The sequence below is a fragment of the Saccostrea cucullata genome, unplaced genomic scaffold, assembly GCF_032062105.1.
Source record: "Saccostrea cucullata isolate Sc308-1 unplaced genomic scaffold, CSIRO_AGI_Scuc_v1 ctg814, whole genome shotgun sequence".
Taxonomy (NCBI): Eukaryota; Metazoa; Mollusca; class Bivalvia; order Ostreida; family Ostreidae; genus Saccostrea; species Saccostrea cuccullata.
This window is the reverse complement of record NW_026941175.1, coordinates 1,653-73,196: the sequence shown is the minus strand read 5'-3', so window position 1 is coordinate 73,196 and position 71,544 is coordinate 1,653. Positions and strand designations below refer to the sequence as shown.

The window sequence follows — 71,544 nt, the reverse complement described above, 5'->3', positions numbered from 1 at the left end:
ACGACACGCATATTACAAAAAATTAGGTCATCAAAATCAATTATATTTAACCTCTGAAAAATTACATTTACACGTGACAGCGAAAGTCCAGGCCCTGGGATCATGAAACAGACTTAGACTTAAGTCAAAATTTCAATTATCTATAAAATCTTTAAAACTTGTTAAAGGAAACTCATAATTTGCATACAACAGCAGACTGATGATACAAAATCGGAAGGCATTTTCATTTTGGGCTGCTTGACCTCTAAAAAAATTCAGCATCTAAGATATTTTTTGACTTAAGCTTAAGATGCTTCATGATCCCGGGGCCAGGCCATGTAAAGAAATATTTTTTTCTCTTTTTTTTTCATCGCATACTATTTTTTCTCAAATTTTTAGTTTAGGTAAAATATGTATTTTTGGCATTCAAAGAATCTGTTATTTTTTTACCCGCGGATCTAACAGATAACGTGATTTTTTAGAATGTGTAGCATGTCACATGTGGCATTAACGCACATTGTACTTTTACTTTTCATTTCAATCATTGCAAAATTTAATTGAATCGCAGCATTGTTAAGGCTGAAAAAAGTGGATGGAGCCTAATTTCTACCTGGAAAGTTTACTTTGACGTCACACAAAAATTATGACTGTTATGTATTCCTCATAATACAAGAAAATGAAATAATTTGCAATTTTGAACTATAATAGCATAATAAACAACAATAAACCTTATCGATGTAATAAAAAAAGTTTAATCCAATACAGCTAATTATAAACAAATCACTGATCTCGATGAACTGTCAACATGACGTCATTTTGATAAAAATGACGTATGCCATGTGCTGTGAGAGGAATTTTTTAACAAAGAAATATATATATATATGCGTTTTATTATAAAACAGGATTTTATTTACAGGTTTTAAATGACTATAAATACCAATGTATATCGTTTGTTTAGTGCGATTATTCATTAACTATCGATAGAATGTATTATTTTGTCGTTTTTTATGTACAGATTAGGCATATTTGATATCGAGATACCTCATTAAATCGTTCTTTCGCAAGGCCATGCATTAATTACAGCGTTTCCATTTTTAAATATCAATAAAGGATATTTTCTTTAACTTGAAAAGAGCTGGTGCTTCCTTTTAATAAAGAGCATGACTTTATAAGAACACCAAATGGTTGGTAAAAGTAAAACATATTTCGAAATGCGCCTATTTAATTGAAATTTTAAATATCAAAACGCGAAATTTTAAATATTAAAACGCGAATTTTATTAAAAGCAGCAGTACACATACTTTGCATTCATCACGTGACTGTCCATCGATGGGACCAAACTTCATACGGTACAGATCTAGAGTAGGTTACACTATGCTATTTCCATAAGAATTGTAGTTCGTATAGGTTACATCATAGTTCTAAGCCGAGTAGTATTGATTATATCGAAAACGATATAACCAACAGTACGAGGCATCTATGATGTAAGCAACTTGTCGCATGTCTGATGACGTAAATTTCATTGAGAGTGTCAAAATTCAATAATAAAAAAATCATTTTAAGCTAGCTCTCCAACATGTCGGACGTTCCTAGTGAATTTGACTTTGAGTTTTAACTGAGTTTGAAGATTTTGACAATTCATTTTTGAGCCAGGCACTCAACATATATGAAATCACAGAAACAAATAGCAAGGAGTTTAACGATAAAAAGTTTGGAGATTTTACCGTAACTTTCAAATTTTCAAAATGGATGAATCTTTTGAACGACTGGGAATTTTCAACCGAGTTAAATACATGTATTTTGATTTAGTTAAAGGCTAAGAAATAGCTAGACATGTTCATTTTTCTGTGGTTATGAACTTGTGAAATAAAATCAGTTTTTTTTTTCTCATGATTTGATTTCTGCCTCCTGCAGTGATATATGATTGATTGATTGTATACTGTTTAACGTCCCTCTCCAGAATATTTCACTGATATGGAGACGTCACCTTTGCCGGTGAAGGGCTGCAAATTTAGGCCTATGCTCGGCACTTAAGGCCTTTGAGCAGGGAGGGATCTTTATCGTGCCACACCTGCTGTGACACGGGGCCTCGGTTTATACGGTCTCATCCGAAGGACCGCCCCATTTAGTCGCCTTTTACGACAAGCAAGGAGGTACTGAGGACCTATTCTAACCCGGATCCCCACGGGGTCAGTGATATATGAAGGGGCGTGGAAAGTATTATCGCATATGTGATATGGGATATATCACCACAGAAAGATCAAAGAAAATCACCGCAGATATGCGACAATGTGGGGTAATTCATATTTTGTTAACCATTTGTTTACGAAGTCGTAAGACTATTAATAACCATATCCTTTGTGAATTAGAATGAATATGCAGAAACAAAGTCTACGGTGACAATACATGTTTATTGATTCATATATTTTAATTATGTTTGTTTGAATTACTTTTCCGGATATAACACATTAATTTGAGCGATTAATTTATCAATCTTGCTGTTTTTAAAAGCGCACGTCATGATGGGTATAAAAATGGACACTAACAGGCACCCGAATATATAATGAGTTTTATTTAGTTTTCACTTTGTTAAATTGAAGATACACTTTAAACATGATAGCCACCAGCGATTGCGGTACATGTAGTATTCAAAAAAGACTAAAAATAAGACGAGACATATCGGTTATACCAGAAATAAAGTTTACAAGAAATAAGGTTTTTAGCTTTATCACCTCCATACCAAAAACCATGCAGAAAAAGATCTTTTTTCTACTGTTAAGTCGACAAACCTCTTTCAATGCAGATTGGACATTATTACAAGCAGTGATTTCTGCATATGTTTGAAAAAATGAGAACTTAATCGATATTAAAAATAACATCGATGATATCAAGGGTAAATACGACTGAAAATATAGCGGAATCTCACTATAATATATACGATATATGATATACCACTACTATAGCTTTTAGTCGAAACCCCCAGACGGTTGTATACATGTATCTCAAAGATACATTGTACCAACGTAATTCCTTTTTGCTGAAAAGAATGTTCAAAATATTTAACTACAATTTATAAAACATATCCTTTTCACCTTTTCAATTGACAAAATATTCTGTAAGAAGATTAGCTGCAGATCTGTAGCGTTATGGATTTATATATTTGTCTTTCACCATAACGCTACCGATCCGGTAGTGCAAAAAAGTGCAATTTACGGCGCAATATTTTTTGCGCTCTTTTGGGGAGAATTTCTCCACTTTCTAGCATCGGTCAATCAACTACCTTTCAACTCCTAATTCTAGACACATTATTTAACTAATCTGTGTATTTTATCCATCTCCCAACCCTTTATAGTCGTCTATAAAAATGATAAACTCGTTTGATTAAAAATATTTGTTAGATAACTGAAGATTCACTTCAAGCGAGTTTATTGCCTGTAAAGACAACTATAAATGTTTGGGAGGTGGATAAACTATATATATTGGCTGCAAAATGTGTCTATAATTAGGAGTTGAAAGGTAGTTGATGGTCAAAGACTAATATATAAAACCATAACGCTACAGATCTGCAGCTATAAGAAGATAACACGCTTTGACACAGCAAACTATAAGAATCAAGAAAGTTCACTTTTACCCTTCTCATTCCCCCGATCCGTACTGAATAGCTTCTGCTCCATTTTTCATAAATATTTTCAGCGACTCTCCAAGGACTCTCCACATTTAACATGTCGTTTCATATTATAAATTATGACTTGTTAAAGAGATTTTTAAAACTTTTTTCCCTACCATAAAACCTCAGTGCAATATTAGTTACATGTAATTGGTTTTGAAAGAATATATCTGTGTTTCTTAAAAATATATGTTTGAAAGCAATAAATCAAATGTGCTCTGTGGGATTTGTTTTCCATCTAAAGGTAGAATTTAAGGACATATGATACAAACAACTTTTTTCTTTGAAAAAGATTTAATATCATGTCAAAAGTTTAGAAAAGTGGATGCTTCTTAGAATTTTTTTCTCCGAAGAACTGGAAAATGAAATAGACTTGAAAAATATTAGTAATATTGCAATAAAAAACAGATATAGACAAATCACATTCAGTAAAGGTTTACAGGTGAAAACAAATTTTAGAATATGCTACCTTGGTGCTAAAAGTGTAATATCAACTTTAGAAAAAAAATACCAAGCCAGGTGAATTTTAAGAGGAAGATCAAAATGACAAAAAAAAAAAAAAAAAAAAAAAAAAATAGCAATATCACATAGGCTGATTTTTACAAATTAGCATTTCCTAATAAAATTCACCTGACTTGGTATATTTTTCTTGAGTTTTTATTACACTTTTAGCGCCATGGCAACATATTATGAAATTTGTTTTCACCTGTAAACCTTTACTGAATGCGATTTTTCTATATTTGTTTTTTCATTGAAATATTACTAATGTTTTCCAAGATATTTTCACATTCCAGTTCTTAGGAGAAAAATTTCTAAGAACAATCCACTTTTCTAAACTTGCCACATGATATTAAATCTTTTTCAAAGAAAAAATTAGTTTGTATCATCTGTCCTTAAGTCACATTTGTAGTATTTACTATTGTAAGACTCTTTATGAAAAGAAAACATTCAGACAAGCTTTTTTTCCTGAAAATAATATTGATAAATCTATGCAAAAAGATGCCAAAGAATGAAATTAAATGTTTAGACAATCAACTTTCACATGTATCTCGCCTCTCGTGAATGTTCAATATTTGTTTAAGTCATTGTATTTGTATAGTACATTACAAAAATGTAAGTGTTTTCCCAATCAATGATAAGTGTCAGATAAATAAAACGTATATCATTTTCAGCTCCATTATTTGATGATGGAAAACTTGTGGCCCATGTTGAATCTCATGATCTAACCGAAGCATCAGGACTAGCACCCAGCCGAACATTCCAAAATGTCCTATATACTCATAACGATGGGGGAGATGATCCTTATATCTTCGCAATAAACGCAACATCCGGTGCTTTAATCTCTTCATTTAAGATTGCGAATGCCAGGAATCATGATTGGGAGGATATCGCTGTTGGTCCTTGTGGAAATTCTAGCTGTATTTACATTGCCGACTCTGGATACAGACATTCCAAATCAGCCAATACAATTTACAGAGTGCTCGAACCCGATGTAATTAATATCAACATGGTTCTACCTCTCGATTCCACTGCTCGATATACGTAAGAGTAAAACGTGCCTGATGTCTAAATTTGCATTAATTACTTTTGTGAGGCTAGTTCAAGGGTCAATCAGAATCATCTTTTAACATTATCATTAAAACTTGGATTTATCCATAGATGCTGCAATTGAAAGCAAGATAGCGATCTCTTCCCTACACTGATTTCACTTTGGATAGAAATATAAATGTCTTATAAAAGACATTAAATAAAATTTAGATGTAAAGTTTGATGCATTTGAGTAGCAAGTATTGTCATTTGAAGACATTTTTCACCCGAAAAGAAAGTGATATTACAAAAGGAATTAAAGAGTTTAAGAAAATCATTGCATACCTACAAAGATGATTTATAATTAATTACGTGTCCCTCTTTAAAATGCATCAATAAATTAAGAAATGAATCCTCGTACCACAATTGATTACAAGAAATTTCTTTGCTTTAGATGGTCAGAAGAAGAATCACAGACTTTAATGGTGGATCCTCGAGGAGAGGTGTACCTCATAAGTGTAGGCCACAATGGCCATGGAATGGTCTCCCACCTTCCCAGCAGCGCCTGGGGAAACCCTGACCCAGTCGACATCGAGTCCACCCAGTTTCTTCAAGTTCATTCCCACCACCACGATCCACTCTCAGGCGACATAAGGCAAGACGGTAGCGAACTCCTAATTCAAGAGAAATCTCATATATATCTCTTCGAGATTGAAGGTGGTGACGTAATGAGGTCACTTACAAAAACACCGGTTGAAGTTCCATTCCATATTGATGGACTTACTGAAGCCGTTTGTTGGAGTGCTGACGGTCAGAAATACTACACTCTGCCTGAAGGTCACGATCCGAAACTCTACGTTTATTCCCGGATTAATACTGAGAGTCCGGGTATAGTTGGAAATCTTATAGGGAAGTGACAGTAACTTTTTTTTAAGTTATCCATCAATTTAATTCAAAAATTTTAGTAGAGCTTCTGCTTTAAATGAACTGATCCCTAATAAATGATGTTGAAATGAAAATGTGCTTATATTGAGAACATTATTTAAAATTGATCCGTATAATGTTGCATATTAATTTTGATAAAAGAATACTTTTTTATCCCCAGACATAACATTTCTCTTGTATGTACGTGTATACACGATTGTCAAAATTATTTCATTGTGTACATTCACGTTCCTTTGGATGATGACGCTAAGAGTAAATAAACTTTCACATTCAACAAATTTAAATACATGTAGTCTTCTCAGGAAGGGCTGTGGCTGAAAAATTAAATAAATACATCTGTAATTAGTTTTACTTACTTTCTGAGAAAGTGTTATAAATTTAAAGATCTTTCCAGTTGACTTCATAATACTATCTAATTTATAAGACTAATAATGTTATTAATTTTATAATTACCTACATATGCATTTCATATTATAAAATTTGACAATTTTCTATTAAATCTTAAAAAGGAAAAAAATAAATGTATTGCAGAATCTTCTGATTTAAAAACATTAAGTGTTTTTATAAACCCTTTATTGGTTTTTGTAAGGGGAACATTAATCTATTTTAATACGTTATGGAGTATACATGTGTATTTTCCCCTTGTAATTAGCTCCACGATGAGAGGGGTGTAATATCTTTAAAGACACTAGCTTTATTTGACAGAAAGGGAGAGTGAATGAGAAAAGATTCCGGAAATTCATTTTTGAAAGATAATGATAAATGTTTTACAATATTTCCTAGAAATGAGATCCATCAGGTATCTTGATACTTCATATTTGTTAAAGCGTGACATTGCAGCATCAACATTGCAATCAAGTCTTAAATATGGGTTTACATGAAATAGGTGTGTTTATTGTTTCTTTAAATCCAAAATATCAATGAAAATAGACCCCCGATTTGCAAGAAATCATGTAAAACACTATTTTCATAAACATGATTAATCAAGGGAAATTATGCAACACTTGGCTTCTAAAACCATATATTGTCCTTTAAATAGGTCACAGGTATCAAATGATGAAAAAGATATATAGTTGTTCAATATAATTTTTCCAAAATTTCTTTGATGAGTAAAACATTGCGCTTTTATTATTTTTTTTGTTGAGTATAGGCTAATTTGACTACATGCAAAATATCTGTGTAAGGTGTCAAATCATAGCAAAAAAATTAATTGGAAATGGATTTTAAACAAGAATTTCGATTCTAATTGTACTCGCTCATTATCATTGTGTATCATTTGAGATTTTAACTGTTATAGATCTAAATGCTATAAATTTAATATACAATTATGGACTCTTTTGGTGTTGAGTATGGTTTGTTAGCTGCGTAATCCAAACCTGTAACACCCCGTTCACACAAAGACGCCGCATCTACTACGATCAAAGCGTGTCCAAAAGCGTGGGCAATCGTAACATATCGCAGGAGAAACGTCGTTGGGTCGTCATAAGCGTAGTATGATCGCAGTATGGTCTTCATGATCGGAGACCTCTACGCTCTCACCACGCTTATTTTGAACATGTTCAAAACAAGCGTAGCGGGATCGTGGCCAGGAAGAATTGGGGTGAAGTCGTAAAAAGAGCGTAGTAGAAGCGCTGTAATCGTACAAGCAGCGCGGAAGCATCGTAGAGAGATCTTTATGATCGTAGTAAAAGCGCCGTAAGAGCGTTGGAACTTACCAAACACGCTTATACAACGCTCCCTCTGCGTTCGTACTACGTTCTCACTACGATCTCTCTACGCTCCTGATGAACCTACGAAGACCTACTATGACCTTACGCCGATCATATCACGACCTATCAGACAGAAGTTTGTTTATATACGCAGCACTGTTAAGGCTTACTACGAGAAATCAACGGAAAACAGAAGTGCAAAAACGGGCATTGTTTTTAAAACTGAATTTATTTTTATTTAGCTGTTCTTTTATCACAGAACTTAAATACTTATGGAAATAGCATAGTACAACCTATTCTGTACTGTATGGAGTTTAGTCCCATCGATGGACAGTCACATGGTGAATACATAGTAGGTACACGGAATGTAGGTCAATAACAAATTTCAATATCGCAAGGGCATACCCTAGTTGAAATCAAAAATTCAAGCTATTAATTGTTTCTGCATACTTTGTACTTTCTGGAAAGTGCTGCTGCTTTGAATAGAATCCGCATTTTAATAGTTAAAATTTCAAGTAAATAGGCCAATGTTGAAATATGTTTGACTTTTACCAAATATGTTGTGTACTTATAAAGTCATACTCTCGATTTAAAGAAAGCAGCAGCACTTTTCAAGTTAAGGAACATATCTTCTATTTATATTCAAAAAATGGTCAAGATTTATTTAGTGTATGCCCTTGCAAAAGAGCGATTTAATAAGGCATCTCGATGTAAAATATACCTATCCTTAACATAAAAACACGACAGAATTATCTAAGTACATTCTCTCGATAGTTAATGAATAATCGCACTAAACAAAGGATATACATTGGTATTATAAGCCAGTTAAAAACCCGTAAATAATTTTCTGTTTTATAATCCGTAAATAATTTTCTGTTTTATAATAAAACGCATTTTTCATTTTTAAAAACTTCCGAAATCTTCCTCTCACAGCACACGAAATACGTCATTTTAAGCAAAATGACGTCTTGATTGACAAGTTCATCGAGATCAGCGATTTGTTTAAAACCAGCTGTGTGGGATTTAACTAGCGACTTTCGTTAATGCATTGATAAGTTTTATTGTTGTTTATTATGCTAATACAGTTTAAAGTTGCAAATTATTTCATTTTCGGGTAATATGTGGAATGCAGAAAAGTCATACTTTTGGTGTGACGTCACAGTAAACTTTTCCCGTATAAATTAGGCCCCGCCCCCTTTTTCTAGCCTTAACAGTGCTGCATAGCGCTGATATTTGACCAATCATCATCTGTAAACTACATATAAATGGGGACACTATACTTGATGATCATATACATTTGAGCATTTTCACATCTTGTTACATTTATAATTGAAATTGTCCTTAAACCATGTGGTAAAGGCCCAAAACTAACTGCGGTCGTATGATATGCATCATCGCTAAAATCGTACTACAAAAATATGCGGTTGCAAGATATATTTACATCATCGCCAAGATCGTACTAGAAGCGTAATGCAAACGTAATATGATCGGCACCACCGTAGCGACATCGCAGTATAGTCATCTAGGTCTGTGTAGCGTCGTAGTATGGTCTTCAATGTCTTAGTGGCAGCGTAGCGGAAACGCAGTAAACACGGCCGCTTGTCGGCAACGATCTGCGTAACATCGTAGTAGAAGCGTGTTAGCAGCGCGTTTGACGTAGGGACATCGTAGTACGGTCGTAACGAAGACCATAATTTGCCAAATTGCTCTATTTAGACGCCTTTCGGCTGCGATCTGCCCCGATCCAAAAAGAAAAAAATCAGATCGTGGCTTGATCGGGATGATCGCCATAGAGTCGCAGCTCTGTGTGAACGGGGGTAAGCTAATGATCCCTAGAATTATAGCTTTTTACTTTCTGTAGATGTTCTAACGGATTTAATGTTTAAATATGTTCTATATGAGGAAAGGTAGTTTGATATTCCTACGTTTTCAGATACAGCCTCTTTATTTTGACCTTTCTTTTGCCTTTTGACCTTTTGTACACAGCATTAACCAATTATACTAGTATACTGTTATAAAAGAAAATTAATGAACTTTAATGAATTTTTCAACAGATAAAAAAAAAATACAAAACCCATATTGTGGAATTATTTCGATACCGTATAACGGGTTTTCTTGGCATGTCTAAATTTTGGTTTTTGTCTGCAACAAATTTTGGCTTGATTTATTTTAGAGTGTCAGCTCTTAGCAGATGAACACTAAAACGTACTGATCCATGAATATTTCAGAGATTAAAATTTAGCGGGCTTATGTCAAAACGCAAAAAACTCCACACATTTAAAATTAGCACCCCTCTAGAATAACCTGCTATAAGGTATATTTTCTTATCCATCTTGACAGCCATATTGTGACTTAACTTGTGAGAGTTTCACGGTGAACTTTTATTCACCAAACTATCAATAAAAACGGTGTTTTATAAGTTGGGTCCATCTTGTTACAAATGATGGTTTGCCTAAAATTGTTCAAAGCATGAACCCTAGGGGAAGGATGAGGCCAAAATGTTCGATCATAGTTTTTTTTCCTAACCAGTGCTCAGGCGAGCGATATGGCCCCTTGTTTTAAATTTCATTTTACTCTGGAAATCGGGAAAAAGGAAACAATAGTTTATTAAAAAAAATAAAAAATGTTAATGGTGGATTACAAGAAAATATCGTTCTTGCCTGAATAGCTAAATAACTTCATATCAATATATTCCATCGTGACCATTACGTATTTCCCAATTTCTAACAAGGATCAAGGTCCCCGATATCTTTTGCGCAGTTCTACCGACACAAACATGGCCGGCGTGTATCTTTGTCTGCTACTGAGCATTACAGCGTCACTGGCACTGAAACGTCAGACAATAGACAATTCGGAAGGTAATTAACTGATTTAATTAATTGAAAGAATGTTTTTATTTTCATAATCTTTGGAATTATGTACTTTTTACGTATTTTGAGATGCAGCTGAATGTTTCTTTTTCTCTCAGAAATAGAAATCATTAAAAAGTGTTTGCAATTAAGGCCCTCACCTAAAACATTTGCTATTAAAAGAAAATTTCTACAGTGTAAAAATTATATTTTGTTCTTTTTTTAACTAAACTAGATTTTTTTTTAAATCTTCAATATATGAACAATTAAGATTAACTTAATATTTAAATAAAAAAAAAACATTAAAAACATTGTTTTGATGCAAAAAATCAGATTTGCTCTTAGGGATTTGTGCTGGACAATAGTAGTTTAGAAACTTGGCAAGATTTCCATTCTCAAATATTTAAAGATAACGACACAACAATTCTTGGAATTGAAATAAAAAAATATGAATTAGCATTTGTAAGAAAAGTTTATTGTTAGAACGGAGTAAAATACATTGCAAGACATTATTAAAATTGGAATTTTTTTTACATCTAGATTTTGTTGCTGGAAAACTTGTGGCTCGTGTCATCTTCGAAGACCTAACGGATGCATCCGGACTAGCAGCCAGCCGAAAATTCAAGAATGTCCTATACACCCACAACGATGGAAACGGGGGTCCCTATATCTACGCAATAAACGCAACATCCGGGGCTCTGATCGCTTCATTAAGAATTGCAAATGCCAAGAATCATGATTGGGAGGATATTGCTGTCGGTCCGTGTGGAAATTCCAGTTGTATTTACATTGCTGATTCTGGCAAAAAACATTCAACTCCAAAAAACACAATATACAGAGTGCTAGAGCCCGATTTCATTATTAGGAATATGGATCAAGTTTTACCCCTCGATTCCACTGCTCGATACACGTAAGAAAAAACATGACTTATTTTGGTAAATTTTCATTATATCTTTTAAAGCGATATTCTAGAGAAAGACGTGTAGTCAGTCAGATTTACCTTTTAACTTTATTTCATTCATAAATGATTTAATTAAAAGCAAAATAGCCATCTTCAACTAAAAAAGATTTCATTTTGACTATTCAGCAGTACAGCAAAAAGATTCCAAAGATTCATAAGACACCTTTTTTTGAAGTAAGATCCAATGTTGATTGTATTTAGTATAAATCATTGACATTACATCCTATATGTAAATGATATAGCAAGAGATATGAGAAAGTTAAGCAGATCAGTGCATTACACATATAGGGTTTATATAGTGTTCATGTACTTTTATCTGTGTGGGATTAATTTACGCTATGAACGTGAACATCATTTTTCCGCGGAAACTTATCACAACGTACTTAAAGTGCATTTAGGAATGACATTGCACTAAATGAATGAGAATATAAGAAAAAAGTAATACGTTATTAGATACGACTTGTGTAGGTATAGGTCTACATGCATGTTAAATATATCTTCTATGCATATATATTTTTGATATCCACACACCGTAAATAATGCAAAGAAGTTTTAAGAATTCACAAAATAATAATTTCGATTCTTTGAAAAATAATTTCTCCGGCATACATTTATAAATATCCTTGCCTCAAATTTGATCTTCAACTCCTAGTTAGAGATAACGGCACGTGCCACAAGGACTTGTCCTTAAGAGGATATGTGTCAATCATCCAATTATAGAATCGCCAAGACCCGTGTTTTGCTGCAGTTTTTCCAGATCCCCTTATGTTTTAACTGGTATAATTAATTGAATTGTTAATGACATGTTAGCTCGAAATCAAGTTTAAAATATTCATTTGCTTTAAATATTTCATTTAAAAAACTAAAGGCACGCATATAACATGTCATAAAAATCATTTACATTAACTTCTGAAAAATTACATTTACACATGGCAGCACACTTTCAGGCCAAAGAGAAAATTGTTTGGCTTTTTTACTCGTGTAAGATTCACCGATTTTCCCAAGCTTCTGTTTGAATGAACAGGTGTGCGTTGATCAGCCACCTCACATGACTTGACCTCAGTGCTGATAATTGTAGATGTACGTCTAAAGTATGTGTTTATGGAATTCATTCTTTTTTAAAAAGTTTATTTGAATTTGATGTATGTAAACCTCAAGAATTATTTCATAAGTCGAAATTTATGAGCTGGCGGGAAGGTACCGCATACGTACATGTATGTTGACCCGAGTCATTTGAATGCTGTTCTTTGAAAAAAACCTATGTTCCTAAGGCAGACAAATTTTAGGTAGATAATACCATTTTCTTCTTATTTATACAGTGTAGTGTACAATATATAATTTTTGGCACTGAAAGAATCCGCGTAATTTTTACCCGCTGATCAAATTGATGTGATTCCGCAGAATTATTACCATGTGGAAATTACGTATAGAGTTAACGTGTTTTTAATTAGTTCATTTAAGGTATTAGGGGTGTAATAGCCATGACCTTGAATATGACTTAATTAAGCATAGTTATAATGAACAGCACTTTCGGTAATATTTCCCTTAGTTTCATGCAATTTTGTCCATACATATTTCTTATGTGCTCATTTATATAACTGTACCCTCTCGCCAGTGGTGCACACTTAATGAACAAAGGGTAGAGTTGTAATTTTTCTAGTTAGCCAGAGAACAGTTTAACGTTTCATGTATTTAACTGTAAAAATAAGCCCTAGGATTGTAGACATTCAATTTTTTTTAGTTCGAAGTCATTAATTATGATAAATGAATACTTGTAATCGAGAGAACCTGTCTGATTTCTTTGACAATTTTAGCAATATGTTGTTATAAAACCGTTTACATTATTCTGCCAAAGAAAAATATTGTTGGGATGTTCAAGAAAACATAGTAAATTTTGTGTGACATGTATTTGTGATAATATAACCACAAAAAAGAATTATTCTATCCACAATATTTATCTATATTCTACATCAGAGTGATGTACCCTCTGAAATGTAAGCCATTATTTTTTTTTTTGTTCGTGGTATAGGGTACATAGGTTGTAATGAATGAACTAATGAGCTTGAGCATATATAAACAAAAGATGATTGTCATACTCAACTCAATTCACTTTAGATTTATTTGTTCAGAAAATTGACCTCTTCTCACATTGACCTTAACCCAGACGAGAGTTTACAAAATAAACTATATTTTTGCAGTTCCCATAAGTAAAAAGTTCTTCATAGTTTATATTTACTTTACAATGAAGGCTAAAACATATCTGACTGATAGCAAAACACTGATCAAAGGGTTTTAAAAACGATATTGTGCCTCACATATATTATAAATTAATAAAATATGTATAAATAAATATGTTACCCCCCCCCCTCTTTCCGACGCGGCTAAACTTTTGCAAAAAATAAGTAAATAAAAACCCACACAGATAAAATTCACCCTGAATTTTTTTTGTTCTCATAACTGATATTATTTTTTTGTTAAAGTTCTAAACATATTTTTACATTTATTTACTGATCTATCTATTTGATCATCTCAGATATTTCACGCAACATGTTTCATGTATGATAACATGGACAATTGAACGTGACATTAATGTATGTTGCATGAGTATCTAGATATCTTAAGGAGGCTCATTACACCACTTTTTGATGACGTACTACACAAAAAAATAAACCTCCATTGTGTCGACCGGTTTGCTCAGGGGACGAGTTGTATAGGTACCTCTATAATATGACCCTGACCTTTAAAACGCTTTAAAAATAGATGAAACATGCGGTGTTGTAAACAGTGAAAACAAAGTAACGGATTCATTATGCATAGACCAAGAAGAATTGCTTTTAGGCAGAAACAAAAGAAGGCAACAGTCAAATCTTCGCCAAACAAGTAATGTCAATTTCATAGCCATGCATGCAGTGAACTCTATCAATCACTAACATGTATGTATGGAGGAAATTCGAGTTAAAATCTACAACCTTGTTGAAATTAAAATTTTATTTAATTGCGCTATTTACTGTGTTGGTGTTAATTTATATATTTGTTTTATTGATTTAAATATTTGTTTTATTGATTTAAATGTATACTCTGGCAATTTAAAGCTTTATTCTGAATTTTAGATGTAATGTCAAACGTTCCATAGTGTTTTGAGTCTTGGCTAATTAGGAAAGATAACTCTTGAAAGTGGACTTTTTATACCAAATATTTTTTAAATACGATTTTTCATTTCGTTTAAACTTTCTTCATTCAATTTGACACATGTAATTCATTGAAATACATTCCTTGTCTCTTCAGAACACATTTTTTAAATGTTCTATGCATAGATTAAAAAGATAATGACATTAACTGTTTTCTAGGAGAAAATTTTTTTTTCTAATAAAATTATTTTTGGTATAATGAGGTATTTTAACTGTGTGTACTTGTCTGAAGAAGATGCCCATCATTTGACACTGAAAGTTCTGAAATTCTGTGAATAATAAACCTGAAATAAAACATTTCACAAAAATAAAACAAAAACTAAAAAATTCTATAAAAAAATAATTATGATACAATACCCCCATCTGGATATTTGACATCTACATTATAAGTGGTGCTGTACTGAAATCTAAAATAAACTGTGGATGTAATGAGCCACCTTAAGTCTGTTTTGTCAATTATTTTTCTAGAAATCATTGATATTTCACAAATCCTGAGAATCATTTAGCACGGCCACAGGTTTGCACAATTCCAGCATATTACATTATGTAGGGATTATATGTACGCAACATCTGTCGATTTATTGCAGATTCCACAATAAACGCAATGCTATTGATATTGTTACATACATTATTTTCTCAAACTGTTAGCTGGTGTTAAGAGAATCACAAAATTACAATGAAAAATTACTTCGTTTGTTTTTTTCGAAATCGGTGCTAATTTTAGAAGTTGGAAAACCCCGTGTAGTGTGTATATGAAGATTACATCGTTTTGACTGCATATTTTGAAAACCAAATTATAGTAAGGTGTTTTCTATTTAATATCATATCAATTCTTTCCTTTGATTAGTTATAATCTGTTCCTTTGGTGTAAGTTTTATGATAGCGTCCTATGCCGTCTTGACGACGCGCCATTTTGTTTACGAAGATAGATGTTACGAGAACTGCCGATGTCAAATACCTCGGCATTTTAACCGGAAGTGGCTTATTACACATTTAAATCCTTAATTTTTATGGTCAATCTCCACATGAAAATAAAAAAATTATAATTGCCATTTCTCCTTCAGATGGTCAGAGAAGGAATCAGGAACGTTGATGGTCGATCCCAAAGGGGAGGTATACCTTATAGGATATATATGCAGCGGGCGTGGAATGATTTCCAATCTCCCAAAGAGTGCGTGGGGAAGCCCTAACCCAGTCAATATTGATTCATCCCAGTTTCTTCCTATTCATACTGATCACAACGACCCAGTCTCTGGCGATATTTCCATGGACGGTAGCGAACTCCTTATCAAATCAAAATACCACATCTTTTACTGGAAAATTAAGGGCGGTGACGTCTTGACGTCAATGACTGCGACACCTATTGAAGTTCCATATCATGATGAAGGACTTGGAGAGGCAATTTGTTGGAGTGTTGACGGTCAGAATTACTATACACTGCCTGAAGGTCACAACCCACCACTTTACATTTATACCCGGAATGATACTGGGAGTCCGGATATAGTTGGAAATCTTATTGGAAAGTGACAGTAATTTCCACATTGCTTTTCATCTATTTTAGTTTATCACTTGTATATAGCAGTGTTTACTCCTTAATATAAAAATTTTACGAATTAAAAATATCAACTATTACAATATACTTTTGCTGGATGTTTTGATTTTGATACAAAAATAACATTATCTGTAACCCCTCTTGTCTGAAAATGTGATTTCGTGACAAAAAATGTATAAAAAAAAAGAAAAAAGAAAAAAAAAGGCTGAAATGGCTCTATAGACGTCACAATTTTCCGATTTTGTAAACAATATATGACGCTTTGTTCAAGATGTCAATGGATATTATGCTTTAAACTGATGAAAAACCATCAAAATAAAGATATTCGAAATGTAAACATTGCTATTTAAAAAAAAAAAATCACATGCGCTGATAATTTGTTCTGCTCTAATATGTTTTAATATATTATATCGCAATTTTAGAGATATTGGGCTTTGAAAAGATAATCTTAGTAATTAATTCACAGACCAACCTAGATGAAAAATTTTAAACTTTGGTCACTTTATACTATTAATTTTATCTACTTGAATGAATAACAAAATTCCTAAGGCAGAAACACCAAAAATTTGGTGAAAATGTGATACTTTGGAGCTTTTTGAAAAATTCCCACAGGGTCCAATTGTTAAATTTGATACCTTTTGAGATGTCTCCAAAAATAGGAATGTATACTTTTGATTTTTTAATCTTAAAACAATGAATATAACAGAAAAAATAATTGTAAAAAAAATTATAAAAATCCCTTGTGCAGAAATAATTGGACTGCGCCTCGTTAAATTGAAAGTGTTGCTCATATTAGGAACACTGTCTAAATACAATGTATGTGCAATTGACATTGACATCACAGAATACTTGTTATCCTCAAGCATAATTGTCCATATCATTTCATTGTGCACATTCACAGAAATTTTCTTCCAATGGTTACCCCTTACTCCTAATGTGGGAAAAAATTAGTAGAATGCCTCAAAAATAAAACTAACGTATTGTTTTATACGTTTTGCTTCATCTTTGTGAAAAGTGGGGGAAAAGTGATCCATTTAGTTAACTTAATAATTATACATCCACAATCTTTATTATAGGACAAACTTAAATTAATTCAATACTCTTCTGATATACAAATATTAATTGCTGTCAGGTGAACATAAATCCGTTTTAATATGTTATGGAGTGTATGTGAAGTGTTTTAATTTAAACTGAATTTATTTTTCTTAAGCTGTTTTATCGTCACAGAAGTCAAACACTTATGGAAATAGCCTAGTATAACCTACTCTGTACTGTATGAAGTTTGGTCCCATCGATGGACAGTCACGTGGTGAATACATACTACGTGTACTAATTGTAGGTCAATAACAAATTTCAATATCGCTAGGGCATACCCTAGTTGAAATTAAAAATTCATGCTATTAAATATTTTTGCATACTTTATACTTTCTTGCAAGTGCTGATGCTTTGAATAGAATTCACGTTTTTATAATTAAAATTTCAAGTAAATAGGACCATGTCGAAATATGTCTGACTTTTACCAAATATTGTGTGTACTTATTAAGTCGAGCTCTCGATTTAAAAAAAGCAGCAGCACTTTTCAAGTTAAGGAAAATATCCTTTAATTGAATACAAAAAATTGTTAAGATGAATTTAGTGTATGCCCATGCAAAAAAAAAAAAAAAAAAAAAAAAAAAAAAAAAAAAAAAAAACATTTAATGAGGCATCTTGATGTAAAATATTCCTAACCTGTGCATAGAAACACGACAAAATTAATTAAATACATTCTTTCGATAGTTAAAGATATGTATGCCGTGTTAAATAGTATTTGTGCACAGCTGAAACCGAACAAAAATTTCTGGAGTGTGATAAACTACCAAAAATGAAGCATTCTTGCAAATTCGACGAAATTTTATTCGGTATTAACAAAGTACTGGTCAGGAAAAGAACACGATATTCTCATGCATATTTATAAAGGATCGACGTTTATCCTGGATCTGCGCATGTACGCGGGAAAAGCATCGAGAGAATCATAGCCAGGTCGAGGAAAATATATTTTGTGACGTCTGTTCAGTGAGGGACACAAGTAGACCAATCAGCTCAATGAGTTGCATTTAATGCATTTATGGGTTACTACATAAAATACTACATGTGTTTTTCAAAAAGGCTAGTTTTTTAAATCGCTCTCAGAAAGACTTGATGCATTATGTACATTTTTATCTACTAATCCCATGCTCATATTTGCATACAAATGATTAACAATGATGAAAATTAAAGTTTTCCCCACTCCATTGTACAGGTCCGTTTGTTTAGAGTTTCCCCGTGCTGTACTGCTAGTGGATGGGTGAACATTTACAGATCTTCAGTATGGAGCGCATTATGCGCAAAAAAATATTTTATGTCAAGTACAATGTATGGAAAGTAATTTAAATTGCTATGTTTACACCGTGAATGGGATATCGTCAATTATCCCATTTGGTTTTCTAATATGAACTACATAACATATGTAGATGAAACTTACATACCATACATCTTGCCTTCTTAGAAATATAGTTGGGCTAATAAAATAAAATTGGTCAAGGAATTCCAGGCCTCTAAAAACTATTCCAGTTTGAGGGCACAACCAAGCAATACGATTAACACCTTTAAGAAAAATTAATTCAGGTAGGTAGCATCGGGCTTTTTTTAAAGTGGGTGGGGGAATAGATTGATTTATTGTTTAACGTCCCTCTCGAGAATTTTTTACTCATATGGAGACGCCACCATTTGCCGGTGGAGAGCTGCAAATTTTGTCCTAAACTCGGCACTTAGGGCCATTGAGCAGGGAGGGATCTTTTTCGTGCCAGCACCTACTGCGACACGGGGCCTTGGTTTATACGGTCTCATCCGAGGGGTGGGGGATAAAACAGTTAGAATAAAAATCAACTAGCTCGAAGAAATCTGACAAGTAAAATAGGTTCCAATATCTTTCACTACTAAATATGACTAAATTTTATTCATTCACTACAATTTACTGCCAAACTTCAAATTTCACTTTCGAATTAGCCCGAGCCAATGCTGATAACCTACTTGCAAGATTTTTTATATTATTTTCGAGGGGTCAGAAATACTGTGGTTCATATGTAAAGAATATATTTATATTATTTAGTAGTATTCTGGTTTTGGCATTCGGTATATTGTGCAGATTTATACATGATATTCTATGGAATACTTTTTGTTGTTTTGAACCATTAAGAAATGCAGAATCGAATGTATCTAATAACCATTTTGATTGATCAAATAATATCATTTGTTTGTATTAGTTATTTCATTTTGGCACAACATGGTTTCCACACTTCTTTATCCATAGTCGCTGACATCTGTAGAAGTTCACCCAACCGAAAATGTCCATTGAAAAGACAATTGCACGTGATTATTCCTCCGTACAAAAAGTAACCAACTCTGAGGTGCTCTCAATATTGACAATCCCTAACTCACGTGTTTGTAGTAATATCGTAGTAGACCATCATGCTTTTCGGTTCATTCACGAGATTGGACCATTGTTTGCTGTAAACATGCGAGACAACGTGATCATGAATATTTCAATAAGAGGCGGTTTTTTATCCGACACGGAAAGAAAGTAATTTTTACCAAATAATATTTCATAACTTTTAAAAGTGATGGAGGGAAATTGTCTTATTTGCAGAAGGTATATAACTTATATAACTTGATAAGACACCACATATATTTATTACTTTTAAAATAAAACACTAATACGGCATATATAGCTTTAATGAAAAAAAAAACACTAAACAGAGGCTATACATTTGCATTAATAGCTTATTTATAACCCGTAAATAATATTCGGTCTAATAATAAAACGCATTTTTTATTGTTAAAAAAATACCTCAATCTGCCTCTCACAGCACATGAAATACGTCATTTCTACCAAAATGACGTCATGTCGACAAGTTCATCGAGATCAGTGATTTGTTTATAACCAGCTGTATGAGATTTAACCACCAACTTTTTTAATGCATTTTTTATACGTTTTAATGTTGTGTATTATGGTAATACTGTTTAAAGTTGCAAATTATTTCATTTTCTGGTTTTATGAGTAATACATTAAATCCAATGTAAACAATGTAAAATCACAGTAAACATTTCCCGTATAAATTAGGTCCCGCTCCCTTTTTCAAGCCTTAACAATTCTGCGGAGAGAGAGAGAGAGAGAGAGAGTTTGAAATAAAAAACTCAAAGTAAGCAAAGTTATCAAGCCTTATCCTTATCTAATGCGTGAAAAGAAGAAAAAAACTTACTTTGGCCTTCAACTCGACCTTCAGATATATCGACAACGTATTGCTAATTAGAAATGGTAATTTCCATTCCTACGTCGATATGATATATCCAGGAGAGCCTGAGATAAAAGATACTACAGAGTCTGACACATCTGTTTCATACTTTGATATTTTACTTGAAAAAGAAGTTAATGGTTACCTAACAATCAAGTTTTATAATAAACGTAATGACTTGAACTTTTCTATCTTCAACTTCCCCTTCTTTTGCAGCAATATTCCTTCATCACCTGCATACGGAGTATATATATTATTTAGTTGATTCGATACGCAAGAGCATGCTCTAGGTGTGAACAATTTCTAAAACGAGGTAAATTATTGACAATCAAGTTGATGAAACAAGAATATCAGCAGTCTCGTTTAAAGTCATCATTTCTTAAGTTCTATGACCTTGTCAGCAAATACAATTTATCATTGAGTCAAATGCTGACTGACGATTTTCATACCAATTGTTAGTCCATTATTTATATACTGAATTAACGACGGATTTTTCCGTTATTTCACGATCATGACAATGAGCACACGGCGGGTGTGACCGGTCAGCAGGGGATGCTCACTCCTCCATGGCACCTGATCCAACCTCTGATGTTTCGGAGGTCCGTTCTTGCTCTGCTTCTATTTTGTATTGTTTTATGGACTTTGATATTAATTACTGTTCGCTATATTCATATCCTTCTCCATGATAATGGCTAAATTTCTTTAAAGATATAGGCCTAATGTGTGTGTGTGAGAGAGAGAGAGAGAGAGAGAGAGAGAGAGAGAGAGAGAGAGAGAGAGCTTTGAATTCAAAGGAAGGAAAATATCAGACCTCCTAATTCTTCAATGAGTTGTATCTATTGTGACTTCTATGACTTTGTCAAAAAACTAAACATTTTAAAAACTTTTTTATTTCCCTACACGTAAAGAATAAATTATCGTAAAAATGACCATATGTAATCAATCAAAATATTTGATGATGTCCATTCGAATTGGTTAGTCAAATCATTACAGAGTTTCGAGGAAAGTTTGAATTTTCATAATATAAAAATTAAAAATTCTGTTTGAAATCATCTTAGCTACACTCTTAAGCACAAGGACACTAATAGAAACATTCGACAGATAATCATCTTCTAAATATAACGTTTGCAAACCTTTACGATAATGGGTGGCATAACAGATCAAAAAAAGTGTATCAGTGGAGAATGTTAAAATTAACCTTAGACTTTCGGTTGTAAAACCCCTACACACAAAATGGATTACAAAGGCCGCCCATGAAATTGCCAGAAATCCAGACCTTATCAGAAAGGCTTGGGCAATGAACGGCATCAATTAACTGATCAGCTATGTGTGGTACAGTATTAAGTGACTAAGGCACCCATTTTAATAATTGTGAACATGGTGAAAAAACAGATATAAAATCACTGAATCGTTTTAAAAAATAAAAAAAAAAGTTGTTTTCTTTACGGTAAATCTGTCGTCTTTTAAATCGGGAGTTATCTCTCTTGACACTGTGAAAGGTCGAACGAATTTTTAGTCAACATTAAAACTTATATTTATTATGTAACCATGATTAAACATTTAATAGATTATAATTATTTTCATAAAATTATATACATGTATAATTAAAATATACTTTTATGCTTGGTCGATCTATTTGTAATGCTTCAATGAACCACACGTCTCGAGCTTAATAATTCCAGTGAACACATCAATATCGGAGCAAATGAAAGCGATGTTTTAAAATCTGCGATTTAATCTGCTCGCGTTTTTACACGGATATTTTTTTCTCGCTTTTAATTAGGAATTTATAGTATAGAAAATGAGCTCGGTTCACTTTATGCATAAAATGGCTATGTGAAAATACACATTTATTAATCAACACTTGATGTTCCATTTGAGGCATCAAAATTATAAAGAGACCTAGTGCTTTCAATCCCTACTGATTTTTTTTTCTCCTTAATGTCCATATCTTAGAGAACTAGCCTTTTAAAATTGCAATGCTCATGGATTTTAAGATAAACACGTATACTTAAGTACTTTCAATGACGATAAATAAAATGAACGCACTCTCTGATTTAAAAAAAATAAAAAAATGTCTTATAATTCTCAGAAACAGCTCCATCATTTAAAGCCGCATTCTTGTTTAGATCAGAGCTTGCGCTCCATATTATTTATCGAAAAATAGCTTTGAAAATTGGACTTTTTAGAGTATGAGGAAATTGACGCATTTTGGACGTCATGATGCATACATTTGAGCCAGCAAATCACGTCACTTTTGATTAAATATATGCAATCACCGAAGGTCGTAGTGATATTCAATGAATTGTTAAAACTAAGCAGTTTCAGTTTTTCTGAGATTCACCGGGGAAAAAAAAACAACAGAACAAAAAAAAAAGAGTAACAAACAAAACAAAACAAACAAACAAACAAAAGTAAACCTCGTTCTTTAAGACTACATATATCTGAAGAAAAAAAACACCCGTATTAGGGGAAGTAAATTGGCATAAGTTTCATTGGAAATGAATTTTTAACTATAATGTCGAGTCAAATTTACTTGTTCATTTCTATTTGTATCATTGAAGGTTTTCGCTGTTACAGGTATCGTAAGCTGCATAATCCAATCTTATAAGGCTTAGCTAATGATCACTTGTATTCTAGCTTTTAACTTTCTCTATCTATTCTTTAAATTCGGTTTAATAAAAAGAAAAGCAATTTAGTATTTTTACATTCATTTCATGTTATTGTTGAAGATAGCCAAGATCGCCTTTTGACCATTTTAAACAGCAAACACAAGATGTATAAAATATTTTACATAGGAATTTTTTTTTGCGAACTTTTGTGAACATTTCAAAGTAAAAAAAAAAACTTCAAAAATTGCATATTGCTGACTTATTTTAGCATATTTTTTCTACATTTTTGACAGACTTTTTGTGACTTTATTGAGAGTTTCTCGTGGAATTTTATATGCGTGACGGTGTTTTTATAGTTAGGGGCTATTTAAAAAAAAATAATTGTTTGCCCTATCTAGATTGACAGGCTTGGGAGTGTTCTAATAAAGTCTTTGTTGAGCTTCAGAAAACGATAAATATGTATCGTTTTCTTTTATCCTGCCAGCATCATTGCACTTTTTTTTTTCAAAGAATTAAACCTCCCTGCCTTCCTACCGACCCATTATTTAAGTCCTCTGAGCTGAAGGCTCAAATAAGCTTCTCTGATCAAATTCTGTCCGTTGTTTATCGTTGTTTTCGTCGTCGTAAACTTTTTATATTTTCATCTTCTTCTTAAGAACCACTGGATTAATTTCAACCAAACTTGCAACAAGGTGTAGCGGATTCATCTGTCTTCAAACGAAAGGTCAGATTTCTTTTTTTCAAGAACCATTGGACCAAGAAAAATCAAAGTACTCAGAAGTACAGAGAGCCGGGCTCATTTACAGAGTAGAATTGATTTCTTACATGAATAACGTTTATATTCTGATGAAAAAATTATTTTAAAACTATCAATATAAATGATAAGACACTGACAGTGAGTTTTTCAATCCTAATACCATGGTCCGATTTTGTCAGAATCAGAATTAATCTGGTACCGCAGCTGAATGTAAACAAACAGGGCAGTCTGGTTCCCTCTGCTGCTTTACCTCGTATGTGTAGAGAACTACGGTAACACTGATTATCAAAAATCCTTACGCTGATGAACCATGTTCTTTGACTTATGAAGTTTTCAAAGTCATTACTACTAATGTTTATTTTATATAGATAAAACTTCGTTTTATTTTTGTTGCTTTATTTAGCGTTTGTATTATCTCAAAAGCGGTTGAAAGTAAGAACTATATTTTTGCACGTAACTTTAAAATGGCGACTATGGGGTCAACATCCTGCCTTGAACAGGATCACATAAGCCGGCAATTGCTCTTTGAGCAATAAGCCCGGCTAATGAAACTTTTTTGGAAGCATCCTGAGATGGTGTTGATTCAAGCATGTTAAAATCAATAACCCCAGGAGTATGGTGGGGCCACAATGGAAGGTTTAAGTGTTACATAAGAATGTTTCGTGGAAATCTTTACAAGTACTCTTCTCAAGAACAACAAAGCCATGATTAGTAATATTTATATAAAAACATCCTCAGGTCATTTAGATTTAAGTTTCTTCAAATCAATAACCCTGGGGGTAGGATGGGGAACACGATGAATGGTCGAATTTTTTTTACATATGATGTATTGGGATAATCTTTTAAAATTCGTCTTCCCAGAAATAGCAAATCTATAATGGGTCTTTTTTTATATCTGAGTATCCTCAGGTGGTGTATATTCAAGATTGCTTAAATCATGAAACCTAGGAGTAGGATGGGGTCACAATTGTCAACCAAATTCTTTTTTTGTTTTATCTCTATAAAGTGTTCAGGTGAGAGATGTGGCCCCTGGGCCTCTTTTGTTAATTTTCTGTTTACTCTTTCTTTACTCAATTATTTTAAAGATGTCATGGTTAAGTAAAATATAACAAATGTTAATAGTTTTTTTTTCACAACAAAGTATCGCTCTTTTCTGACTAACTTGATAACTTCATATCAATATATTCCATCGTGACCATTACGTAATTCCAATATCTGACAAAGATCAGGTTACCGTTATCTGTGCACGGTTCTATTAACACAAACATATCAAGCTTTTGTCTTTGTCTGCTACTGAGCATTACAGCGTCACTGGCACTTAGACGACAGGCAAAAGACAATTTAGGGGGTAAATAACTGAATAAATAAATTGAAAGAATGTTTTTTTTTCATAATCTATGGAATTATGCACGTTTACATATTTTGATAGGAATGTTTCCTTTTTTGCTCAGCAATAGAAATCTTTCAAAGTTGTTTGTAATTGAGGCCATTACCTAAGACTTTTCGCTATTAAGAGAAAATTTCTATATAACATTTTATAAATAACATTTTGTTTAAAAAAAAATAGTGTAAGAAAGACTTCAAAAATATATATGAACCATTTAGCCGAAGTTAACATTTATAAAAAAAGCAAAAGGTTGGTTAGATTAACCACTTAAAAAAACATTGTTGGAATGCATAAATGAAGATGTGCTCTTAGGGATTTGAGCTGGACAACAATAGTCTGGAAACTACCGGTAGGCAGATTTCCAGTCTCAAATAATTAACTTTAACGACACAACAATTCTTGGAATTTGAAAAAAAAAATATGAATTAGTATTTGTCAGAAAAGTGTACTGATAGAACTATGTAAAATACATTGCAGGAAATTTAAAATAGAATTTTTTACACCCAGATTTTGCTGCTGGTAAGCTTGTGGCTTATATAAACTTCCGAGAACTTACCGACTAATCAGAACTCGCAGCCATCCGGACATTCATAAATGTCCTATACACCCACAACGATGGAGACAGGGGCCCCCATATCTACGCAATAAACGAAACATCCGGGTCTATAATCGCGACTTTAAGATTATGAATGCCAAGAACCATGATTGGGAGGATATTGCCGTCGGTCCGTGTGGAAACTCTAGCTGTATTTACATTGCTGACTCTGGCGCCAGAGGTTCCAAACCAGCCAACACAATTTACAGAGTGCTCAAGCCCGATTTCATTATCAGGCACATGGATCAAGTTCTACCCCTCGATTCTACTGCTTGATACATGTGAGAATAAAGATTGACTTCTGCTTGTATTATTTTCATAATTTCTTGTAAAAGGTTTTTCCAGAAAAAGATGTATATTCAGTCAGAGTTATCTTTTAACCTTATTTCATTCAGAATGACCCAATTTAAAGCAGAAATAGTAATTTTCAACATAAAATGATTTCATTTTGACAATGCAGCTGTAAAGCTAAAGGATTCAAAAAGAGTCAAAAGTGACTTTTCTTTGAAGTAAGATGGAACGCTGATAATATTCAGTATAAATCATAGATATTACATCCTAAATGAGATATAAGAAAGTTGAGTATACCATGATATTACATATATAGGGTTTATTTATTTAAGTTTACGTGTTTTGAATAAGTTTATTTAATTTCTAAACGTAAATTTTCAAATAGAATTCAAATGATGATAATTATTTTTTAAAGATGGTCGAAGGAGCAATCAGAGACGTTGATGGTCGATCCCAAAGGGGAAGTTTACCTTATAGGGTATGTAGGCAGTGGGCATGGAATGGTCTCCCACCTCCAAAAGAGTGCGTGGGGAAGCCCTTACCCATTCAATATTGATTCATAACAGTTTCTTCCCATTCTTACTGATCATCACGACCCAACCTCTGGTGATATTTCAATGGACGGTGGTGAACTCCTTATCAAATAAAATACCACATCTTTTACTGGAAGATTGAGGGCGGTGACGTCTTGGGGTCACTGACTACGGCACCCGCTTAAGTTCCATATCATTATGAAGGAACTGGTGACTCACAGACAGTTTGTTGGAGTGCTGACGGTCAGAATTACTACACTCTGTCTGTTGGGTCACAACCCACCAGTTTACATCTATACCCGGAATGATACGGGGAGTCCGGATTTAGTTGGAAATCTGACAGTAATGTTCATTTCGCTTTCCATTTATTTAAATTAAACACATGTACATAGCAGTCTCTACTCCATAAAATGTATTAAAGATATTAACCAGGCTCAGTTTAATTCGAGTGTGCATAACTCTGCGCAGCTTTTTTTTTTTTTTTTTTTAAATTCATTCAGTCATATGTGCAACAGTACATCTTTGCTGAATGCTTAATTTTGATACTAAAATAAGAATATCCGGAACTCCTAGGTCTGCAAATGTGATTTCAATGATATAAAAAAAAACGCTGAAAATGCTCTACTGACGTCACCATTTTGATTTTGTAATTAATGTATGTCGCTATAAAGAATGACACATGGCTTGCTTGTATGTTCAAGATGTCAATGGATGTTATGCTTAATACTGATGACAAAACATCCAAATAAACACTTAAGGAATCTAAACACTGCTATTACATGTATACCAAAAAAAGTCATATGCACCGATAATTTATCTGCACTGATATGTATTTATGCCATAATATGACAATTTTACAAGTATTAGGCTTTGAAAAAATAAAGTAAGTAATTAATTCCTAGACCATCCTAGATGATTAACTTTTTACAACCTGGTCACTTTTTACAGTAACTTTCATTAACTTGATTGAAAAAGAAATTCCTAAAGCAGAAATACCAAACTTATGGAAAAAATATGATACTTTGGCTCTTAATGAAAATTTCCCATAGGGACCAATTGTTAAATTTGATGACTGTTGGGATGCCTTCTTAGAAATCAGTATGGGGCATATCGACTTTTTAATCTTAAGACAATAAATATAACATTAAAATTTCATTGAAAAAAAGTTATCAAATCCCCTCAGCAAAATAAAGCGGTTGAGAACTCATGTATGTGTACGGGTACGTCTTATAATGAGATTATCTATATTCCTCGCGTCATACGTCATCAATTATAGTGATGATGAGTTTTCTACACGTCTTGTAGAATGTCATCTACATGTAAAAAAAACATGTGTAGCTTGAATAATCAAATTCGATCAATTTATGTGTTAAAATGAATTGTTATAGATTATTTAAAATGTTTAGTTTGATGAGCACTTATTTTTAATCGCGTTTTGTTAAATACATAAAATCAAACTGACGTAACGGAATTTCTGAAATGTTGTTATAGAGACTCCGATTGCAGTGTACACGTACATGTTACATGTCATAAAAATCTCAGCAAACAAATTACAAAAAGCGTGTACGTCAAAGTAGATGAACAAGTACGCGTGTTCAAGTTTAAAATCTCCATAAATTGAAAGTATTGCTCATATTAGGTTCACTGTTCAAATATGTGCATTTGACATCGATTCCGTTTGACATTAAATAATCAAACAGAAAACTTGTTTCTTTAAGCATAATTGTCCATATCATTTCACTGTGCACATTCTCATATTTCTTTTTGAGCTCACCTGAGCCGAAGGCTCAAGTGAGCTTTTCTGATCAAAATTTGTCCGTCGTCTGTCGTTGTCGTCGTCGTCGTTGTTGTCGTAAACTTTTTACATTTTCATCTTCTTCTCAAAAACCACTGGGCCAATTTCAACCAAACTTGGCACAAAGTATCCTTGGGTGAAGGAGATTTAATTTTGTTCAAATGAAGGGCCACGCCCTTTTCCAAGGGTAGATAATCATGATTTAGAGAAAAATTATTGGCATTTTTAAAAAATCTTCTCCTAAAGAACCACTGGGCCAGGAAAGATGAAACTCATGTGGTATCATCCTCAGGTAGAGTAGATTCAAGTTTGTTCAAGTCATGACCCCCGGGGGTAGGGCGGGGCCAAAATGGCCGATCAAAGTTTTACATAGGAATATATAGGAAAAATCTTTTAAAATCTTCTTCTCAAGAGCCACTGGGCCAGGAAAGATGAAACTCATGTGGAATCATCCTCATGTAGTGTAGATTCAAGTTTGTTCAAGTCATGACCCCCGCGGGTAGGGCGGGGCCAAATTGGCCGATTAAAGTTTTACATAGGAAAATATAGGAAAAATCTTTAAAAATCTTCTCCTCAAGAACCACTGGGCCAGGAAAATTGAAACTCATGTGGTATCATCCTCAGGTAGTGTAGATTCAAGTTTGTTCAAGTCATGACCCCCGGGGGTAGGGCGGGGCCAAAATGGCCGATCAAAGTTTTACATAGGAATATATAGGAAAAATCTTTAAAAATCTTCTTCTCAGGAACCATTGAAACAGGAAAGATGAAACTCATGTGAAATTATCCTCAGGTATGTAGATTCAAGTTTGTTCGAGTCATGACCCCCGGGGGTAGGGCGGGGCCAAAATGGCCGATCAAGTTTTACATAGGAATATATAGGAAAAATCTTTTAAAATCTTCTTCTCAAGAACCACTTGGCCATGAAAGATGAAACTCATGTGGAATCATCCTCATGTAGTGTAGATTCAAGTTTGTTCAAGTCATGACCCCCGCGGGTAGGGCGGGGCCAAATTGGCCGATTAAAGTTTTACATAGGAATATATTGGAAAAATCTTTAAAAATCTTCTTCTCAAGAACCACTGGGCCAGGAAAATTGAAACTCATGTGGTATCATCCTCAGGTAGTGTAGATTCAAGTTTGTTCAAGTCTTGACCCCGGGGTAAGGGTGTGGCCAAAATGGACGACCAAAGTTTTACATTGAAAAATATAGGGAAACCTTTTTAAATCTTCTTTTCAAGTACTTCAAAGCCAGGATTAGTAATATTTGTATGGAATCATCATCAGGTAGTGTAGATTCTAGTTCGTTCAAATTATGATCCCCTTGGGGGTTAAAATTCAACCCCCCAACTTAAATTAAAATTCAGTTCTGATCTGATATGTGTTTTTTCTTAGCTGATGTGCTCAGGTGAGCGCTGTGGCCCCTGCGCCTCTTGTTTTTATTGATTACCCGTTAATCCTAGAGTGGGACAAAAATTAGTAAAATTCTTCTGCCTGAAAAGTAGAATTATTACATCGTTTATACGCTTTTACTTCTTTTTTGTGAGAACATGGGTAAATAATAATCTATCCAGTTGACCTCAAAATTGTATTTATTTCATCAGTTCAATAATCTATAAATTTGGCCTACATATGCATGTCATACTGTAAACATCCATAATTTTGTATTATGGGACAATCGTAAATTCATCCAACAATCTTCTGATATGCAGATATTGATTGTTGTCGTTGTCATAGACCCTTAGTGACCTTTTGCCAGGTGAACATAAATTTATTTTAATACCTTATGAAGTGTATATTTAATGTCCTTCTTATTGGCTCCTTCATGAAAACGACACAATAAATACCCTTAAAGATATTGATCTAATTGACACAGAGAGAGACAGAGAGAGCTTTAAACTTAAAAAATAATTCAAAGTTAAGAGAGTTATCAGACCTTATCCTTCATGACATTGGCTTAATTCCTATAAAGATATAGGTCTTTTTTAAGAAAGAGAAAGAGAGAAATACAGAAAGAGGGAGAGAAAAGGAAGGAACTTTGAAAAAAAAAACTCAAAATAAGGAGTGTGATCAGGCTTCTGGGCCACCAACCCTGATATTTTCTCAGTCTGAGATTTGTCAGAAAATCTGATTTTTTGTCAATGAACTTTGCCACCAAATAAATGTTTGCTAAAAATCAGACTTATCTTTTGAGTTTTTTTTCTCAAATCTGAGATTTTTTCTCAAGTCTGAGATTTTTTTCAAATATGCGTGCCATTAACGTTTCTTCCGACTCAGCTGAGAAAAAAATCTGAGTTTTCTCAGAAAATCCTGAGATTGTTGGATACCAGTCTCAAATGAAATCTCAAAAAATTATTTTATTCTAAAATGATCGCAAATGTTAGGACAGTTCACAGTTAAACCCATAAATACACGAAATTAACGTACAAGTTCAAAAAGAAAGTTAATTTCCAATTTGTGAAAGGGGGGGTGTCTTAATTATACTCGCATGTTAATATCACCATACATGATATCAAGCCATTAAGGACAGACGAGACGTTCCTCAATAATCTATAAATTTTTTCCTAAAGATTTTGTTATTGAAGAACTATTACTTTTAAAATGTTTACTCACAAAAAAATTGAGGTACCTTATTTGGAATTTGTGCGAAATACCACACGGTGGCATTTCTTATACAATCCTTTGTGGAAAAATTCTTAGTTTGTTAAAATCACAATTTTAGTGTTTCAAATTTTTAAATACAATTAGAAACCGGTTTAGAAACCAGAGAGTAATTACAATTTTATATATCTTTCATAGATTACGAAGATATACAAAACATATACTTAGGAAACGTATCGTCCTACCTTAAAAAAGAAAAGTATTATCGGTATTCTGGTGGCAAACTATATAAAACAAGTATATTCATTAATATACTGAAAGGAAAAGAAACGCATAATAGCATAATAGCGAAAAATATTTAACTGCGTGCCCGAAAATTTTGAAAATTGGTATGATGCGTATTTTTGTGCACTAAAATAGCTGGTCAAAATTACTCAACCATGAAATGTAAGGCGTCACGTAGGGGAAGTGTTAAAAAGCCAAATACATGTGCATGCTGATGATGACAATTTTGTGATCACATTTTGTAGTGCCAAGAGATGCATTAGAGTTATAGACATCGTTTTCCGATATTTGCAGTCAGTATAAATTTCTTGCAATCATGGTATGGCTGACGGAAGTTACCTTTGGTCAAGTAATTGAGTTGCATAAGTGAATAAAAGTGAATAAAAAGGCATCAACATGTTGCTGTGCAGTTTGTTTTTAAATTTTCAACCTAAAAAGTTTTTAAGGTTGTCAGAGAGTAACTTGACGGTGACGTTGGCGCGTAACAACGTCACCGTCATGGTTGGGGCTTTTCATCATGCTACCTCGGTTATTGTCAAGTCATTATTACTGAAACCGATATTTTTACAGCGGACAATTATACTCATATTTTCACCCTAATACTGATCGAAACTCTCTGCTCTAATTTGGTACGCAAACTTAGCAACTTTACGTCGGTTTTACTCTCACGCGCGCAAGTACACGCCATATGCGTAATGTTTTTAGCATGTTCATGCTAAGAAAATGAAGCAAGTGTTTGTCGAGACTTCCTTACAAACATTCACGTGTATCAAATCAGCTAGATTCTGTGAATTCTATTCTAAATCGAAAATTCGTGGGATTCATTGGGCGGGGGGATTTGTTGGCGTTGGAATAATACAGCTACTCGAAATCATTAAGACTACCGTCGGAAGGCTTGAATGATAATCCTTGAGAAAGTAAAATCCTCTGGTGAACTCATTGCACAAGAAAATCAAGACTGTTACTGTTGCGCAAGGGAGATCATGAGAATTATTATTTTAATTTTGGGGGTATCGACATGTCAATTTCAATATCTTAGGAATTATCAGTAAAAGGCACACAAGATTTCGGTTACTTGTTGTTTAAAGTTGAATTAAAATGTTTGATAACAATACTGGAAAAAGTATTGTAAAAAAGTTTTAATATTAGTCAAAAGTTTGATATGCGTTTCTTTTTTCCTTTCAGTATATAAGAATTAATTTATCAAATTCATATTTAATGTGCTATTTGTGACATATGTCAAAATTAGATGCAATTCACAATGTTCTTGTAAGGAAAGGAAATATGACTAGACTAAGATTTCAAGCCACGTCTTTTATTTTTTTTTTCGGTAGCTATATTTTACTACAAGTATTTATTAGTCTAAATGTAAATTTATAAAATATAAGATGTAATCTGATTAAATTTATATTTACAAATATTTATTTTCCTTCAAGATAATATGTATATAACCTTCATGGATAATAACATTTTCTTATATGGTTTTACGACTTCATGACAACTATATGCAGTGACGTACATGTAGCATCGTTTTTGAAAGGGGGGGCAGCTACAGAAAAGAATTTTAAATTACCTAAAAAAAACTTGAAAAGGAAATAGCCTTAACTCGAAAATCATATTTCGGGGGGGGGGGGTCTTCTTTTTTAGGGTCGAATTTTCCAGTACCCATTTTTCCACAACACAATGCTATATTACCCTTATTTTACTTTACTGTTGCTAAAAGTTGGGGGGAATGGTCTTTCACTGAACATGTTCAATAGTAAAAGTTATGTCTGACCCCACTCCCCCAGTTGCTATGTGCCTGATAATAGCAATGCCTTGTGCTTATATTGTAAATCTTTGATTGTTCGCGTTTATTTTATTTATATATACATGTGTAAGAATAAACTTGACTTGTGACCATTCCGAGATACATATGTATAAATCACAATGAAATGCACGGATGGAAAGTTTTTGAAATAAAAAATTATCCATCGCATGGTTTTTAAAAATGTTACAAATTCATTACGCAGTGAAACTTGTATAAGATATTAATCAGTTTTTTATGATCGTTAGTCCACTCAATTACGCCAGATTGACTTGGGTTTTCAGTGTAACAATGATTATTGGTCAAGTTGTGCAATATTCTTTGTTAATCATTTATAAAATGATAAAAAAAAATACTTTCAGAGATCAATATTTAAATCGGCACAGAGGATCATAAAAAATAGAATGTGTTAGTTTGCTTCTTCGACAAACATGACAAAATTTAGCCGATTTTCTTATTTCAACTGACAAGGAAAGAGGGTTAGAAAATAGATATAACCCTATTATATATTAAACAATTTTTGAAAAAAAACCTTTAAAACCAAGCATGCACTTCTTACCCGTCACTGGATATGTTTGCTGTTCATCTTATCGCACTAACCCACAACTTTGGAACACACCCAAAATTTATTCGGCCTGTGAGAAATTAAGCTATATATCAGGTTGATTTTTTTAAATATAAATTATTTATATGAAAAAATCAATATTTTTATTTCCTATCTGCTAGAAAAATATCACTTACTTTTATTCTAAATACATAAAGGTCCTATAACTCAAACACTTTTTTGCTATGGAGAATTAATATTTAACAAAAAAAGAAAAACAAAAACAAAAGCAAGAAAAATATTGATTATCGATAAGTCATGAAAATTTAATCTTGATCCGAATACCTGCTTCACGTAACGTCACAATAGCGGAAGTGACGCCTTGTGTATGTTTTTGTGTGTTTATGTCGACAAACGAGGCACGACTACAAAGTTTTGATATGTTTTTATGTTTTACTTCTGTAGAAATATATTTAAGAGGGTTAATTAAACATGTATTATCTCGGATGTCATATTGGAATCCTCTCTGTTGAATCACGCAAAACAGCAAATAAAAGACGAAGGAACTGAGAGATTTGTTTTTTTTCCACAATCTAAACCTAAATAATGGATAAACAACTGTAAAAAAGGTATATTCAATCATTGATTCAACAAATCCTTGCATTTTTCGAAAAAAGGCAGAATATGGAAATATATCTAAGATTTTTCTCAAATCTCAGTTTACGTGCGACCAATCTCAGAAATGTTGGTGGCACGGCGGTTTTTTGGAAAATCTCAGGTGAGGCAGAATTCTGAGATTAGAGGCTGAGTTTTGAGCTGAGATTTTTATAGGTTGGTGGCCTCGAAGCCAGACCTCCTTCTTATTCTTCAATGATTTGTATCTACTGTAACTTCTGGGACTTTGTAAAAATACCTAACATTTTGTAGCTCTTTTTCCCCACACTTAAAATGTATCTTCTGCAACTTCGTCAAAATTCTTAACATTTTTTTTTAGTTTTTTCCCCTGCTTAAAGTGTTGTCGTCGATGAAAATGTTACACAGGAAGATGATATACTCGGAAAATGCACTTCTCAAGAACAGCAAAGCTATGATTCGTCTTTTCATATATACCACAGGATGAACCGTAGGGGTTGGATGGGGCCACTATGGTCGATCAAGGTTTTTTTAGTGCTCGGGTGAGCGATGTGGCCACTGGGCCTCTTCTTTAAAAAAATCTTTTTACTCTGAATCGGGAAGGGGAAAACACATATTATTTTTAAGATACTATGGTTAATAAAATATCACAAAAATTAATGATGTTTCACAACAAAAACATCACTCTTGCCTGACTAGCTTGATATCTTCATATCAATATATTCCATCTTGACCATTACGTAATTCCAACTTCTGACAAGGATCAAGGTCCCCGTTATCTGTGAACGGTTCTACCGACACAAACATGGCCGACGTGTATCTTTGTCTGCTACTGAGCATCGCAGTCTCATTGGCGCTGAGGTGTCAGGCAATAGACAATTCAGAGGGTAAATAATTCATTGAATTAATTGAAAGAATGTTTTTATTTCATAATCTTTGGAATTGTGTACTTTTTACATATTTTAATATGAATAATTCCTTTTTCTCTCAGCTATACAATCTTTAAAAAGGGTTTGCCATCATCTCAATATTCGCTATTAAGAGTTATTTTCTAATGTGCAAAAATAATATTTTGGGGGGTTTTTTGTGTTTTTTTTTTATTAAACTAGTATAAAAGTAAATAAAAAAAATCTTCTATATATGAACATTAAACCTAAGATAACATTTTTAAAAAAGCAAAAGGTTGGTTAGATTAACCTTTTAGAGATACATTGTTATTATGCATGGCTTCAGATTTGCGCTTAGGTATAAATACTTATGTGTACAATAAAAGTTTAGAAACTAGGCAAGGTGTTCAGTCTCAAAGACTAAATGTTAACTATACAAAACAATTCTAACTAGTGCTAATCGTAACGGGAACCGTTACAGATGTTCCCCAAACGCTCCCCAACTCTCTTTTTGTGCCATATTACCTGTAAGCTTCATTAAATAAGACAAACTCTATGTTTTTGAGACTTTAACATTTACCTGGAAGTGTACGAAGTTCATTCAAATTTTAGCATTGCATGCGTGGGCATGCGAATGCCTGTGCGTAATGACCATATCATTTTGTCTACACAATCCATATATTTTAATAAACTAAAAATTAAAGTATTTAATCCAAAAGTAATAAAACTACGTTCATTCAAGTGTATTTTTGATTTTGTTCATTTCACGTGCACGCACGTGCATACATGAGCACGGTGACCATACCTTCTTGTAGAAGATCATTACATCTATCTATGTTCTAAATCCCACCCCATATAGTTGAAAACCAAGGGCGTTATACCTGTTAAAAGTTTCAGCCAATTAGATTGCAGCGCACGTACACGCACGTGCGCATGTGCATGGTGACCATACCTTTCTTGTAGTAGTCCATTATATCTATCTATGTTCCAAATCACATCCTGTTTGGTTGGAAACCAAGGGAGTTATAGCTGTTTAAAGTTTCAGCCAATCAGATTGCAGCGCACGTACATGCACGTGTATCCATGTGCATGGTTACCATACCTTCTTGTAGTAGTTCATAATTTCTATCTATATTTCAAATCCCATCGTCTTTGGTTGAAATCCAAATGAGTTATAGCTATTTAAAGTTTAAGCCAATCAGATTGCAGCGCACGTGCATGCACGTGTTTTCATGATAATTGCCATATATCATATTGTAGGATATCCTAATGCATGGCTATAATCAAAATTTCAAAGCATTTCGTCAAAAGACAAAAAAGATATTGAGATTTTTGTTTCAGCCAATCAGAGTGCAGCGCACGTGCATGCGCGTGAGATCTTGCTATTTTGACCATGTCGTATTGTCTATACTTCTAATGTATCCTTATATTATGAGTTCTAAAGCATTTCATCAAAAATTTAAAAAGTTACATCTATATCAATGTAATCGGTCATTTATCATGTTGCACGTGCGCGCTCTTGCAAGCACGTGCGCCGAAAATGACCTTCGTTCCGCAAATCTACATTACATGTCTACTGACCCTAAAAACATTTCACCTTAGTCTGATGTGTAGTTTACAAGATCACTCGCGGACAAAATTTTCCCAGGAAGAAAAATAAGAATAATAATAATAAAAAACAGAGTAAAAACAATATGTTCCCCAACTTCGTTTGGGGAACATAAAAATAAAAAAAATGAATTAACATTTGTTGGAAAAGTTTATTGTCAGAACGGTGAAAAATACTTTGCCATAAATTATTAAAGTAGGATTTTGATAACTCCTAGATTTTGCTGCTGGTAAACTTGTGGGTCATGTCATCTTCAAAGACCTTGACGATGCATCCGGACTAGCAGCCAGTCGAAAATTCAAAAATGTCCTTTACACCCACAGTGATGGAGGCGGGGGCCCCTATATCTACGCAATAAACGAAACATCTGGGTCTCTGATCGCGACATTTAGGATTGCAAATGCCAAGAACCATGATTGGGAGGATATTGCTGTTGGTCCGTGTGGAAACTCTACCTGTATTTACATTGCTGACTCTGGCCAGAATTATCATTCCAAATCATCAGCCAACACAATTTACAGAGTGCTTGAGCCCGATTTCATTATCAGGAGCATGGATCAAGATCTACCCCTCGATTCTATTGCTCAATACACGTGAGAAAAAAGATTGACATCTGTTTGTATATTTCAATTACCTATTTCTTTTATAAAGTTATTCCAGAAAAAGGCGTATATTCAGTTAAAGTTATCTTTTAACCTTATCTCATTCAGAAATGAGGCAATTAAAAGCAAAATAAGTCATTTTCAACAAAAAATGATTCCATTTTGACAATACAGCTGTAAAACTAAAAGATTCAAAAAGAGTCAAAAGATACGCTTGTTTGAAGTAAGATGCATTGCTGATAATATTCAGTATAAATCAAAGACATTACATCTTAAATGTAAATGATATAGCAAGAGATATTAGAAAGTTAAGCATACAATGGTATTACATATATATGGTTTCTTTATTTAAGTGTACGTGTTTTTAATCAGGTTATTTAATTTCTAAACGTAAATCTTAAAATAGAATTCAAATAATGATAATTATTTTTTTTTACTTAAGATGGTCGGAGGAGCAATCAGAGACGTTGATGGTCGATCCCAAAGGGGAGGTCTACCTTATAGGGTATGTATGCAGCGGGCGTGGAATGGTCTCCCATCTCCCAAAAAGCGCGTGGGGAAGCCCTAACCCAGTCAATATTGATTCATCACAGTTTCTTCCCATTAATACCGACCACCATGACCCAGTCTCTGGCGATATTTCCATGGACGGTAGCAAACTCCTTATCAAATCAAAATACCACATCTTTTACTGGAGAATTGAGGGCAGTGACGTATTGGGATCATTGACTACGACACCCGTTGAAGTTCCCTATCATTATGAAGGAAATGGTGACTCACAGGCAGTTTGTTGGAGTGCTGACGGTCAGAATTACTACACACTGCCCGAAGGTCACAATCCACCACTTTACATATATACCCGGAATAATACTAGAAGTCCGGATATAGTTGGAAATCTTATCGGAAAGTGACAGTTATGTTCCTATTGCTTTCCATTTATTCAACTTAAGCACATGTACATAGCAGTCTTTATTCTTCAAAATGAAAATATTACGAATTAAAGATATTAACTAGGCCCAGTCTAATTTGAGTGTGCATAACTATGCGCAGCTTTTTTTTTTTTTTTTTTTTTTAAATTCATGTTGTCCTTTGTGCAAAGAGAACACCTTTGCTGAATGTTTTGATTTTAATACAAAAATAACATTATCTGGAATTCCTACTGGTTTGCAAATGTGATTTCACGACAATATGATTGTAAAAAAAACCCCGCTAAAACGGCTCTAACAACTCCACAATTTTCCAATTTTCTAAACAATGTATGTCGCTAAAGAATGACGCATGGCTTGCTTGTATGTTCAAGATGGATTTTGTTCTTAAAACTGATGACAGAACATCCAAATAAACGCATTAGAAATCTAAACATTGCTATTTTTTTTCGAAAAAATCGTATGCACCGATAATTTATCTGCACTGATATGTATTTATACCGTAATATGGCAATTTTAGAGGTATTAGCCTTTATAAAATGAAAAGTTAATTATGAATTCCTAGACCAACCTAGGTGATAAACTTTTACCAATTGGTCACTTTTTTATTGTAATTTTCTTTTACTTGATTGCAAAAGAAATTCCTTAGTCAGAAATACCAAAAAATATTGGGAAAATGTGAAACGCTGACGCTTTTTGACAAAAAAATTCCCATAGGGTCCAATTCTTAAATTTGATAACTTTTGAGATGCCCCTAAGAAATCAGGATGGTGCACATTCGTTTTTTTTAAATCTTAAAACAATAAATATAACAGTAGATATTGTAAAAAATATTATCAAAATCTCTTGAGTAGAATTGAGAGGTTGAAATTTCATAAGTGTACGTGTACAGATACGTCTTATAATTGAATTACCTAAATTCCTCGCGTATAACGTCATCAATTTTAGTGATGACAAGTTTTCTATACGTCTTTAGAACCTGTAGAATGGCATCTAAACGTAAGAAAAACGTGTAGCTTTGATAATTAAATAGGTCAATTTATGTGAAATGTAGTTGTTGTATATTATTTAAGACGTTTAGTTTCATGAGCACTTATTTTAATCGTGTTTCGTTGAATGCATAAAATCAGCATGACGTAACAAAATTGAAATGTTGTTACTGAGACTCCGATTACGGTGTACTCGTACATGATATACATTATAAAAATATCAACAAACAAATTACTAAAAGCGTGTACGTGTACGTCAAAGTAGATGCACAAGTACGCGTTAGTTTAAAATCTCAAGTGTTGTTCATATTAGGAACACTCGTCTGTTTAAATATGTGCAATTGACATTGATTCAATTTGACATTAATTTATCAAACTTATCAATACTTGTTTTCCGCAAGCATAATTCTTCTTATCATTTCATTGTGCACATTCACCTTATTTTTTTTTTCGAATGATTACATATACCCCTTACCCCTGGAGTGGGACAAAAATTAGTAAAATTCCTGTTCCTGAAAAATAAACCTAATGGATCCTTTTATACGTTTTACTTCTACTTTGTGAGAAAGTGGGGGAAAAGTGATCTATCCAGTTGACTTCATAATTATATTGATTTTATCAGTTCAATAAGTTTATTAATTTGGCCTACATATGCATGTCATACCGTAAACATCCACAATTTTCTATTATGGGACAAATGTAGATTAATCCAACAATCTGCTGATATGCAAATATTTATTGTTGTCAATCATAGACCCTTTATTGACCATTTGTCAAGTGAACATAAATCTATTTTTACGCCGGTATTCTATTCAGTGTATGTCTAGTTTCTCTTTGTATTGGCTCTTTCATGACAATGACTTAATACCCTTAAAGATTTAGACCTAATTTGAGAGAGAGATAGAGAGAGAAGGAGAGAGAGAGAAAGAGCTTGGAACTAAAAGAAAGAGAAAGAGAGCTTTGAACAAAAACAAATTATAGTAAGGAGAGTGATCAGATCTCCCCATGCTTCAATGAGTTGTATCTTCTGCAACTTCAGGGAATCTTACAAAATACTCAAGATTTTGTCGCTTTTTTATTTCCCTGCACTTAAACTGTAGTTTCTGGGACCTTATCGAAATACTGTAAAACGAGAAAATTTGCCGCATACATATTTTAGCGCAAACGCAAGTGGGAATGCATTAGCGCAAATAAATTTTAGCGCTTGCACTTGTCAGTAAAATATATGAATTTGATATTTTTTTTATCCACACCCGTATTTGACCTTTTGGTTAGTCAAGCACGGAAACACATTAGTACTTCTGTATATCAGTAAACATTCGTTAACTTTACCGCTGTACCTGTTGCTATCACAAGGACGTGGCACAATATTAAATATTAATTTCATTTCCATTTTCTATTTAAAGAAATGGAGTATTTACTCATTTAAAAGCATATTAAAACAATGCATGCATCGACAGAAAATTACTTTGATAAAACGGTAATCCTAATCAGGTATTGTCAGCAAGCTCAATCGCCATGCTTGATTGTATTGTTTACCTCGAGGCGATAGATGATTGACACGCCGAGAATCCAAACTATGAAGTTGCTAATGATAATAATCGTGTAACAACTACTGGGGTAACAATAATTTAATTAAATTATAATTTGACAGAACTTTCTGTCTTCCGAACATGTGCAGTACTAGTGACCCTTCGACATTACGTAATCGCGTGTTCCGGTTTACATGTTCTTATGTAAAAGCTTTCAACACACACAAAAAATGATATTAAGAAATCCTTTAGCCCAGAATAAATTTTAGCGCTCAGGGGCTCTTGCACCAAAGGGGCTAAAATAAGTAGTGCGCCAAATATTCTCGTTTTACAGTACTTATTTTTTTATGCTAGACTTTACATGAAAACGCGTTGTTGAAGTTTGGGCCATCTTAAAAAATGATCGTTTGCCCTATCCAGATTGATGGTCCTTTTCAAATCTTTGTTGATCATCAGAAAACGATGAATATATTTTGTCCTCTATTATCCCATCATTAATCTATTTGTTAAAGAATTAAACCTTCCTACCTTTCGATCATCTATTTTAGCTCACCTGATCTTTAGGCTTTTACATAGAAATGTGTAGGGATAATCTTTAAAAATCGTCTGATCAAAACAACAAAGTCATGATTTGTCATTTTTATATGAGGTGTAGATTCAAGTTTCTTCAAATCATTTACTCCGGGAGTAGGTCGGGGACCACAATGGGCGATCTAATTTTCACATAGGGATGTATTGGGATAATCTCTTAAAATCTTCGTCACAAGAATAGCAAAGCTATGATTGTTTTTTTTTATATCGAAGCATCCTCAGGTGGAGTGTATTTAAGATTGTCCGAAACCTGAACATTATTAGTAGGGTGGGGCAACAATGGTCGATCTAAGTTTTGTGTTTTTTTTTTCGTAGCCAGTGCTCATGTGAGCGATTTTGCCCCTGGGCCTCTTGTTTTAAATTTCATTTTTACCTTAAATCGGGAGAGGACAAACATACAATATTTGAAAGATGTGGTTTAGTAAAAACACAACACATATTATTGTTTTAAACAACAAAACGTCTAGCTCTCTTGCCTGACTAGCTTCAAGTTGATAACTTTATAACAGTATATTCCATCGTGACCGTTATGATATACAAATCTCTGACAAGGTCAAGGTCCCCGTTATCTTTGCACGATTCTACCGACACAAACATGGCCGGCGTGTTTCTTTGTCTGTTGCTGAGCATTACAGCGTCACTGGCACTGAAACGACAGGCCATAGACCAATTAGAAGGTAAACTATTGATTAATGTAATTGTTGTTTTCATCATATTCTTTAAAAATATGTATTTTTTAAACATGTTTTGACATGAATTGTTCTTTTTCTTCTTCTCATCAAAAGAAATCTTAATAAAGTGTCTACAATTCAGGCCCTCGCGTATTACTTTCGTTCTTAAGAGAAAATTTGTATTGTGTAAAAATCATATTTTTTTGTAAAAGTAAAATGACTGTAAGAGAAACTTATTCTTCATTTTGTTCAATATATGAACAATTAAGCCTAAATTTAGATTTTATTCAAAATTCAAGAGGTTGGAAAGTTTTACCCTTGTTTTAAACATTGTTGAAATGCATAAACTCAGATGTGCTCTGACGGATTTGAGCTTGACAATAGAAGTCAAAAATTAGGCCAGATTTCAAATCTCAAAGACTTAACGTTGTTTACACAATATTGAAAAAAAAAAATAAAGATAGGCATTCAGCATAAAATTACGCTGTTACATTAACCTAACATGAATTGCAAGAAATGATTAAATAAGAAATTCAAGAGCACATGTTTCCCTTTTCTGAATTTTAAATTTTCATTCAGTATTTAAATTCCTTGAATGTTCGACATTAGTTTATTACTAGTGTGGCATGTAAAGATTACATTATAATAATGTTAGATTCCTCCAAGTGATATCAAAAAGATGTCCGATGAAATTTTTTAGTTCCAGCATTTGCTGCTGGTAAACTTGTGGCTCATGTCATCTTCCGAAACCTAAGCGATGCATCCGGGCTAGCAGCCAGCCGAACATTCAAAAATGTCCTATACACCCACAACGACGGAGCAGGTGGCCCTAATATCTACGCTATAAACGCAACATCCGGGGCTCTGATCGCGACATTGAGGATTGCTAATGCCACGAATCATGACTGGGAGGACATTGCAGTAGGTCCGTGTGGAGATTCTAGTTGCATTTACATTGCCGACTCTGGTAACAGACATTCCACATCCGCCAACACAATCTATAGAGTGCTCGAGCCCGATGTTATGAATATGAACATGGATCAAGTTCTACCCCTCGATTCCACCGCCCGATACACGTAAGAATAAAGCATGACCTATGTTTGCATATTTTTATTTTTGCTTTTCAAAAGTCATTCAAAAGACATATAAAGTAAAACAGAGTTATCTTTTCTTTTGACTGTAAAGCTTACAGATACAATGTACAAGTAAATGATTTAAATGTAGAAAGATACATAAGGAAGTAAAGCAAAGCATGGTATAATTTAACGCTAAATTATTTACTTTTATGTATTTTTGTTAATTATGCTCATACCAATAAAATTAATTTATAAACCCCAATCCTCAGTTGAAAAATTAAATATCTACAAGTAAACTTTCTCCATAAGATGGTCAGAGGACGAATCGCAGACGCTGATGGTCGATCCTCAAGGGGAGGTCTACCTGGTAGGAAATATATACAGCGGACGTGGAATGGTCTCCCATCTCCCAAAGAGTGCGTGGGGAAGTCCTAACATAGTCAATATTGATACAACCCAGTTTCTTCCTATTCATACCCACCACCACGACCCAGTCTCTGGCGATATTTCCATGGACGGTAGCGAACTCCTCATCAAAACAAAATCCAACATCTTTTACTGGAAGATTGATGGCGGTGACGTGATGAACTCGCTGACTAAGACACCCGTTGAAGTTCCCTATCATAATGCAGGACTTGGTGAGGCAATTTGTTGGAGTGCTGACGGTCAGAATTACTACACACTACCTGAAGGTCACAACCCAGCACTTTACATATATTCACGTATCAATGCAGGGAACCCAGGCGTAATTGGAAAATGAAATTTGTCTAAAGTTGTTGACAATTCGGTTTTGTTGTTTGATAAATATGTGATTTGCTTTTATATCGATAAATATCATATTAAAAACTTACAAGTCTTTGGTTTTATAATGTGTAGCATTTTGACCAAATCTCGACGGCCAAGGACAGTCTTCTCTCATTAGAATTTTATAAGTGTGGTAATTTCTAACGTGATGACTTTAACTTTTCTATCGTCAACGTCCCTTACTTATGTAGCAATATACCTTCATCAACTGTATAGCAGGCTCATTTAAAAAAAACAAACTTTTTTTTCGTAGGTTTCATTGTCGATAGAATGACTTTGTCAGCAAATACAATTTATCGTTGAGTCAAATTCTGACTGATGGTTTTCATACTAATTTTAGTCCATTATTTATACACTGAATTGACGATTTTCCCGTTATTTCCCGATCATGACAATATGAGCACATGGCTTGTGTGACCGGTCGACAGAGGATGATCACTCCTCCATGGCACCTGATCACACTTCTGATGTTTTGGAGGTCCGTGTTTGCTCTGCTCCTATTTTGTATTGCTTTATGGACTTCTGATCTTGAATACTGTTTGTTATCTTCATATGTATATCAGAAGTTAGGGATTGGAATTAAATGCAAGTTTATTTCTTTTGTATTACCATAAAGGCTCAGTTTTTTATTAAATAGTTTACATATTTTTGTTGTGGTAGTTTGAGATCAATAATCTATCAGCTTTCATCACTTGTAAAAAGAGAAACAATCAATGGCACCAGAATTGTCCTTAAAGTATGTCCTGGAATGTACACTGAAATAATATGCACTTGAATAACATTGCATATACTCTTTTAAAACAATTATCGCTAACTTCAGCATTACATGTAAACCATGATTACAGCAAATAACGTTCTCTTGCACAGTCTATTCCGTGGGTTATTGTTGTGCTTCGACAACATTTAAGGACAGATATTTAGAAGATTTTTTTTTTCAAAAAGCTAAAAAACGTACATCAATATAAGTTAAGAAAATGAATTAATTGAACCGAATAAGTTTTAATTTTTCCTTCAAATTTTTCACAATTTGATTTAGCATGACAAAGAAAAATCATAATAGACCACAATGAATGGTTGAATACACGGTTCATTGAGACAAAGACTTGAAGGAAGCTTAGTCATTAATTGAATGACTTGTTTTAGTGAATGAAGAGAGATGTTCGTTCTGTTGCCCAGTGAAAACAACCTGTGGATGAAATGTGATCTTACTTTTTTGGAATTTGATGTTGAAGATCGCCATCTTACACTTAGAAAATATGTTGAAAATCATAGCAATAATACAATTTTAAAATCACTTAAATATCGTTTACTTTAGACTTTAAACATATCAGATATCATAAAAAAGAAGCGCCAATACTTTGTCAACATTGATTAAACGACGCTCCCAAGTCAAAAGGTCCGGTATACATGTATGATGGTCACCAAGCTCATTCTGGATAAGGATATCGTTTTCCACCCATAGGTTTGCCAAGATTTGGCCATTTATGACAAACGGATTTTTTTGTTACAAAAAATAATTTGTTTGAAACATGGAGCTAACAAATAGTTTTCAAGGTCCATAAAGTCAATAAAACAAATCAAAAAAGGAGCAGAGTGAACACTGACCTCCAAAACAGGAGGTTGGATCAGGTGCCATGGAGGAGTGAGCATCACCTGTCGACCGATAAGAAGTTGGTGGTTTAGGGGGCGGATGTTACACAGTGAAACTATTTCCTCTGCAAAACTTTGATAAAATTCCAGTGTCTACATGTAACACGTGAGTTAAATTTTGCCTGTATTATATCAAAATTACATTCTTTCATCCATATTCAATTAATCAGAAAATCACTTTATCTTATTCTTCAAAATACTTGTAGAAAAAGTATAGATCAGAGACGTATAAAGCGATATAGCTAAATTTAGCTAAGAAACAGGTCTCGAACAGAATGATATTTGAATCAATACCAGTTGATTAGAAGATCAAGAGGTGAAAATTCAGAACTAAATATAATATAAATGAAAATTAATCAATATTTCAATGTTCAAGAACTACGAAAAACGCTAGACTTTTGAAAACGTAACATATTTCGATTTAGAATAATCTCTTCTTAGACACTCACTGTCTGCATCGTCACAAATTAAAGCTTGATGACGCTTTTTCTCTCTTCTGAAAAAATCAACTATGCTTTTGCCAAAGTAATTTTACAATATAAAATACAACACAAATAAGAATATTGATAAAAAAAACAAACATTTTCCCCTGCATTATATATTATACATAATGAGCACACTATCTTGGATCCAATGTGCATTTTATCACATTTCTCGTACTCTTAATGATCATATGTTAAACATATCTCAGATCCTGATCGCAGTGACATCAACACCAAAATGTAAACCAACTTGGCTCAGATAATTATTTAAGAATATTTTTAAATTTGCAAGAATATTAAAAAAGCTGTGCATGTTTTTTTTTCAAGGTGCGTTAATATGGACAATGTTAACGCATATTTTGGAATGAAATACTATTTCATATAAGTTCGTTAACTTGAATTTGTCTCGAATTGAGAGCATTCTATTTTGTTTTAAATTGCGGAATTGTTCAAAGTGAGTTGTATAAGTCCTACCGCTATCTTTCGGATTCATTATTTGGGCAAAAATTTTATTAACTTTTTAAAATTAATCCATGATTAATGAGCATTTATACATGTTAACCAGAATAATTTTAAAAACATTTTATACATGAATATATCATACAAGATAAAGAAATTGAATTAGATTTCGTATTCTGTGAATGAACAGGTGGCGCTACCTTACAGATCTATTGAATGAACAATGGCCGCCAAAACAATAAATCTCATTGTCATTTCTCTGCTTGTTAATGTTATCCATCTTGATGCACAGGTAAGTTCATTATCTATTAGAAAATATTGCTTTAAATGTTCTTCCTCTTAACACCCGGATGTATTTATATGGATAATTTCTCTTGAATAGTTGTTATTTTGATTTTTTTAAAATAAATTAACACAGTAGTTGAAAAAGGTATTGTTAGTAGCTGTAAATCATAAATCGCTTTCTTCTACGATAAATTTCCCTTATTTTGCTTTATGTACTATTAGCAATAAGATACAACCAAGTCAAAAACTATTTGTACATTTATTAGAGAAAATTAAGCAGCTGCTTTACTGTAATGTTCACAAAGATAATAAAATAGTTTTTTTTATTGTTGTAGGACAACATACGCTGTGATATGAGTGACCGTTATGGGTCATGCGATGCAGGATTCTGTTGTGTCAGAGACCAGTTCTTAGCCTCCTACGTCTACTGCAAACGGATTCCAACGAACACCCATCACTGCATGACCGTGGTCTCCGAATCAGAATGCGCATGTGCAAGTAACCTAACATGCGTACCAAACATTAATTTACCAACTTTTACGTCTGTTTATGGTAAATGTCAAGGGAATTCCAGCACTGACATACCAGAAACCACAACGACGGCTGCTTTCCATAAATCCATGAAGCCCCATGTCTAAAGATGACCCACAAGGAGATTGTTTTGATGATAAATAGGTTCACGATTAAATTTTCTTGAACAAAATGAGTTTTTAATGTTTTTCATGTAATTTGATTCTTCATATTAGTTGTTTGATACATATAAGAATCAATGAAATGGACCATTTTTGCCCGGCAAAACTACAGTAGTATACTGTATACAGTGTTATTTTCGCCCCGTGTTATTTTCGCCCTATTACATTTTCTAACAATTTTGCCCTGTTTTTACTTCGTCCAGTATAGTTCTGTTTAAAAAATTAAACTGTGTTCTTTGAATTTGCTCTGTTTTAAATTTGCCCAATTGTAACAAGGGCGAAAGGGGCGAAAATAAAACGGGGGCAAAAATTTCCCTGTTTACAGTATATGCTCTATTTACAAAGCTACTTTTTGCAAAAGTTTATCTGAAAAAAAGCTATGGGTGATCTAATAAGAACACTATTAGCAGTATTACTTGTTGGGTTTTTTTTTTCATAATTTTGAAAAACTTCCAAATGTACCAAACGCAGTGCTGTTGGTTGAAGTTGTAATATGGAGAATTATGGTTATATACTTGTCCCATATTTTCCATTTTATAACTTTTTGATTGCCTATGGTTTAAAGAAAAAAATCTCGAAACCCATAAATTTCGAAATTTCTAATCCCTCAACTTTTGCTATTTATTTACACGATGCATTGTAAATTGCCTATATAAATAATGAGACAATTTTCCTTCCACGTACGTGTATTTGTTCCAAATCAGGTAGATTTTTTTTTAATTTAACATTTTGCAAAAAGAAAAGAGGAAAACATTCGTACAAGAATATCTGTCGGAGAGACTCAAGGCAACATTTGATATCGATCCCTATGCAAATAACGTTTCTTCCGTTTAAAATACTCGCCGACAAACAAACACACACGCATACTAATGCATAACAATATCCTCTCTTTTTACCTAACATTGGTATAAAAGTATAATACCATCATCAGGATAAGATGAATGAATTCTCTTTGGAGAGACAAATATTATACCCAATCCATCTCTAGCACTGAGTTCTATACAATCCAAAGCTTTTTTGCTATTCCGTCATTTTTTAAAGAAAAAAATCAAATTACTCTTGCATCAATATATATCTACACATATGATTTTTCTTTTTGATTATGAGCCATAAGCTGATATGAACAATATAAAAATTCTAAAGAAAGATATATATCTAGGAAATAATAATGATAGTTATAAATAATCTAAGCGTGTCCCCAAAAATATTATTTAATTAAGGCATTTAATAAGATTGTTTCACATTGAACTTCTTGTGTAATAGAGGCCTTAACTTTCCGACAATACGTCGGACTGATAAGACATTTGTGATCAAAATGGCGAACTTTTTAGGAACAGCCGTGGTGTTTACCTGTTGTGAGTATTTAATAATTATTCAAAAATAAATATTTTTAATTTAATGTAAAATGCCTACAAATCAACAAAACTTAATTTTAATCTTCAATGAACAATCTTAAAATATCTTAAAATTAAGAAATAAGTACCTACACTTATTCCGGAAAGTCTTACATGTAAGGGACTGCTATTCTCTGTATTGTCTTCAAAATATTTCTCTGCATCTAGGTGCCCTGGTTGTTTTTGGCTCCTGTCCGTTGGAATGGTCTGAGTTTCAAGGAGAGTGTCTGCATTTCAGTAGATCCGCCAGAGGTTGGGTTGACGCGGCAGTGAGTACATTGGTATTCCGTACAGTATTACGAGGAGACCCTGTCTAAAAAATTTCATAAAAACACCTTTTGTGTAACGTTAAACATCTACATATATTATTTGCAATTAAATAAATGATATAAGAAAAAAAAATAATTTATACGTGGTTATAGGATGCACATGATTTGCTTCAAAACAATATGATTTGTGAAAATTCTAATCTTGAAAAAATGCACCTTTTAAAATTTCCCATTGTAGAAAGAATGCAGAAAAATGGGAGCCTACCTGTTCACAGATGACAATGAGGATAAACATAACTTTGTCACTCAAATCCTGACTGTTCTACATGGTCAGTTAATATTATTATATATTATGATATATAATTGGGATGAGGAGGGGGTTTTAGCTACATGGTTATTTGAATCAAGAAAACATTGAAATGTTATCTTAATGCAAAGATGTAAATAGATTAGAGAGGGGAACATGAGTACATGATTATGTACTTTTTAATAACAAAGCGTAAACATTTCTTGAAATAAAATCCATCTTCTCTTTAATACACTGTACATGAAAAAGACATGTTGTATATGTACATGTGTATATGGTATTATATTTTTAACTTTCTGCTTGCAGAATTTCGTGAGACCGCATTTTGGGCCGGTGCCGATGATTACATTTTCGAAGGCCAGTGGCGTTGGATGGAAACCGGAACCGCTATAGGGCCATATACAAAATGGGCAGCTGGGTATCCTTCTAAAAACGAAACTACAAACTGCCTCGTTATGAAGTTTGTAGGTACCGACCTGTTTTGGATGGACGATAATTGTACCCCATACCATCACGGCAAAGAATATGGCGGAAATCATTATTACGTTTGTGAAAAACCGTATGTACTCGATATTGTAATTTTTTCTGTAAAAATACTACATTTTAAACTAGAATTAAAAGAAAGCTTACATGTACAAAGGAAATTATATGCAAATTACAAATGGACTGAAGACATTCTAGTTTGAGCTTCACAATGACATTTTTATAATTTTCAGATCTGACTCTGGTGGATCAAGTGTTATTGGATGAAGAACATTCCTCTTTTGTTCATTTAAACGAAATAGAGAAACGAATAAAAGAAATTCGGTTTTTGATTTCCTAATTGTATGTTGTTTAACATCGTATTCGATAGACCAATATAGAGACTTCAATATATTTGTTGGATGCCATCATATTTTGACCTTTACACGACGCAGTCATTGAGCAGTAATGTATCTTTATCGTGTCAATGTCTACCGTGACACAGGGCCTTTCTTTTTAAGGTCTCAATCGAAGGACCAGCGACGTTCACTTCGAGGTGCCGAGCCTTGGCTACCTACCGGCACTTAAGCCAGGTGAGCTGAGATCTCACGACCTTCCAAGAACGCCCTTTAGCTTTTAAATACTTACTAAATCTATTCAGTGACAAGTCATACTTCATGAAAAAAAAGTTGTAAACTATTAGAAGAAAATAATGACTGTGTTTGCAAATTGCATATCATTTCCCCTAAGAAACATTCCGCATGATACTTAATGTGCTCATTAACTTGTGCGGAAAAAGAGGTTGGGTAAAGTCTCTATAACTATTTGCAACTATAATACAAATTTTATGCATAGAAATGCTGATTGAATTTTTAAACACAGTGAGCAAGTTTCTCCTCTTGTGCAGAGGTATATAGTAATTTAAACTGATTCTATATTTCGTTGTTGTCTATAATATTGCAGTTTTGTTAAAGTATTCTGGTATTTATGATTATAATAAACTACCAGGGTAGCTTATATAAGATAGAGACCTATTATGCATAAAAGTAAACATTGAGTATTGACAGTGAGTGAAAGTTATTCAATGTATATTGAAAGATTATATTTAATCTTGACAATATTCTGATGCATAGACCATGTGAAAATCAATAATATGATAGTAAATGTTTGCATTCAGTATTTCAAAGATACATGTGTAGGAATAGCATTGAATATTTTTTTTCTTTCCCCCTTTTATCAAATACCTATTCTTGCGTCGTATTTTGAAATTTAAAAAACATTATAACTAGGAACATTCAAAAAAATTCAAATCATCGCCCCACATGATCAGACAAAAATAAAAAAAGCCTACTCGTTCGTATCTCAAATATTAGACATTATTTCAAAAGTAAAATGGACCAAAATCACAGAAACCCAAATAGATTGGACAGGCCAGAGAAAGTTGGTCAGTTACAGGATTAATGTCTAATGTACTATGTCCGGATCCCTACTAAGGTGATTGTGTTCCGTCTGTCTAGATTTGGGTCATTTTCTGATAATAATTCGTGCCTCAGAAGACAGAACATGATTCGACATCTTATTCTCATTTCAGCAGGTATTTTAACAAATTTACTTTTCTTGTAGCATTTTTGGGGCTATTTTATAAAGTAACTTCTTCATAGAATAAAAAAAAGATTTTTTTCCTCTATTCTTGATGAATATGCACATGGAAAATGCAACATTCTTAATATACACTGGTGTCCCATTTTTTCAACCCTGCGAAGACATATCTTGAGCTGAATATCAATGGTTTATCAAAATACGTAGATTTACGCCATGCATGGCACTCTTTGTATGCAACAAATTGAAGTACCTGTTATTATAGATAAAAGGGTTGTTGGAAAATCTTGCGCTAAGTCTTTCTGTGCATTTCTTCCATCTTTTTAATGCCATTGTCTGCATACTGTTTATACATCCCATCTCTTTGTAGCAAACGCCTGAACACTATGTATACTGTTTCTTACTTCCCTCTTTCAGCCATCGTCTGTACACTATGTATACTGTTTCTTCTGTCTCTTTTTTTCATCCATTGCCTGTACGCTGTTTATATATTTTTTCTGATTGTAGCTATTGCCTGTACACTATGTAATTGCCCTCTTGACTGGGCAGAATATGACGGAGAATGCCTGTACTTTGGACATGACAGAAGGGATTATCTGGGTTCTCAGGTACATGCAGTTTACTGAAAAAAATATATTTAAGGGAACATTGCAGCAATAATTGAGGTTTAACAATCGCTACTCAATATGGAATAATAATAATAAGTTAATTCGTTTTAGTTACTGACTAAGGGTCTAGTATTTAGTCAAAATGCTAAAAAAATACCTTTATTTTGTTGAGACATTTTACATTTATCTTTTCTTCCGAGCTTCATCACGGGATAAAAAGTAATTTGATACTTAGCAGTCAAAAAATTTAAATGAAGTAATCATGTCAAAAATCCATAATGCTAGTTTAAGACAAGTGAACAAAATAGCAAAATTAATATATTTGATACACTAATGGAAATCGGTAGGTTCTTATGAATGATTTTGACACAACTCCCACCCCAAGGCAGAAAGATAATATCTACTCTTGTCAATAAATGAATTTTGAACAACATTTTTTGTCCACAACTTATACTGTGGTTTCATCAATATTCGTTGAGCACCAATTTTCGAGGATTTCGTTGTTGAAAAGATTCACGAATTCCAATGTTCATTGAATTAAGAAGTATGCTATTCATTTGTATAGGCACTGCTTTTGTCCACGAAATTACGTATCCTCGAAAACGCCTGTTTAATAAAATCCATGAAAATTGATGCCAACTAAAATTGATAAAACCACAGTATTTTATAAACATAATGATGTTCGTATTTGATATAATTATAAGTTATCTGCGAGGCTATAACATTTGTGGACTTTGTGTGGGATATTAATGATTTCACGATAATTGATTGGCCATGTTATATTTTATAGAGAGACTGTAAATCCAAAAACTCGTATCTAGTTACGGTTGATAATGCTGCTAAAGCCACATTTATACGACAAGTGGTCAGTGTAATGCACAGTGAGTATTCACGGAATTATTATCTTAAATGGTGATTATTCTTGATTCTAATAAGTGCTTCATAGCATATGCAAGTTTCTCATCTCGTTTTAACACAATTGCAATAAAAAATATCAAATAGAAGAGATGAGCCAAATATAAATAAATATATTACACAAAAACCAGGTATCAACTGGCCTTTATTTTGCCTAAGCATTCGAACTCCATCTATCAACTAAGAAAGAATCACCAGCTTACGCAAGCACATTGAGGTCATACATATAAATGCTTGGAAGTGAACACCTATACACAATGTTTTGTCTTTGGGAGGAGAAAGTTACCAAAGAGTTGCTCTTATAGCTACTGACATGCATTACATCAGGATAGGATAAACATGAAGGTAAACCAGCACATTTGAGCATTTTTGATTTTTAATTGTATAGTTGCTCTTGATTACAAGGTAACCGTCTGTATCGTTATTGGACTGGTGCCTCTGACTTTGCCATCGAGGGTTCCTGGAGATGGTTGGAGACGGGAGCAGCGGTCGGTCCCTACACGAACTGGGCTGACGGACGACCAACCAACAACGGAACCTTTAATTGTATGATGATGGAGTGGGTGGGAGACGAGCTCAAATGGGTTGATGTGGAGTGCAACCATAGAGACACGACGTATATATGTGAAAAACAGTAAGCCAAATGACATTAAATTCTTTTGATTATTTTTTTTAAAGAGAAAATATACATTTAATTCTCCGAATATGCTACCTTTGAAAACAAAAGATAAATCTTAATACGAACTATTGTATTAATGCATAATTTAATGAATCAAACCTCATGTAAAATCAAACAAAATTCAACTTATATGCATGAAATACTCATTTATAAGTTACAAAGATAGAGTGTACTTGAAACTAAGTTTAGTAATATATCTGTTTCTTTTTTTTTTTAGAATGAGCAGTCCATAAATACAGTCGGTGTATACATGAATTTTGAGGGAAATAAAAAAAGCATAATTATTTGCATCCAGATGATCAATTTGCAGCGTCTAGCGAAAGACATACACTTCATTACTGGTTATGGCTTTTGCTTTTTTTGTTTAAATAAAATTTTATACAATGAAGGATATGGAGATAACGAACAGTATTCAATATCAAATTCCATAAAACAATACAAATTAGGAGCAGAGCTAACATGGACCTCCAAAGCATCCAAGGTGGTATCAGTGCCATGGATTACAACGATTTCAAACAGTATATTTTGCTCGACGTTGTCATAGCGTACGCCGAGTACTTTTTGAATTAAAGTTTAAGACGAAAATCTAAAGTCATCTCCTTGGTCAGACAGTGAAGATACATTTGGCTCCTATATTGTCTTTAGTCAGTAAAACGCCTAATTATAAAGTACATGTAGATATACTTGACTTTGTTTGAGTCAATGTTTACAAATAATTGAGAATTGTTATTATAAATTCTTTAAACGTCGTCAAAATAACTGAAGGTCGACTTAAACTTACTTGAAACAGCAATATTAATAAGGAAATGTCGAACAGTATTTAAGCTCAAAAGTCCAATTAAGAATACAAATAAAGATCAGAGCAAACACGAACCTCTAAAACGCTGAGGTTTGACTAAATGCCTAAGTGAGCATTTTCTGCCGATTAGACATTTTTTTTTATAAGTTTTAAAAAATGGTAAGTTAACACGGAATACATGTATAAAGCAAAAAAAAAAAAAAAAAAAAAAAAAAACAATCCATGCTCTTCAAGAGATTATTTGAAGTCATTATCTCAAAAACTCTATTAAAAATTCCAAAAAATAATGCAAATGCGAATGTCCTGTATTTTTGTAAAATTAGCTTTTATTCTTTGATAAAATAGAATAACTGATTTACTGTGTAATTTTGAAGAAGTCATATGATATAAACATTTTTGATTTTCAGTTTTACCAATGAAACAATTGACTTGGATTTCACCCAGCGCTTATTTATCGACCGAAAGACTTGAAATGCATAAAAGGGGGGTAAATCATTATTTTATGGGGTAACTTTCACTTTTAAAAGAAAATTATCGTTTTTTTTCTAATAAATGTTTGAAATTTACCAACTGATAATTTACATCATATTTCATATATTTTGTAGCTCACGTTCTCTAAGTTTAATTTATCATTTGGTATCTGGTATTCACAGACAAAATGACGTTCTGGTAGGTGTATTTGTTGTTATAATTACGATGGAAATTTTTTAGCATTGAAATGTTTTTTGCAAAAAAATTGAAAATCTCGAGCAGGAGTTTTAACGAAGCAAAAAGATTTTTACATGTATTTTGTAAATTTACATTTAAGCTAAAAACCAATTTCTTTTTAATTATTAAAAAAATAAATATGCAACAATTCTAAATGGATACTTTTCCTAAAAAAAATTAACTTAAAAATAATCAACATTTACAAAACAAAGTTCTCAAGCTTATTCATAAGAAGAAAAAATGGAATTAAATCAACATTTCTAATATCTCATACACCCCCCCCCCCCCACAATTTGGTAACACGGAATCTTGTGTATATTTTATTTTAACTTGGCTAACATTTTATTAAAAGATATCAATTGAGGTATTGGGTAGGTATGTAAGCACCTGACTTAAACGTCAATCTTTATCATTAAGGGATGCTTTTTTTAAAAATTCAATACAACTCCTCATTTGAAACTAAACACATAAGTAAAAGAATTTTAGAATTATATCGTGGTGGAGAGATTCCATTCTTCACTGAACTAACGAATACTTTTTTTTCTTTGTTAAGAATGTTCTATAAATATTTTTTTTCTGGTGTTGTTTTAAAGCATGATATATCGTTTGAATGTTCCCCAATTTATGACAGCTTCCTTAGTTACCGGTGTGTTCTAAAACATCTACTTTCCAAATATCTTCTAAACCCTTGAGAAAAACTTAGATTCCTTGTGCAATATAGTCATCTAATTTCTCCTTTTATCTAAAACAAGCCAGAAGTACTGTATAGGACGCACTGATCTACTGGTAAAGGTTACACTGTACATTGTATTATTATGTCTGTCAAATGTGAGTTATAAATCAACCAGGTCAACAGGCTGATAAGGGAACCAGCACAATGAAAACCCTGTGTTTTACAGCCCTCTTTGTAGCAGGTCATATAATTTTTATATTTTAAGAGTTTTGAATTAAAATTATGTTTTTGCATAATATAATTTGCTAATGCTATTTAGGAATTCATTTCATGTTTTCTCAGATATATTTCCGATTGAATGGGTGCTAATGTTGTTGATCTTAAATGTAGAACAGTTATATCACTATCCATGACAATGATTTTAAGCATTCATTCAGATTTACAAGCAGTTACTTTTGCGACACGATATAAAGATTTTATTATGAATGATGCTACTTCAGAGAAGGAAAAACTTTGATTTGAATATTCTATATCTATTCTATGTGAAAGCATATGACAGTTTGTGAATTTCAGTGATCTCCGCCGTACTCTCGGTGTGTCCTGTTGACTGGGCCGAGTTCAGGGGCGAGTGTATTTATTTTGGCCATGACAGACGATCATGGTTGGATGCAGAAGTAAGCGTCTATTACTAGTTAAATGTATGAGAATCTTAAGGTGGCTCGAGGCATGTGCAGGATACTAGTATATGAGAAGATGAAACTGATGTGATAATTTTATATCTTTCTATGTAAAAGCAAATGTATATCAATATGAATTAAAGTCTTAATTAAGGTAAATCGACCCCCCCAAATAGTAAAAAGGCTTTACTACATTTGTAAATATATAATCCTAAAATTTCATAAAAAATCATTTACCAGCTTAAATTATGTAAATCATAATATAGTCAATAAAGATATTTTTCTTCTTTCTTCATCATTAATTTTTAGCCTTACTATATTTGTAAATATAAAATCCTAAAATTTCATAAAAAATCATAATCTTAAATTATGCAAATCATAATATAGTCTATAAAGATAATTTTTCTTCTTTCTTCATCTTTAATTTGGATAAAAAAATTAACACTGAAATTTTAATTTAATAATGTTTATTTGAATTCATGTTATAGATGTTTAAAACACAGAGCATAGGGAGTGTCACTGCTTCACAACTGAACGTCACATTTTAAAGTGTATTTTTTCTTAGAATGTGTCAGATCTCCCAATTTTTTTAAAAGATAATTCTCGTAATTTTCTAGTCTTTAACTGAAAATTAAATGACGGCATTGGTATTTCCTCTCCAAAATCGCATGGAAAAAAAACGAGGACGAGTTGTAATGCAATTTTGCTTCAAAATATGGGAAACATCACAAGCAACAGTTACGGTAATTAATCAGACCTACTGTATGTATATAGTCAAAATTGAAGTTTGTCTATGTTTCAAAGTTTTGACATATGGCTTAATTGAGAAAAGAGTATGTTCACTATGTTCTTTTGCGAATCGCAAATATTCTAAATGAAACGAAGGGGAAACGCTAAAAATATGCAAATGTTATATTTAAGTCATATTTTGGAAAGCATACATTATATTTCTTTTGAATTTTTCAGTTGATTTCAAATAACTGACATATATATTTTTGTATTTATAGCAATTTTATTATTACTTTTGGAGAAATAATTTAAATAGAAATTTATTTAAAATCTCTTTTTGTTCCTGGTTAAGGGGGGACCTATGTCCGAAAAGTCTTTGTGTGAAATTTTCAAAACTTTGACATTTCTTTCCTTACCACTTGCTCTTAATTTTTCGGTATTATAAACAATACCTTTATATGCTTATTTTTACACAGGAGCACGTGCAAAAACAGTGTGAAATGCTAAAAATAGATTATTCTTATTGTTCTACTTCAAAAATGCGCTAAAAAGAACCAAAAATGTCAAAATTCGAAATCAAAAGGTATAAATATGACTTTTTTCTTAATTTAAAATCTCTTGTTTATAATGTTAAGTTGGTTTTTTTACAATTCCGACATGCATAACAGGTAATATCTTTAAAAGTCTTTATGTGAAAATGTTGTAATTCATTTTTTTTTAAAGGAAGGATTCATCTCTTTATTTTAACAAAGAAAAAAGTATACCTTTATGATAAAATAAACGAGAAATATGACATTAATAAATATTGACACATCTTCCGAATATAAAACTATTGTGCGAAAAACGAGTATTTTGTTTTGATTAGAAAAAAATTAAATCAATAAGCAAATATAGGTACATACATACCAGTTTTATCCAGAAAATACATTTAATGGTAAAATAAAATTAAACATACAGAGTATTTCCCTGATTTAAGCAACTTTCTTCGCTGATTTTATCTAATCTTTTTGCAATATCATATTTCTTCATAACTGTTGCTATGAATTATCAACCAAAGGTTAATATTAAAAAACCAAATAAAACTGTTATTAATGATGAATTTTTATTTTTTAAATAATTTCATTCAAAGTTGCAAAAGTAAACAGGTAAAAAAAAACGTCTCTATTGTGACGTCACATAACGCTGCTCACATTTGCCATAATCAACGCAGATGACACATCTTTAAACATGCCTTTCATTGACCGATTAAGTAGAAAATTTAAGAGTGACTCTGATTTGAATACATATGTTCCACGTTAACCTTTTTATTTTTTAAATATGTTCATTTATTGATGTTTATCGCCTCACATTTGCCATAATCACACGGATGCAATTTTAATTTTATTTGCGAAAAGTGTCGGACAAGATTATATTGAAAAACATTTTATGAGTATATATGTAATAATTTTTTTCAGTATCTATATCTTAATTTGTTTCCACAATAACATAACATGGCTGCTAAAAAACAAGTTTAAATGCCATAACATGTTTTTTTTTTCTAGTTTTACTGTAACTCAAAATTGATCCCTTTTTAAACCTTTCTAAAACGCAGATTTATACGGAAGAAAGTAGGTGCCAAGTAGAAAAAAAGGTCACCAAAAATAATATGGAGGCCTTCAAAAATATTTAGCGTCTGCCGAGATAAAAACCTTTCTTTTTGGTATTCAGTTTCTCTATATGAGTCTCACTAAGCGTGTATCGAAGAAATGTACAAAAGATTTGTTTTTATCCCCCCCCTAAAATTATTCAAACGAATGTATATATACTTTAAACAGTATTTCTAACATCATTTACAAAGCTACAACATTAACTTAACACTTATGTTGCAGTAACTTTCAAATTTAATTTTAATTGCTTTTTTTTCAGATATTAGAAATATTTGATTCCAGCACATAGTTTTAAATATTTACTTGCTTACGATGATTAGATTTAAGGTTGCCGAATATGCTGCTGTGAAAAATACTTTGCAGTCTTCTCGAAGGACCCCTCTCCAACCCCCTCAAAAAACCCCAAACGAACAAACAAACAAACGAAATCGAAACAAAAGGATCTGGCATAAACTTTAATGAATCTTTAACTTAATTTCAATCTTACCTGATCTCAAAACTCTTCTCCATCGTGCGTGAGTAATGAACACAATGCTTATTTGAACTTCTTTTGTGCATTTAGTTCTTTTCTTTTTAAATTAATAATATCTAGCATTGTTATAGCATTGCGTCAAAACGCCTTTTGGATAGGCGCTAGTGACTACACAATTGAAGGATCCTTCCGTTGGTTAGAGACGGGGTACCCCATAGGGAACTTCTCAGCGTGGGGCGCAGGAAAACCCACGAGAAATGATACAAACAACTGCGTGCGCCTGTTCTACAATGGCGATTCATTTAAATGGGAGGACATTAACTGTAACGATAGGTACACGAACTTCATCTGCGAGAAACCGTGAGTTTATTTTCTTGCATTAAAACTAATAAAAATGTAAATAAAACACCGTTTTTCTTTATATTGAATGCATTTTGAGACATCTACCATGATATGTTAAAATAATCACGTTAGAATATACTGTCAAAGTACAATCTTGAGAAGAAGACAAAAGGGTTGGATTTATATTTTTGCTTTGCAGACAGGAATCTTTGTCTGCGTAGAAATCAAACATTTGCAATTCCTACATTGTTATCTTCGATATTTTTTTACCTAATTAATGTGTTTTCTCTGCATTTCAAATCATATAACTGCAAATATGTGTTCAAGAATTGATTTTTTTTTTGTTTATTCAGTGTTAATTTGGATTTTTTTAAATACTTTCTTTCAGAGCGGAAGGCGGAGATTCAGTTACAACTGAGAAGGCTCTTGTTATCGGATGATAGAAAAAAAAAACAGAATTCTGTACTTAAGTTATTAAAATAATTTTAAGTTCTCATTTGGTTTGATCATGTGCTTTTGTTACATAAGAAAACCTCCAGTGTATTTTTCTTATAAAGTATTAATCTAAAGATCTCATTTATATAAATCAATACCTGAAACGATAGGTTTGATGATAAATAAACATTTTGACAGCCAATGTTCAATATTAAGTTGAAACTCATATTAATTTACAGATAGTCAGATACTTCTGAAGCTGTTTTTTGCGATCTCCCGTGGGTTTTACAAAGGCTCTTTCAAAATACAGTGTATCATTTCAAGTCTCTAAATTTAAAATTTATGCCTAATTTGTCTACGCACTAGACGATGACTTCTATTTTTCTCAGTACTTGAATTAAATAAAAGAAATTTATTTATTGTTAAAATTCCCCTGACAATCCGAGAAAAAATAGCGTTTTGCGGGTTTTCGAATTAAATTAAATTCACCTTACGGAGGTCTACATGTCATTTATTTTTGAAGAATATTACCCACTGTGAATATTTCCATTTTTCTAAAGCATTTCATTAATTCTATGCAAAAATTCACTCAGCCCATCAAAAGATTTGCGTAATACTTTTTTATTGATCAATGTTAAAAATTTATGAACGTACCCAGAATTTCTATTGAATCCCTTAAGTTTTCAAAATTTTAGTGGTATGATTTTGTTAAATGAAAAGAAAAGAGTTGCTTTCTTATAGAAAAAACACACACAATTCAGAAAAATACAAATTTGCAACATTAAATAGGTAATGCTTTTTATTGGACAAATTAAGAACAACAGATTTTTGTATTAAGTTATCACTTTATATTATCATTTATCAAAACAGTATGTGTGTTAAGGAAAACGATATAATGTGTAAATGAAAAATCAAACAATAAAGCAAATATCTTGGTTTATACAAATCTTAAAATTGAAATTTCGACCAAGTCCCTTTTCTAAAAATGTTATAAAATCGGACGAGTTTGTGACGTCAAGAAACAAAAATAGTATTAAACACTGTGGTTAATTCATTTTTTAGGAATTTAGTTTTCAAAATTGGCGTTTCGCATTTAGTTCTTTGAAAAAAAACCCAATTTTTGTAAAATATCACTTTGTATTTTATTGACGATCAATTTCAAACAATAAAGCAAGATTTTTTTCTTCTATGGAATAACTAAAATATTTGTAAAATGTAGGAATATTTTTTTTGCTAAAAAAAATCGAAAATATCACGATTTAACGATCAGTTCTTCTGTGGAATAACTAAAATATTTGTAAGATATAGGAATATTTTTTTTGCTAATCGATTACAATATTTTTATTATTAAAATAAACCTCAGTGTATGAACTCTTCATCTCTATTTGAAATTATAAAAAAAATACACTTAGAGGGTGTTTGAAATTATGTATTCGTGTTTTATTATAAATCAACACCCACGCCTTTATCACCAATTTCAGACAATGACATATATACATTTAATCATCACTTTTACCGTTAGTAAAATAACGTTCTTGTATGTACCTGATCACAGTTATGATATCTGGTATCATTATTAATAGAAAAGCAAAACTGAAGATGAACACTCCGGAACTACCTATTGCAATGGCGCTCGGGCGCGGATCGTATACACTTGTCAAACTTCTCAGATAGGCATTTGTTCTCTTTCTGTTGATAATAAGTTCTCTCCTGATTCGAGCAATCCATTCGTTAAGAGTTTGGTTGTTGATTCTACTGACCCCGTTGTTTGAAGAATCTTGAAAGCAATTAGAAAAAATGAAATGAGATATATCCCAGCAGACATTTCAAGGTTGATTCAGAGTTTGATCAACGTTGAACCTAAGGTTCAATCAACGTGGAATTTTGGTTGCTTATGAAAGCTGAGGCAGCATTGAGTCATCCACATTGTTTCGATGTCAATTCTGCACTTTGAATAGAAGTTGATGATGGGCTGAACTTTTGGTTGAATTATGGATGAATTTAGTTGCAAGTAAAATTAAAATTTTGATACAGTAAATTTATAGAGATACATCGTGACTTATAAAGACCGAACTGCTGGTATAATATTTTCTGTGAGCTTTGACAGTATCTGGATATTTAAGATTTTTTTAATAAAAAAAAAATGGTAATTAACATTACATGTAAAAATACCTGTACACTGGAAAGTAGTGGAAGGCCATGTTCCAGACACGCAATTAATTTCATTGTCAGCATTTGTTGCACTAAAACCATAGTGACAAGCGTACATAGCTACGTCACCATTCACCAAGACATCAGCACCAGTGATGTTTGGTGCCGGGCCACAGGATGCTGAAAGTGCGAAGAAATGAAAACTTAAGTTGAATGAAAATGAACACTGATTAATCTCATTATATCTGTGAGAGAAACGTAATACAAAATTAAATATATAGGCTGAAATCGTGCCTCGAACATAAGTTCATTGAAATTAAATTTCAGGTGAACTTTTGTTAAGCAATCATCATATTTCTCTACATTGCATTACAGAAAATGTTATCATGACTGCACATATACCTAAAACAGCACACTGAAGCGCGCGGTTGTCATATCTTAATTATACTAAAGACACTACAAGGCTGAGGGATGGGAAACTGGGTTTATTTTTTCATAAATGACACGTAGAAAAAAAACCAGAGTTGTTTGATGAAAGTTAATCTGATTAGAATATAAAATCAAAATATATTTCTTTCAAAAAATCAAATATATTGACAAAGAGTATAGGTCACTAAGAAAAAAAATTATTTATCAGAAAAAAATATTCCGGAAATCAAAATATTTGTCAAAAACAGATTCTGATTTCTTACCAGTGCACGAAAACGTTGTTGTTTGCCACACTGACTGGGAACAGCTGATCAAACTACTTCCCGTTTGAGACAGATAACCCTCTTGACAGGAATATATAGCCATAAAATCAAAAACTTGAACATCAGCATTTGGAATGGAAGGAGGAGCTGCACATATCGCTGTTTGAAATAAACAACACGTTTTCATTCTCCAAAACAAGGAGAAATCAATATTATTTTTTTCACATCTTGTGCATAGGTTTCTTTTTTTCAGACTGTTAAAGAATTTTTAATTTTCTTTTACAATAAGACTCGGTTATAATGAAGTCACGGGGACTTCTGAAATTACCTCGCTATATCCGTAATTCGTTATATCCGTACAAGAAATTTGCTAAATTTATATTACTGGGGATCCAAGATAACTATGTCAGTGTTCGTAGACACCGAGTTTCTCGATATTTTCAATTTACTTTTTTTTAACAAACTGAGATTTTAGAATCTCAGAATATAATATTTATTCCTTAAAGAAAGATCAGATAATCAAAAAAAGACATTATTGTTTTCTTAGATATACCCATTAAATGCAATAGTTCAATTAGACCAATCTAAAGATATCCCTGTAATTATCGATTTGAAAAAAGGTTGTTTACTTCATATTCTTTCATGTAAATTCAGTTGCAATAAAATTTCTTATCTGAAATTTATTGCTTGTTTATTTGTAAGTTACAATTTTAGGTATGAAATCACAAAGTGCAAGAAATGCACTTTACAGAAATAGCTAATAAAAAACAAACCTTCACAAAACACGGTGCTTGAGGACCAGGATCCGTCAGTACATGTTATTATGACGTCATGTGAGCTTTGAGCGTAACCAGGCATGCACGAGTACATCGCAGTACTTCCATTGCTTACTCCATTGTAGACTTTATAAGCATTGGCTAAATCGGGCGGATCAGGGCAATCTTTGGAGAAAAATTATTTTATTTATTTGCAAATATTCAAATAACAACTGAAGATAATTAATTGGATTTCTTAGCATCTATTAGGGAAAAAAAATGAGTATATTATATATTCTTTTATATCCATATCTGTCCCTACAGATATATACAACTAATGTCTTAAAGTTCAATATCTCGACGACTATCATGAAAGCAAATATTTGAACGCATTCTAAGGATCTATTTTTTTTTATTTTAATTTGCGAATAGTCTGTGGAGTTACTCATACGGCCAATGATAAATAATTTGTTTATTTGAAATTATCTAATGCTCATTTTATATAAATATTTGAACACTAATTTTCTTTTTAAAAAGAGATCAATAGAATACCAGTAGGAGTACAGATAGTTTTCAGAGTCGTCCAGTCCGCTGAGCATTCATTAGTTCCAGTGCACGGAGATCCTTTAAAGAAAATCTATACAGGTTTTAAGAAATAGGTCGTTGAACTTCCAGTAGTAAAAAAATTGTAAGAACGAAAACCGTATATTGTTCTCGTCAAATGGTTCTTTCTTATTATTCTCACGACATGCCATAAAGGACAAATGCTTTTTTTCAAAAAAATACGGAAAAAATTATTGATAATAATTTTTGTCTTTTAAAATAAATATCTAAAGAGCTTCGGTTGTTAAAAAACTACACCTGTTAATTCGATAACTTTAACAGTCACTTCAACACTGGTATCTTGCTGATTATTATTTCCCGCTCCCCATTGCCCACCGACATAAACCAGGTAACCGTGAGTAGTGGCAATATCCGGTCTCCATAGCAACACTTCCGTTTCAGTGTATCCATATATAATGGCGCCGAATGGATCAGTAGACGTATCAATCATAGCGCTGCCCCCAGCATAAAACACGTATCCGGCATTGTTTGACGTAAAAACCTTCATCTGAATAGAATTCATTGATAATGTATGTTTTTTTATCATTTTAATCACAATTGTGAGTGATAAAAGAACAAGGTTGGAAATGGGCATTAAACTGTTCAAAAACAAAACAAATGCGAATGTTTTGTGCACAGATATTCTCAGAAAAAAACAACTTTTCTCTCTAGACAAGTAAAATAAAAAAAAGCTGTATATACTATGGTACATGTATGTGCCCTGTTTAAAAAAGAATCATTCATTCATGTAAAAAAAAGATTCCAAAAACTTTGCTTTGATTCCTTGATTTTTACATTGATAAAAGATGATATCTTTGAAATTTACTATCACTTGATTAAGCATTATCCATAAATCTTACGGAGAACTAGTGCAATAATTGGTATTTTTGACATGGATTTCCTTCTTTTCTGATTACTCAATATCTATGAAATAGTTCATTTTAATGCACTTAATTGAAATTTTGAAGAAATTCAGTATTATGGCTTTAGTTTCATGGTAAATTCTTTTTTTTCAAAAAGTAAAATCATAAAGAGTACTTTTGTAACCATGGTACTCTAAAAAACAAATGTTAGAATGTAAAGACTTTAATATAATACATGCAGTACACCAAAGATAACTCTTTAAACCGTATATAGTATAAATAGTATGAGGATTTTAAAGGATGTTCTTATCTTTAAGATGTAATCCCATTTAAAGAATTTATAAAAATTTCATTTAGAAATGTTCTTGACTTGTATTTTGACTATGCATTAAAGAAAAAAAGTTGAAGTAGTGAAAATTCTTGTTTTTTTTTTCATCCATCCCAATGAAAGTGTTTCATTTTCCAACAGACCTAAAAGTCATTGCACAACTCTAAGCGTTATAGTGTTGAAAATCAACTTGACAAATAATGACGTCATCAACTGACCTGAACAGATACTAATGTTGTGTTAAGGCTATAACTAGAACCCAGTGTCACGCGGTCCACTGTTGGTGACGTAGGATCTGCATTGTTTTTATCCAGTTGGAAGGAGGAAGAAAAATGTTTATTACAGGAATCTAGTATCCAGACTTGTATGAAAAGGTCAGCGGACGAACTTTGTAATTCTTCTGATCCCCATCCATCTCGTGCACAGGCAACATAGTTTCCTTAAAATAAACACTCTTATTTTATGCAATTCACTGGAATATTTGCTAAAAAATGGATGTTTTTGATTTAAAAATTATGTTGGACAAACGTACTGAATGCAGATAATTTAATAGATAGGACCACTTTAGCTTCAATGGCTCACCTGAGCGCTTTGGCATTTGTCAGGGAAAAGAAAATATAAAATTAATATTAACGATGTGTTTGATAAAACTGATGCCCCAATATAGCAGATAATGAAAAGGTTGAAAATTTCTCAAATGAAAATCAGAGTATAAAGTTCAAAATTGATGATATCCAAAGAAAGCTCTTATCACAAGGGATACATTGGTGAAACATGAAAGCTCTAGAGCCTTCCGCTGAAATAATTATGCCAAACGTGCATCAAACTTTTTGGTTAAGTTTGAAAGGTCAAAATTGTTGCCATTTGATCAAAAAAGGGCTTTGTCATCAGGTATACCTTGGAATACCGTATAAACAGTTTTTGTAGCGAGGATTCAATTTTGGCATTATCTGTGACGGTACTCATATCGCTAATTTTCAATAGTTGTTTAGTTGTAATAGCCTTTCAGTGAGCACTTCAAACTTGATAAAATTACTCCTTGCTAAACATGAAATGGGTCAAACACCAAGTCGTAGCTAAGAGGGCAAATGTTATGTTAAGGTTTTGTCACAATTAAAACAGTTCTGAAACATAGTTCCAGGCACCTGAATCTTTAAGGAAATCTTTTTTTGCGGACAAAAAAAGGAGAAAAAACAGACATAAATAAAATCGGCTAGGCAGACGGACGGACAAGAACTATATAGTGCCTACTGTTCGATGTCGGTAAAGGCTAAAATAAAAAGTAAATTATACAATTTAAGTATATAAATGGTCGGAAATTACTCATCTGCTAAATTTGAGAACATTTTAAAAGAATCTTTCGATATTCCTATGTACATGTTTTTGAACCATCGAATCCATTCCAGTCATTAAATCTTAACAAGCCTAAATGTATGACGTACATTATTTACAAATTTTTTACTCATTAAGTGATTCCTGAGAAGAAAACATTGAAAATTACCATAATATTTATACCAATTCTTCACCGAATCCCGACGAGAGCCTAGGCCTTTCATATTATCAAATTTACATCATTTTTTAAAAGGCGCTTCATTGCAAATTGCAAATTGAAATTGTTCAAGTTGTCGGAAAGAATGCTGCTTTTTACAAAGAACTTACAGCAAATGAGACAGAGAATCCAGGAGCTTCTTGATTCAAAATATGTTCATTTATATAATTAAAATATTCGTCTTAGGCGAGACGTTGTTTCTTTTTTTTTTTAAATCTTGATTTTAAATGGTTAATTACTGTTATCATTAGTGTCCTGTCTTGATAGTTGTTTTTGTTTTATTGAATATTTCCTTCAGATGATCTTTTATACATTGGACATCAAGGTTTGTGAAACGTCATAAAGAAACTATTCTTACTTTGAAGAAAAATTGGTGTTATATTGTAAAAAAAAAAAATATGACGTCATAATAGGGCTTTACTTATATGAATATGAGAGGTGATGTAACATTAATATTGGAAATGGAGAAAATGTTGTCATTTTTATACAACAGTCAGCATAGTAATAACAATAGTGGTGTATTTTTGCCTTCGGCTCATGCGTCAAACCCTGACTACTATTTAGACATAGTGCACGCAAAACAAAACACTATTATATAAGTAGTTTTCTGTAAAAAAAAAATCTTATTATAACATGTGACTAGATGTAAATAAATTTTGTTTTCCCTACATTCTTTTAGGGTTTTATTAACAAAAAACTGTTATCTATTACTCTTTTGCCACAACTCTGTTCAGTGGTTTGAAACTTACAGCATCTTTGAAGATCATACACCTATTATCTTTATATAAAAAATGTCTTTGAAACAAACATTTCAGTATTTAATATTATGTATTTGTTTTGATATTTTGCAATTCTAGTTAAAGGGAAAAATGAATAATTAAGGTATAAGATTTTTTTTTGTGACGCACTAAGCATACTAAGGAGCAGTTCTTGGGGTAAAATAAATACAGGACAACCGCGTATCAGAGTATAATTTTTGAAGAACTGGGCTAAATAATGTCTCAGCTATATCAATTATTATTTTCAATAAGGTCAATTAACTAACCTTTTCATGGGCTATTTATCATTGAATAGGAACATTTAAAGATTCAAAAGTATTGGTTTTGTATTGCGTCATTAACACAAAATCTTGAGACTACTTAAGTATTTTTCAATACTGTTGTTTTTAAAATAAGAATTAAAATTCAAACAGAATTTTTTTTTTCAAACGCCATGATATATGTACCTAGATACATGTAACTTCTTGTTTTATTTAACCCAGGAGATAAATTGATCTTTTGCACATGACATATATGTAAGCAGTGACAGCTGTAGACATGTACCGGTATGCTGTCTTATTCTGTATAATACGAGTCTGAATACTGTTCGTTATCTCCATATCCTTCCATTTATAAATTTAAATCAAATATTAAAACATTTTAAACATTTAAACGTAAACAAGATACATTGATAATTTACTATCATAGGAGAGATAGTAAAGCCATTGTAATATATATAAAGTACAAAATATAAATTTCATTAATCCAATAAAAAATAACTTATTAGAAAAATCCATTGTAAGTTACATATATGTAAGTATATAGATTTAAAATAAAATAGATTGCATCAAACCTGATCCAGTTATCGACCAGAGACGAATGTTTTGGTCGTTGAATGCGAATACTGTTCCACAAATGGACTGATAAGATTCGGAAACCGAATTGAATGTCACACCTGAAGAGTGAAAAATAATATTACTGTGCATAATATATATTATATAAAGGGTGTCATTGTCAAGCATTGTAAAACTCAGCCTGATTTCTAGTAGTATATGATTTTTATCCAACGGGTTGTGTAATTGTTTATCCCCGAGTCTACTACAACTCATTACAATTCTTTTAATCTATTTTTTTTTATTAATGTCTTCACAAACGATCTTTTACACGTTTTGCATGAACATGGAGACCTCCACTTTATTTTACTTCCTCAGGCTTTCACAAAAACCATTGTGACATCATAACTGCACTTAACTGTTAGATACAAAAACGACATCACGGTACATTGACTATATCGACGGGATAAAGGGGTAAACCTGGGATAAAAGTCATCATTATATGTTTTCTGCAATATTCTCAGATATAAAAAAGTGGTTCAGTACTATTTTCTATTAATTAACATTTATATATTAAAAGTGATAAGCACCAAAATACATATATTTAACCAAATATGTTCTTTGTTTTACGTTTTGTATCATATGAGAATGATTTTATTAAACTATTGTATTTTATATTTTTCGCAGTGTTCCTCTGTAAGTAGCTTACAGTAAAATAAAATTTGATTTTCAGAACTGCAAGATAACATATAAATTTATATATGATTATATTTGTCCAATCTAAATATTTAGTTTTTTAATGTCAGTGGAAGGCATGTTACCCATTAAATGTTTTCCTTATCATTCTTTTTTGTGTATTTTGTATCTGTTTTAAAATTGAGTATGTCATATGTATAAAAATTGACTTATACGTGTGATTATGGAAATATACTCTGTTGTGTTTTCGACAAATCTTTATTCCTGCTACATCATTATTGGAACAGCAACATGTGTAACAAAACATTGATCAAAGGAATTCTTACTCGTAGTAAGTGTGCCCCTAGCCATCAGCCTATTTAAGATTCGTATTAATATGAAAGCAAATAATGCAAAGAATTCTTTTTATGCACCCGGATCGATAGATCTAAGGCATTTGTTGTTTTTGTCCTGTCTGTTTGTCTGTTTATCTGTTTGTCTGCTTGTCTGTCAACTTTAACCTTCAGCATAACTTTTGAGCCATGAGAGATAGAGACTTCATATTTGGTATGGACACCAAGGTTAATGACATTTTTACCTGGACTGTAACCTATATGCTAAAAATAGTTTTTTTGAACTTTCACCATAACTTTTGAACCATGAAAGATGGAGACGTCATATTTGGTATGGTATGTAGACTCCACAAATTAAGTTCTTTCAAATGGCACCAAGGTCAGCGACCTTCTGACCATGACTGTGACCTATCTGCTTAAAATAGCTTTTTCGAACTTTGTTGCCGCCGGGCGCATAGTGTTCCACAAACACATCTTGTTTAAAATGGACTTAGTCGCATGCTAATTATTTTTGTTTAGAATGAAATCAATATATTTTAATCGATGAACAATCATTATTTTCAATATAATGTTTTTCTGACGTATAACATTGAACTTGAAAAAAGACACTCGTTTGACACATATTTGTGATATTTAAGGTAAGATTCTCATCTGGTTTCTAACTGTTAGAAACATGCAAAGTATATTTGCTTTCATGTCTTTTATATTAGGATTTAAAAGACCGTATTTTCATTCATTAAAACACAGTTGTACAGCTTTGAATAGATATCGTAAACTGGTATTGAAAACTAGCAGGGACTACACACTTTTTGGGGAATGGTGGTGTATGAAAAAAAAAAATTCTTTTCTGCCTCTCAAAACTATTATAAAACAATGAATTTAGTTAAAATTTTTACAAAATCAAAGACTTGATGAAATTTTTGAATGAAATTGATATTAGTTATAATAGACTAAAGCTTCAAAATATATCAAATAAATATGATTTTTCAAACAAACTAGAACACTATTAGCATTTAAAAGCTTCTAACTTAAATACAGATTGGAGCTAATAATCCGTAAACAAGTATTTTTACCTCTCATCAAATGATCAAAACATTTTGTTCTTGGATCATTTTGTATCTTAATGTAACAACTTAACTATTATGTGAGATAAGAGGAATTCAAATATAGGAAGCATAAAAAGAAACAATTATTATGTCCTAAAACTTTACAAAAAGCAAAGATAATTCGAATCTGCCAATTTTTTTTTTTTACATGTACTACCAGAGAATTTCTTCAAAAAGATTTAAATATTCACCTCCTGCCTCCGAGATGTAGCCGTTGGTCATTTTCAACTGGACAATAACTAGGTCAGGATATTTACCAAGGCCGTGTGTGATGGTTTTATGGTTATCCGCTAAATAAGAGAAATAAAATATTTGAAACATTAGATTCCAGTTTATTAACGTCAATCATTTGGTTTGGTTATCCACTAAGTAGAGGTTATCTTTA

General features: G+C 32.5%; 8 protein-coding genes and 1 pseudogene across 8 annotated transcripts; 8 read left to right on the top strand and 1 right to left on the bottom strand.

The window, feature by feature from the left end:
* Positions 1-4,799: 4,799 nt before the first annotated feature.
* On the top strand, positions 4,800-6,090 carry LOC134257355 (uncharacterized; the record flags this gene model as incomplete). The annotated part of the gene is made up of 2 exons (XM_062739983.1): positions 4,800-5,188; positions 5,628-6,090. Coding segments are annotated over 2 exons (852 nt in total), but the record flags the coding sequence as incomplete, so codon positions are not given.
* Positions 6,091-10,566: 4,476 nt separating this feature from the next.
* Positions 10,567-16,415, top strand: LOC134257346 (uncharacterized). The gene is made up of 3 exons (XM_062739973.1): positions 10,567-10,685; positions 11,217-11,586; positions 15,890-16,415. The coding sequence occupies exons 1-3, from the start codon at positions 10,604-10,606 to the stop codon at positions 16,350-16,352; spliced, it is 915 nt and encodes a 304-aa protein (XP_062595957.1). The 5' UTR covers positions 10,567-10,603; the 3' UTR covers positions 16,353-16,415.
* An 8,578-nt stretch (positions 16,416-24,993) lies between these two features.
* Positions 24,994-27,240, top strand: LOC134257354 (uncharacterized; annotated as a pseudogene).
* Positions 27,241-35,294: 8,054 nt separating this feature from the next.
* LOC134257345 (uncharacterized) lies at positions 35,295-38,671 on the top strand. The gene is made up of 3 exons (XM_062739972.1): positions 35,295-35,411; positions 37,238-37,613; positions 38,065-38,671. The coding sequence occupies exons 1-3, from the start codon at positions 35,330-35,332 to the stop codon at positions 38,531-38,533; spliced, it is 927 nt and encodes a 308-aa protein (XP_062595956.1). The 5' UTR covers positions 35,295-35,329; the 3' UTR covers positions 38,534-38,671.
* Positions 38,672-42,219: 3,548 nt separating this feature from the next.
* On the top strand, positions 42,220-44,247 carry LOC134257347 (uncharacterized). The gene is made up of 3 exons (XM_062739974.1): positions 42,220-42,337; positions 43,032-43,407; positions 43,717-44,247. The coding sequence occupies exons 1-3, from the start codon at positions 42,256-42,258 to the stop codon at positions 44,165-44,167; spliced, it is 909 nt and encodes a 302-aa protein (XP_062595958.1). The 5' UTR covers positions 42,220-42,255; the 3' UTR covers positions 44,168-44,247.
* Positions 44,248-46,983: 2,736 nt separating this feature from the next.
* Positions 46,984-47,768, top strand: LOC134257358 (uncharacterized). Its single transcript, XM_062739986.1, has 2 exons — positions 46,984-47,094; positions 47,423-47,768. Exons 1-2 carry the CDS (start codon positions 47,026-47,028, stop codon positions 47,723-47,725), a joined length of 372 nt encoding a protein of 123 aa, XP_062595970.1. The 5' UTR covers positions 46,984-47,025; the 3' UTR covers positions 47,726-47,768.
* Positions 47,769-49,032: 1,264 nt separating this feature from the next.
* LOC134257353 (perlucin-like protein) lies at positions 49,033-50,564 on the top strand. The gene is made up of 5 exons (XM_062739982.1): positions 49,033-49,134; positions 49,342-49,442; positions 49,681-49,771; positions 50,056-50,308; positions 50,466-50,564. Exons 1-5 carry the CDS (start codon positions 49,095-49,097, stop codon positions 50,497-50,499), a joined length of 519 nt encoding a protein of 172 aa, XP_062595966.1. The 5' UTR covers positions 49,033-49,094; the 3' UTR covers positions 50,500-50,564.
* A 1,112-nt stretch (positions 50,565-51,676) lies between these two features.
* On the top strand, positions 51,677-54,300 carry LOC134257350 (perlucin-like protein). Its single transcript, XM_062739978.1, has 5 exons — positions 51,677-51,805; positions 52,318-52,418; positions 53,209-53,299; positions 53,739-53,967; positions 54,230-54,300. Exons 1-5 carry the CDS (start codon positions 51,679-51,681, stop codon positions 54,243-54,245), a joined length of 564 nt encoding a protein of 187 aa, XP_062595962.1. The 5' UTR covers positions 51,677-51,678; the 3' UTR covers positions 54,246-54,300.
* Positions 54,301-61,992: 7,692 nt separating this feature from the next.
* On the bottom strand, positions 61,993-66,483 carry LOC134257344 (uncharacterized). Its single transcript, XM_062739970.1, has 8 exons — positions 66,468-66,483; positions 66,104-66,324; positions 64,953-65,202; positions 64,644-64,715; positions 64,110-64,277; positions 63,337-63,495; positions 62,666-62,824; positions 61,993-62,270 (listed from the first exon to the last, which is right to left on the bottom strand). The coding sequence occupies exons 1-8, from the start codon at positions 66,481-66,483 to the stop codon at positions 61,993-61,995; spliced, it is 1,323 nt and encodes a 440-aa protein (XP_062595954.1).
* Positions 66,484-71,544: the final 5,061 nt, after the last annotated feature.

What these genes read in the sequence shown, in the direction of transcription:
- LOC134257347 (XM_062739974.1), top strand. Translation starts at nt 42,256, where the DNA reads ATGGCCGGCGTGTTTCTTTGTCTGTTGCTGAGCATTACAGCGTCACTG. An exon ending in GGCCATAGACCAATTAGAAG is followed by an intron (nt 42,338 to 43,031) that starts GTAAACTATTGA and finishes GAAATTTTTTAG; the next exon opens with TTCCAGCATTTGCTGCTGGT. An exon ending in GATTCCACCGCCCGATACAC is followed by an intron (nt 43,408 to 43,716) that starts GTAAGAATAAAG and finishes TTTCTCCATAAG; the next exon opens with ATGGTCAGAGGACGAATCGC.
- LOC134257344 (XM_062739970.1), bottom strand. An exon ending in TAAAGTTATCGAATTAACAG is followed by an intron (nt 64,716 to 64,952) that starts GTGTAGTTTTTT and finishes TTTTCTTTAAAG; the next exon opens with GATCTCCGTGCACTGGAACT. An exon ending in AAGCACCGTGTTTTGTGAAG is followed by an intron (nt 63,496 to 64,109) that starts GTTTGTTTTTTA and finishes TATTTCAAACAG; the next exon opens with CGATATGTGCAGCTCCTCCT.
- LOC134257358 (XM_062739986.1), top strand. Translation starts at nt 47,026, where the DNA reads ATGGCCGCCAAAACAATAAATCTCATTGTCATTTCTCTGCTTGTTAAT. An exon ending in TTATCCATCTTGATGCACAG is followed by an intron (nt 47,095 to 47,422) that starts GTAAGTTCATTA and finishes TTATTGTTGTAG; the next exon opens with GACAACATACGCTGTGATAT.
- LOC134257346 (XM_062739973.1), top strand. Translation starts at nt 10,604, where the DNA reads ATGGCCGGCGTGTATCTTTGTCTGCTACTGAGCATTACAGCGTCACTG. An exon ending in GACAATAGACAATTCGGAAG is followed by an intron (nt 10,686 to 11,216) that starts GTAATTAACTGA and finishes TTTTACATCTAG; the next exon opens with ATTTTGTTGCTGGAAAACTT. An exon ending in GATTCCACTGCTCGATACAC is followed by an intron (nt 11,587 to 15,889) that starts GTAAGAAAAAAC and finishes TTTCTCCTTCAG; the next exon opens with ATGGTCAGAGAAGGAATCAG.
- LOC134257345 (XM_062739972.1), top strand. Translation starts at nt 35,330, where the DNA reads ATGGCCGACGTGTATCTTTGTCTGCTACTGAGCATCGCAGTCTCATTG. An exon ending in GGCAATAGACAATTCAGAGG is followed by an intron (nt 35,412 to 37,237) that starts GTAAATAATTCA and finishes GATAACTCCTAG; the next exon opens with ATTTTGCTGCTGGTAAACTT. An exon ending in GATTCTATTGCTCAATACAC is followed by an intron (nt 37,614 to 38,064) that starts GTGAGAAAAAAG and finishes TTTTTACTTAAG; the next exon opens with ATGGTCGGAGGAGCAATCAG.
- LOC134257353 (XM_062739982.1), top strand. Translation starts at nt 49,095, where the DNA reads ATGGCGAACTTTTTAGGAACAGCCGTGGTGTTTACCTGTT. An exon ending in GAGGTTGGGTTGACGCGGCA is followed by an intron (nt 49,443 to 49,680) that starts GTGAGTACATTG and finishes TTCCCATTGTAG; the next exon opens with AAAGAATGCAGAAAAATGGG. An exon ending in TATTACGTTTGTGAAAAACC is followed by an intron (nt 50,309 to 50,465) that starts GTATGTACTCGA and finishes TATAATTTTCAG; the next exon opens with ATCTGACTCTGGTGGATCAA.
- LOC134257350 (XM_062739978.1), top strand. Translation starts at nt 51,679, where the DNA reads ATGTACTATGTCCGGATCCCTACTAAGGTGATTGTGTTCCGTCTGTCT. An exon ending in TCTTATTCTCATTTCAGCAG is followed by an intron (nt 51,806 to 52,317) that starts GTATTTTAACAA and finishes TTCTGATTGTAG; the next exon opens with CTATTGCCTGTACACTATGT. An exon ending in GGGATTATCTGGGTTCTCAG is followed by an intron (nt 52,419 to 53,208) that starts GTACATGCAGTT and finishes TATATTTTATAG; the next exon opens with AGAGACTGTAAATCCAAAAA.